Source organism: Oreochromis aureus, linkage group 3 (genome assembly GCF_013358895.1).
Source record: "Oreochromis aureus strain Israel breed Guangdong linkage group 3, ZZ_aureus, whole genome shotgun sequence".
Taxonomy (NCBI): Eukaryota; Metazoa; Chordata; class Actinopteri; order Cichliformes; family Cichlidae; genus Oreochromis; species Oreochromis aureus.
This window is the reverse complement of record NC_052944.1, coordinates 31,609,681-31,681,379: the sequence shown is the minus strand read 5'-3', so window position 1 is coordinate 31,681,379 and position 71,699 is coordinate 31,609,681. Positions and strand designations below refer to the sequence as shown.

At 41.7% G+C, this 71,699-nt stretch overlaps 3 protein-coding genes across 7 annotated transcripts in view; all 3 read right to left on the bottom strand.

Moving 5' to 3' along the window:
- znf219 (zinc finger protein 219) overlaps positions 1-3,602 on the bottom strand; it is a 22,349-nt gene extending 18,747 nt beyond the window's left edge. The window contains exon 1 of one of the 2 annotated variants that reach the window (XM_031738829.2): positions 3,419-3,602. The gene's annotated coding sequence lies outside the window, so the exon portion shown is untranslated. Of the gene's footprint in view, positions 1-2,610; positions 2,932-3,418 lie in introns of those variants that run through there. The other variant, XM_039609963.1, reaches the window with a different exon arrangement.
- Positions 3,603-12,266: 8,664 nt separating this feature from the next.
- Positions 12,267-61,871, bottom strand: arhgef40 (Rho guanine nucleotide exchange factor (GEF) 40). Of its 4 annotated transcripts, none has more exons than XM_039609960.1 (27): positions 61,673-61,871; positions 48,948-49,037; positions 46,419-46,526; positions 43,101-43,386; positions 41,664-42,804; positions 41,230-41,468; positions 40,964-41,137; positions 39,668-39,782; positions 38,938-39,031; positions 38,735-38,821; positions 37,536-37,652; positions 35,919-36,017; positions 35,637-35,788; positions 34,248-34,386; positions 33,761-33,880; positions 32,115-32,306; positions 31,459-31,986; positions 30,954-31,333; positions 30,315-30,564; positions 29,992-30,081; positions 27,513-27,719; positions 24,314-24,493; positions 23,659-23,839; positions 21,519-21,629; positions 18,668-18,777; positions 16,099-16,142; positions 12,267-15,905 (listed from the first exon to the last, which is right to left on the bottom strand). In XM_039609960.1, the coding sequence occupies exons 2-26, from the start codon at positions 49,023-49,025 to the stop codon at positions 16,116-16,118; spliced, it is 5,205 nt and encodes a 1,734-aa protein (XP_039465894.1). In that variant the 5' UTR covers positions 49,026-49,037; positions 61,673-61,871; the 3' UTR covers positions 12,267-15,905; positions 16,099-16,115. The 4 variants fall into 4 exon arrangements, with proteins under 4 accessions (XP_039465894.1, XP_039465893.1, XP_039465891.1 ...); XM_039609959.1 differs by lacking the exon at positions 61,673-61,871 and adding an exon at positions 60,355-60,672; XM_039609957.1 differs by lacking the exon at positions 61,673-61,871 and adding an exon at positions 49,165-49,367.
- Positions 61,872-64,179: 2,308 nt separating this feature from the next.
- LOC116319483 lies at positions 64,180-70,510 on the bottom strand. Its single transcript, XM_039609954.1, has 9 exons — positions 70,387-70,510; positions 69,895-70,189; positions 69,544-69,695; positions 69,168-69,456; positions 68,872-69,017; positions 68,339-68,594; positions 67,414-67,592; positions 67,269-67,335; positions 64,180-65,004 (listed from the first exon to the last, which is right to left on the bottom strand). The coding sequence occupies exons 1-8, from the start codon at positions 70,463-70,465 to the stop codon at positions 67,271-67,273; spliced, it is 1,461 nt and encodes a 486-aa protein (XP_039465888.1). The 5' UTR covers positions 70,466-70,510; the 3' UTR covers positions 64,180-65,004; positions 67,269-67,270.
- Positions 70,511-71,699: the final 1,189 nt, after the last annotated feature.

Below are 71,699 nucleotides of genomic sequence, written 5' to 3'. Positions count from 1 at the left end.
GGGGATTTGAGCTGAAAAGTGAGGATGCACTCCAACAATGACTATAACGTCTTCTTCCCCACAGTCGCCGAGTACTTGCTCACTGGGGACTGCCGGGGTTCTCTCTCTATTGCACAGTCTTCAGGTTACACTATAAAGTGCTTTGATGCGGTGTCCAGAATGTTTTCAGACTAAATTGAGGCCAGAATAGTTCACACTTTCAGTTTTTCTTCTGGGAAGGCATCTGTTGTGCTGCACTGAGTAGGTCAAATGAAATGCGACCAAAAAAAACACAAAAAGAGTTGCATTGTAACTTAAAAACAAACTTGAGGGAGAAATTCAAATACTGCTTGCCTTCATAACATCGCACACCTGGCTGAAAAGCGCAGACACGGGACTGCCACTAATGGAAAGTTGGAAAAATGTTTTGCTTATCAAATCGTCGCATTTGATTTTTTTGTTTTTTATTCACACCATCTACCTGTACGCCTCTGCTGCAAACGCTGATTTCAGAGCTGGTCTTCCAAACTAAATGCGAGTGACAAAAAGTGGCAGACTATTTAAGTAAGACCCTAATGCTCTAAATACACTCTAATCCCGAGCAGCCTAGCAGAACTCTCAACAGTCTCAAAATGTCACAATGCAGTAGATTCTCCCTAACTGAGGGCAAGCAGGTGCCTCTCCCGCAGCGCACTAATGACCCAATTATATCAATCAGAAGCCTTGATTGGTGCTACACTCCTTTCCCTTTTACTCTCTCTCCCTCTGTCTCATTCTCCCCTCACATACAATCTCTTTCCCAAGAGCCACCTGGATGGGGTGGATGTGCCCCTTCAAGTACAGTACAGTATGTACAAAGATGGGAAGTAGGCAGCATTGAGGGTGACAGAGGAGGTGGAGGAGGAGGTGGATACTACTTGAACACAACAAGCAGACAGAGGTTTGAATGAAGCAAAAACCATTAGAGCCTTTTTAACATGGGGCCAGTGTTTTATATTCATTAGTACAGCTGGTTGCAGATGAGTATCTGCCAAGGGTTTGACATGAAATCAACGCCTTATATCTAATGGCAAACAACCTGTAGAGAGGCAGGGGAGGCTTTTTTTACCAACAGAGTAATAATTTAAAAAAAGAATGCTTGCGTTATTAGTTTTTGATCAAGCCCGGATAAGGAAAAGTAGCGTCTTGTTGCCAAAAGTCACTCTTGCGGGCAATGATCCAGAGAAAAACAGGGATTTGGAGTGAAGTCACTTCTTTTCTAATTGTCTCTGCTTTCCTTTCTTTTTTCTTTTTCAGAGAGGGATTATGAAAGTTAATGTGCATAAAACTGTCTTAAAAAAATGCCAAACCCTCCAAAAACATGCCTGATTTTAGGACACGCAAGCAATGTCAACCTACTTCCACTGTGCACAGGCTCTCAAGAGTGTGACATTTTGGGTAGATATGAAAAAAAAAAAAAAAATAGGGCATTTCAGGATCCCTAAACATATTCCATTGGATATAGAAAAAGGCGACGGGAGTGTCTTTGGTCAACCCAGATGACACGTCTGCGCCTTATCTCAAGAGGAATTTCCTCCTCGCCCCTGTGATGTGCGTCAATAACGTGCAACCATTTTCAGTACGCTCCTTTTCCCCCTCTCTCTTCTCTCTCGCGGCCATCTCAATTAGAGGCACATTAATGAAATAAATAACCATCAACAAACAATGCACTAATAAACACCCCCCCACACACACTAAAATCAAATTAACCCTGCCCGCAGATGGTGTCCGCGCACAATCCCGCTTCCAAATAGAAACAAGAACAACAACCAAAAGAAAAAATGCGATTAAAAATCATAAACAGGGGGGATGCAGGATAGTCGGAGAAGTCGGAGGGTGGCGTGTGTGTGTCATGTCAGCCTATCTATCGCTCTCTCTCCCCTGCTCCATTTTGTTCCTAAATTTTCTATACAAAAGATTAAGGGAGGGGAAAAAGACGAGTGAGCGAGCAAGGAGAGGACGAGAGGGGGGGAAAAGTGCCATCATGGATTTCATCTTGAATCCCTCTCTGCCAATCTACCACCGACATCAGTGCCCCCCCTCACCCCCTCAAAAAAAGAGCCATCGTGTCCAAAAACGCACATTTTTGGACGAAAACCGGTAACTTATCTTTACTGAACACAATCTGGCGACACGCGTTTTGCACGCACACGGCCCCAACATTTTATGTATTGCCACACTTGCTATGCTACTTTCTGAGCGCTGAGGTAACGTTAGGACAACTAAACGGGTTGTAGTAAACATTGTAGTAAAAGGTGGCCGAAAGTATAAGGTTTATAAAGCACCGTTAAACAGTCTTTTCTTTTTTTTCCTTTTTTTTGCGCGTATCCCACACGAAAAGTGGCGGTGCTTATCTCGGAAACAACGCACAATACAATGCCTAATGTGTGTCCAACAAAAGAATTAGTCAAGCTAATCGCATCTACCTACAAATTACGCTTTGTAAATCAACTTGCTAACATGCAAAAATCCACTTTTACGCTTGGACAATATGTCCGCGGCTTATCGAAATCCTCCGTTACGCACAGAGAACTTGGCTCTTCTTTAAAAAAAAAATACACATGTATAATAAATAATAAAAACATAACCTACTTAAAAAAGAAGAAGAAGACGCCGTTCTTTTTTCAGAGAGGTTAAAGAAGAGCTGCCAAATTACCAAACTGCTCGCGCGGATAAAAACAAAAATTAAGAGCTAGCTTGCACAACAACTTAGCTGAAGTTGTGTTCAATTTTTAAACAAAAATAAACCTCCGAGTGACTTTTCGTGCACTTGCGAGCATTTTTAAGTCGCATTTCATCTCGTGCTGACTGTTCGAGTCGACTTGGTTTAACTGTTACACCGAGTATTTCCTCAGTTATGAGGGAAAACAGTGCATTTCTCCGCTTTTTTCTTTTCTTTTTTTTTGTCATGTCACGGCTTATAAGCGGAGCTCCGACTGCTACATGCTTGTCGGCCACGCGCGCACATACACCGGCTTACATACATGACACACACGTAAAGTGGTCCGGAGCGCGCGGTTACATGCATACATACATACATACATGCATGCCTCGTGCCAATCACTCACATGCGAGCACGCGCGCACACACACACAGCCAAAGCTGCCAATGAAATAAATAAATAAATAAATGTGAAAAAGCGGAGTGAAATAAAACACATCAACAACTATGTTGGCCATTATCCCGCGTGTTGCCCGTGAAAGAAGAAGAAGAAGAAGAGAGAGAAAAAAGAGGCAACAACAGTCGCAGTAAATTAAACAATTTTGGAAATGTTTCGTCGCCGGTGTTTCGTGCCAGCACGCATAAAAGTGCATATATGTAAACATAGTGGTGAATAAAATGTAAGAAGATAAATGAAGATATAGGATATATGTTGAAAGTAAAGACTCAGTGTACTTACGGGAGAGGCGGCGAGGAGATTAATGACACGACACGTCATGATTACGTTTCACTTGAATTAAATACATTACGAGTTGGGAAAAAAATGGAAATCAGGGTTGTATACAAGCATACGCCGTTTCCCCCTCCCTCCTCCCTCCGTTTGGTCACCCTCTTCTCTCCCTCTCTCTCTCTCTCTCACACACACACACACACACACACACACACTATCTCTCTCCTCCTCCTCCTCCATCTCCCTTTTCTTTTCCTTCTCCCCTTCTCTCCTTTCTTCTTGCATTTTTGCCCATTTATTACACAGGAGTGAGTGAATGGGGGGGAGTGGTGGTGGGGGGGGCATAGGAGAAGTGGGAGGGAGAGTGATGTAGGTTGGAAATGTTAATTATAATCTCAGCACGGGCACCATTTTACAACGCTGTCATCTCTTCACATTTGTATCCTAAATATGGCATCTGGGGTGGCGGGTAGCTGACAGTTAAGAGACATTTTTTTGGGGTTGGAAGGAGAAGAAGGAGAAGAAGAAGAAAGTTTCACACCAACAGAAGTGAGATAAAAGTGATGACAGAGGCAAGAGGCAGCTAAAATGTTGTGGTGAGCCACCCCGGAAACACATGGCCGCTATGAGGATGGGAAGAAACAAAGTGCACAAATTTTGATGCGTTGAGGAAGAGGAGGGGTTCCCAACATGAGGCTGGGTGACCAATAGGAGTCGCCCAGGGGGTTTCCAAGAGGTCCCAAACGAAAGTGTAGAAGTCAAGAGAAAGTGATGGTAAAAGTACAGAATGGGTTTTAAAAAACTAAAACTGTGCTGTCGAAACTGAACTTGAGGTCAGGCAGAGTTTCGTTTCTAGAAAATGTAACAAAAACATCAAAGGAAAAATAACAATGTCGAGTCATCCTTTCTCTGTCTTTGAATGTTCTCCACATCTCCTAGCCAACGCACACTACTGTGTATTGCTGTTCCCACTCTAATAGCTAAGCTGCAGCAGGTGCACCATGTCCACACCATGTACCAGCATCAATAGAGTTTGCATGAATAAGTCTCTGGAACACCCCGTTTGTTTTGTCATGGACAGAAAGCAGTTTGGGGTTTTCTAATCACAGATCGCCTCTCCACCAAGTCACTCCAACTCCATGCACGGTTTACATATACTCATCATAGGCACTGATGGCATGATAATTTGGGACCCTTAATGATTTATTTGAATTCTTTCCACTGTGAAATACGTGAACACATTTGAGTTTATTTCAGACTTTTTGTGATCTAATCAAGATAGGCTCAAATAAAATTCTGTTAGCAATTTACACCTTTTGGCATGAGTCTAGCTGACCTATTTCATGGCAGAAATGGTACATTTTAAATTCATTTGTTCCCTGGGACGGACCCAGTCTTTAGGTTTTAGTCCACACATTTTCAACAGGGTTGACATCTAAGCTTTGGGAAGGCCATTCCAGAAGCTTAATGTTAGCTCATTTTAATTTGTATTTGCACACGATATCCAAGTTTCAGTCATCTAGCTGTTGATTCGAGGTGAATTTGAATAATTTGAAGGTAGTCCTCCTTCTTCATCATTCCATGCAATGTACCAGTACAACTGGCAGCAAAACATCCCCCAAGCATGATGCTGCCACCACCATGCTTGGCAGCTGGTACAGAGTTTATAAGTTTTACAGTCTCACCTTTACTCCTCCATCCTTTTGTCATTGTAGCCAGTTAACTCAGTCTTTGTCTCATTTGATCATAAAACGTTTCTCCAGAAGGCAAATTTAAGTTGAGGTGAAGCTGTTGATTTTGGAGCAGGTGCTTCTTTCTTGGTCAGCACCCCCCTCCTTGGGTCTTCTTCTAGACCTTGGCAACATGGTGACACATCAGAATAACTTGTACTTACAAACAGTCATTTGAACTGATAATCTTGGAATCTGCAGTTGTTAAGAAATGGCTCAAAGAGAGCTTCCAAACTCATGTAAATCTACAATTCTTCTACATAGATCTTCACTGGATTCCTTGGACTTTTCCATTATTCTGAGTATTGGTCAATCCAATGAATGCTATCAAACAAATCCGTTTTATGGTACAAGGAGAAACTAACAGTTGAAGTAAATCATGATCACTAACAAGAAGTTAACATCCCTTGGCCTTGTCAGGTTAAAAGAGATTCTAGAGCATTCAGAACCCCTTAGTAAAAGATTTCAGTGAGTTTTGAGACTTTTGACCCGGAGTAGATTACAGAAAATCCCGAATTAATACAAACTTGTGCACTCAACTCTTTAGATTAAAGATATATCCTGTATAATAATTCCCAGTGTTGTTGTCTGTGAGGTCTTAGGAGAACACTGAAATTGACACTGAGCTTATGGTAGCCACATTAGCAACAAGAGCACTCAGAGAGCGCAACACCCCCCCCGAAGGGCAAAGGCTTTACTAAAACTTTGAAGTTTTATTATGTTTTTATTACAACTTGCTGACGTTGACACTAACAATGAAGGTCAAGGTCATAAGCTTAGCCAGTCTTGGTAGCCATGTCCCCCAAGGCCTAGTATATTGTTGCGAAGTTTAAAGACAATCCATAAAAAAAAATTGTGGGTAATATAAAGATTTTACTGGTTTTCACATTTTGTGTGATTTTGACCTTGACATTGGTATCTGCCATCACACAATATTTAAACATGATATCTTGAAAACAGTGGATGCCAGACTACTGACAAACAAAAGCCCCTTTTCATTAGTACCTACTCAAATTGACTCGCCACAGTTTTCAGGGTTTTCCACTAGGTCATAGTACTCCGTACCAGGTATTAAAATAGTACCTGCTCAACCGTGGTTCCAAGTGATCCAAGCAGGTATTAAAAAATGACATCGTCAGACTCCATGCCAATGACTGGCTGGTCAGTGGCGTCACTCAATGAGTCATGAGTGCGCCCCATTCACGAAAACTGTCATTTTTGAAACCAGACAACAAGGGAAATGGCTATAAAAATCAAGGCTGTGGTGCACATTAGGTGGTACTCTATTGTAATGGAAAACCAGTCGATCCGAGTCGAGTTGTGGTGAATCGATCTGAGTAGGTACTAATGGAAAAGGGGCTAAACAGAACCGGTTACATACTAGAATAAATAACTCAAGACAAAGAAGTGATTAAACACAACAAAAGAAACTCACACAGATTTATTTAATTGGTTTTTTTATTTACTTCAACCTACAACACCGACCTTTATGACTTTGTAGGAGTGTAGGGTCACCACTGGAGACACAGACAGCTGTTTAGTGAGCTCTTTAAAGCTTAATTTCCATCATTTAATCATTAGTTATTATTAATCTCTGGCTCTCTTCCACAGCGTGTCTTTGTCCTGTTTTTGACCCCTTATCCCCAACCGGTTGCAGCAGATGGCCACCCACCCAGAGCCTGGTTCTGCCTGAGGTTTCTTCCTGTTAGAAGGGAGTTTTTCCTTCACACTGTCGCCAAAACGCTTGCTCAGTCATATGGTTGTTGTAGTTTTCTCTCTATAATAGTACCTAGAGGCAACTGTTGTTGTGACTTGGTGCTATATAAATAAAATAGACTTGAATATTGAAAAGGTAATTGTTTGGATCCCTTTGAAACATTTAAAGGAGCACAACTATGCACAGCTTTTCATTCTGTCCAACAGAATCAAGGCTGATGATCTCCTGATGTACGCTGATACAGAGCAAGCGGGTTTTATTCAAGCTTCATTTAAACCCAGAGTCCTCAAAGTGCAGCAGGCCAGCGGTGGCCTCTGTTAACAATTCATGCAGCCCTCTAACAACTCAGAAAGAATGCCCTTCTGTACATTTCATTCATCCGGTGCTGCTACATTATGTCACACTGCAAAGTAGTTGCACTGACTGTGACCAAGGGAGCTTTCTCTTTAGGTTTTAACTTTTCTGTCTTAAATCTACTTAACATTATCAAATAAAGCTGGGTTACTAAGCAGAAAGAAATACAAACACTGAATATTTGCACAAGTTTAAAAACCTCTGATTTAAAGCATGGTGCTGCCATTGTACTGAGACTGAAATAGTAAGTGCTGCTAGTTGGCACACAACCTCCAAAATAAGCCAGAAAGACAGGCATTTTTGGCATTCTGTTCCCTTATAAAGTTAGGTTGTACACATACAGCAGCTACACCTTCACAACCTACAACCAACCACCACAAACAACCACATGAATTTAACCCTTGAGACTGTTTATTCATAACTTTGAAACCCTTGCGTTTCAGTCTTGAAATATAAAGAAACAGCAGTTAAAGATGATTTACAGCTCATCATCTGCTGAACAAAGCACGTCTCCTACTTCACAGGACGGCATTTGCAGCGTATCGTTACTGGAGGTTTCCGGTCTAAACATCACCGCACTGTAAGCTGCATTCGGTTTCCATTCTTGTGATGTCACCAAATCCTGTTTGTGTTGAACTGAAGCAAAGAGAAACTTTTTCCCCTTCAGCAGATAAATGTGTCATACTGTGCACAAAGCTCGACATCATTCCACACAGTCAAACATCAAAGGGAAGCAACAAAAAAGCGAGACATCATTTGGAATCGAGGGGACTTTAAAAGTAAGACCGCTTCTTTGTTTCTTGGTGGGTTTATCACAAATGGCCGCTTTTAAATTAGTTGCAGTCTCTGGAATCTGTGCTTTAATACATATATATATATATATATATTTATGTATTCATTACACTTTCAGCCACTGTATGGGATTGAAAGGGTGCTGTATGCCATCAGTTTTAGAGCTATATCAACTTGCACTGAAAGTAAGATCCTATTATTGCTTGGCTGGAAATAAGAAGTTATTTGACAGGTCTTGATTTAGCTCAAATATTTTCAGGAGATCTTTGCCCTCAGCTTTATCTGCTCCGGCTGGGTCTGCATTTTAAGCTCCCGAATGCTGACTTAAACACAGACTTTGTTTTTTTGCTTTCTTTCTGCAGTGTGTTCTCATGTTCAGTTGCAGGCTGCACTGTGGCTTAGAGAGTGTACAGTTAAAGGGGCAAATGACAACAACAACAACAACAACAAATAAGCCAGAGTCAAATCTACAGTACGTGGGCCAGGGTGCATGAGTGACAAAGCCCACGCGCCTCATTCACGAGCTATCAAAGAGAGTTTCAGAGCGAAATTCAAAATATATGACATTAACAAAAAAGCCACTTTGGGAAGTATTCCTCTTTACATTTCAGGTGCGTTCATATTCTTTCTTTTCAGCAAACAAGAGCTGTAGTATAAAAAGCATTTAGGCGTAACCTCTGTTCCTACTTTTCCGCATGACGTGCGGAAGAAATCACAAGTGTGAATGTTTCTCAGCTCCAGTCCTTGGTTTTAACATTTTAAACGTGTTGTGCTCTGAAGGTAAATGTTGGCTGGGAAATTCAAATGTCTTTGCTGACGCAGAACATATCTCCTGGATCAGCCATTGTAAGCCCGCTATTGTGTATCTGAGAGTGACTGACTAAAGTCTGTGGCATATGTGCCGTGCATGCCTGCCTCAGTGTGTGCACATAGTAAATCACTTTGTGTATACGAGCGTGTGCATGAGCACGTTTTGCACGTCAGCAGGTTATATATGTGTATACAAGTGCATATAAGCTCCGTCTGCTGATGTCCCCACAACTGTACTCTGTGCATGTCGGCCTTGCGCGTGCATGTGTGCGTGTTTGTGTGTGTGTGTGTGTGTGTGTGTGTGAGTGTGTGCTCGTCTCCCCCTTTTTTCTCTATCTGTTTGTGTTTGTGTGTGTATGCACTCGGTACATATGTGTATGTGTTTGCGGCTGCCACAATGGCATCATCACCCGCCCCTGACGCTTTGATTGTTTTCTCCGCCGCAGCAGAAATACACCAATTAATATGCAGAGAGTGAGTGAGACAGAGATGCACACACACACACACACACACACACACACACACACACACACACACACACACACACACACAAAACAAAACAAAACCAAAAAAAAGAGAAACAGCCGTAGGGAGGGAGACGAGGAGGGGAGGTGCAATGGAAAGAAGAGTGTGGAGGGGGGGTGGGGGGGGCAGAAGAGATGGCACAGAGAAGGAGAGAGAGGTAAAGAATAGGGGAGATGAAATGAAAGATGAGGAAAGTATGTGTGTGTGTGTGTGTGAGAGAGAGAGGGAAAGGGAGAGAAACAGAGCAAAAGGGGGAGCGAGATGGAGTGAGATAAGGTGGCGAGGGTGGAGGGGATGATGGGGGGGGACGCATAGATGGCGGGGATGAAATCTGATAGATGTTTGAGTAAAAACAAGAGAAGGAGAGAAAGAGAAAAGAGTGAGGGATGGGGCTGAGGTGATGGAGGAGGAGGGGATCAATATGTACATATTCAGTGAGATATGTTGGCAAATCAATTGAAAGGAGGGGAGGAGGAATTGATCTGGGGGCTGGTGGAGGAGGAGGAGGTAGAGGTGGGAGAAGGCGCGGGGAGGGTGGGGTGGGGGGTCACAAGGAAGAAGGGAGGGAGGGAGGGAGAGAAGGAGGTGATGGAGGAGGAGTGCAGAGGTGGAGTGATATGTGGCTACGGCTGCTGTCCTTTTTGTCGCAGTGTCAGGGTATTGATACTGTAATACACCCCCCCACTTCACCCCAACACACACACACACACCCCATCTCACCCCCCCATCACAATGCTGCCGTGACAACGTCTGTCGCGGCGACGCCTACTGGCACAATGCAGCCACAATACTGAGGGCACTGAAGCATCTCACACACACACACACACACACACACACTCAGAGAGAGAGCAGAACAGGCCACAGAGAAAGAGGAAAAAAAGGAGGGAGGGAATAAAAAGAAAAAAAAGGGGAGGGAGGGGTGAGATATAAGGAGGGAGAGGAGGAGATTAAGAGGGAGGGAGGAAGATGGATGGATAAAAAAAGGAGAGAGAAAAGGATGGAGATGGAGAGGAAAAGGGGGGTGGGGGTGTGGATTGATGGAGAGACAGGAGCGAAGGGAGGGACGGAAGGAATGAAGGAGGGAGGTGGAGGAGAGATATGGTGGGATAATATTACATGTGTAAAATGCCGGAGGGTGTGTGCCCATAGAAACATGTTTAATGGCTTTTATGATTGCGGGGAAGGTTGTGTGAGGTGTGTTTTTTTGGCAGAGTGATGTATGCGCCGTACGGGTGCGAACAACAAAGTGTTTTGTGACAAATGTATGACGATGCCCACGTGTTTGCATGGACAGTGCACTGCGTACCTGTGTCTAGACGGCGTGAGTAAACAACGCACAAAAGCCCACACGTGCATATGCGGTTGTTGTTTCGGGATTTTAGGGCAATTTGTATCAATTTTAGACCTCTCGCATCCTAAATGCCTAAATGTTTCAGCAACATTTGAAAAAAAAAAAAAAAAGAAGCGTCATCTGTGAGACCAACTGGAAACATTTTCCAAAAAACTGCACATTTGTCCTCTTTAGTTGGCACGAAAGCAACATGTTGTTGACTGTCGTGACATGTTTTGCCCATTTTGGACATGGTTTTATGAAGAAGCGAGGGCGAGAAAGGTTGAATTTCATGAGAAAATCCTAACAATAACAAAACCAAAACAGGCCGTTACACCTGAAATCAGTCGTCAGGTTGTAAAGTTTCCTCCACTGTGCTTGAAATCACTGGTGTCGAACTTCTACTCACAGCAGAAAAATCAAAATAAATAATTTATTTTTTAAAGAAAGAAAAAAAAATACACACAAACTGACTGCTTTGACCTCCCTTTGCCAAAATGTCTGCGCTGGCATATTACTGTATCTGCCCCCCCTCAACATGCACTCTCATTTACAAAAGAAACGCTTGGCTGGCTGCCTATAAGTCAGTTTATCCGCGTGAGATGACCAACGTCCTTTTTTTTCCCCTTTTCCCCCCCAACACTATCTCATACAGTGTGTGTGTGTGTATGATCTATAGTCCCCCCACCCTTCTCCTACTTCCATCACCCTCTCCCCTCCTCCCTCCCTCACCCTAACCCTTCTTAATATGATGTAAAAAGCTAATCGCATGCAAATGTCTGTTGTCCCGGTAACCGGGCCTGAAAAATCCCTTTGATGTTTCCCCCGACTCATTCTCTTCACGTTCTCTTTGTTCGCCACAGTCTCGCTGCTTTGTCAACATCCCCCCTTTTACCCCGCTCACTCTCTCTCCTTCATCCTTCCTGCAGCTCTCTCGGCCCTCGCTCTTGGTTCTCTACATTAGGAAAGAAAGAAGAAGAAGGAGGAGGGAAAAAAAAGTTCTAACTCTACTTTGTGTCTCCCTCTTTCTATAAGCCCCCCTTCTCTATTCTTCCTCTTTTTTTTTTCCCTCCCCCTGCCTGGTTACCCCCCCACCCACCCGCTCTCGTGCTCCTGCTCTCCCCTTGACTGTGCCTCTCTGTCTGTCTGCCCCTTCGCCCTCGCTCATTTCCCATCATTCCCACCTACTGTCTCCTGTCCTTCTCTTCTGTCGATCTCTTTCTCTCGCTCTCTCAGTTCTGCCCCTTCCTGTCCCCCCCCCTCCTTCTTCTTTACCCAGCCTTTATCTCTCATTCCTCTCTCTGTGTCCCTCACATGCACAGATGGACACACACTCATGCTCTCAAAGTGCCCTCCCCTCCTTTCGAGAATTTGATCCCTGGAACTATTTGATATGGCGCTGCACTGTAGTTATCTAATCATTCGGGGTTTTGTGAGGCAGCAGCACAGCTGGCTTTCAGAGGAGACCCCGGTACTCATTACTGCAAGTTTTTTTTTTTTTTTTTTGGAGGGCGGGTTACAAGGTTACAGGCCTCATTTTGAGGTTTACACCCTACTGCAAAAGGTTCAAGCGCAACAAACCACCCACCCACCCAGCTCTTCAGATCCCCCTCTGTTGAGGCTGGGAACTTTAATTCAGTTTTATTTAAAAAAAAAACAAAATCAAGTACAACATGCATGTCAAACAATCCACAATGCTTCCAAAAAAAAATGTAAACATCAGGCAAAGTGTTTCATACAAAAAAGACAAAAAATAAAGAGAGAAGTTTCTATACATTAATACGGCCTTACAAAGTGCCATACAAAAGTGAGAGATTCTGCATATGACAATTTATGCTGCAGTAGGAATGAAAGATGGTGTTCATTACATTGCTTCCAATATAATGCAATGTACCAAACAGCTAAAGGCTATGAAGTGTACAGACTTCTCCGAGCCAACAAATTACATATTGATTCAGAAACGGCTCAATAGCCATTTGCAATTTGTGAATTTGGATGCAGATATGAAACGTGCTAAATCTGATAACAGCGAAAAACCGCTGCTGCTGCTGTCTGCAGACATGAGCTTGACCTCCCACTGCTGCCGGCTTTCGCTACCTGCCGGTCTCATATTGTACCTTAAGCATGGTATTGTCTGATACACATGCTACTCAATCAAAGCGGCGAGTGCATGTTTATTGGTTTTACTGCCTGAATGCTTGCTGCCATGAAATATGAACATCGTGAAATGCTGAAACCTTTCGGGGCTGTGTCATGAGATAAAATGGTATGTTTTTTGTATCTTGTGCATCTTTTTGCACGTTTTCTTTAATTCATTTCAACTTCAGAGAATGAGGACAAAAACTTTCTGTGTATGGGCCCACCAACAACGATTCACCACAGAGTAGTACAGGAAGTGGAAGTTTGTTTAATCTTTTCTTCTGTTAGTGTTGAGGTTTGATGTCTCAAAGAAAAATGTGACATTCTAGAGAAAAAAAAAACTGTTTTTTTCATGGTATAAGTTAGATAAGAAAATTGACTTAAATCTCAATATTAAATACTAGGGATTTGTGCAACTAGTCGACTAGACATAGCTGCCCTTTGCATGCCACTAATCTGATAGCTGCATCCTTCTGTGTCCAACTTTTAGGAAGTAAATGATCAATGTAAAACCACATTAAGGTTTGATCTACTCTCTGTGACATCATTGTGGCCCGAGTGGACAAATCTGAGTGTTTATTGGCAGTCTAAAGCCTAAACCTTTGTGCCATGCATGTACTGTGACCCCATTATTTTATTATTGAACACCAGCCTGGAAAAAACAAGGCTACTGTTGCTAGCGCCGCTTGAATTAGCTAAACTCTGCAAACTCATCTGATGTTGTGTGTGTTTGCAATTTTATACACAGCGCACATTTCAGCAACATTTAAGACATGACTTGATCAACAAGGAACATGATTAGGTATTTATTGTATCTCCTAAGGTGTAAATGAAATATTTGTTAAGCTAATGTTTAACATTAAACTTTAAAGTAAAGAGTTTTAAATTATTTCTGAGGTTTTCTGTCTTTTATGCTACTTGACTAGTTTCTATTTTCTTTCATTTAAAGAACTTGTAAAGTAGTTGCCTGGAACATACCTATTGAATACAAACTAGCAGTAGGTTAGCTGACATTAGCCTAAGCCTGCTAGCAAAGCTATGCTAGCTAGTTTGTTTCTAGTCTTTATGCTAAAGTAATCACCTGACAGTCATTATCAGTAAGTGTTATAAGAAAAATCAAATAAAGCAATATTTCTTATCATGTATTGGATCATATTTTAACAGCATTAGTATGAAAATACACCATGTCTTCTTTGAAATTTCCACATCACCCCTCAGAAGTATATGAACACCATGATTTTGGAACTATTACTTCCAGATTTAAGAATCTTTAGAAAAATGCATGAACATATATTAAAAAAAAAAAGCTTAGCAAGCTTTATCAAGGTATTTGTATTGAGTCTAGCTTTTCCTCCCATTTCTTATTTCTGTATACAGACAACATGCCCTTAAAATTCAGGATAAAGAAATCAGGGTCATACCATGTTCCCAGAGTCCTTTGTTCCCCAGCTTCCCACCATATAATAGGATCCCAAATTTGCTTAATATGATGTGGGTCTAACCCAAACACAACAGGAGGATTGATGTGTGTTAAAAGAGTATAGAATTGCCAAACATAGGACCCTGGGAACATAAATACACTCCTGAGGAATCCCATGTCAACCAATCTGAACTAAACTTTCCAAACTAATTTTCAAACGGGGGGGAGCAAACATGAAAACAATAGTTTTGGGATATTTTAGGAAAATGTCTTCCTTTAAGCAACAAGCTAAGAGATTAGATTAAATTAATTCTTTGAAAAGAATTAGATGTAGTTCATGTCTTCTGGCCACAAGAATAAAAGCAGTAAAACCACAAATTAGCACAACGAACAGACCCACCTTTCTCCATTTTATGGAGACAGCATTCCAATGAGGAAGGCCCGTACTAAATGTACAGAAATCATCATTGCACAGTCACCCATTTTATACCTTTGGCATATAGAATATGGCATCTTACACTGTAATGTTCTTCAGTACTCCGGAGAACATTTTTAAGGCACCAATATGTTGCTGATATAAGTTACACTTTAAAGAAGACTAAATACCATTTTGCCTTTAAATTGTGGCCACTGTTAATAAAGAAAAACAACACGTTAGCTTAAATGAAACACTCTAACACAATGTATAACAGTCTGATATGATGCTGTAAATCCTTCCTGGTCTTCATCAAGGCAAAGCTCACGGCATGCGTTTCAAATGCAACCTTGCCTGTCGTTGATGTAGTCACTGTACCAGGCTCGAAACTGGTCACAGCGAGTGTGCGGGCATGAGAATGTGAACAGTGCTCCACTGTTTGTAACAATAAGAGTGACTGCATGTGTTGAGGGACACTGTGTGTTGTGTGTGTGAATGTGAGCGTGTGTGTATGCTCACACCACCCTTGCTTAATTTACATAGATGCAATCGCACCTAGGCTATGCCACGCATTTTTACACAGGCAGGGAAAACGAGGGGGGGTAAAAAAAAAAAAAAGCGTACAGTACTCCATTCTGCATTATGAAAATGATAAAGAACATAATACATTCTAAATCTGCAATCCAACGGTGGATTTACGCCCTGCATATTACTTCCTGTTTATTATCAGATGCTGGAGCATGTGATGCGTACAGTCAGCCAGCCGAGGCAGTCAGTGGTTCAGACCAAGTGGTTTGGCCTAGTGGGGAGCCGTGGGGCAGACAATGGCCGCACTGTGTGGCTGAAGTGCCTTTGGTGTCAATGACTCTGCCAGCAACTGAGACTGGCAGATCCAAAATGGCGGAGCGCAGAGAGTCCCGCTGGTGCTTGTCATGATTTAAACAGGACAGTTTTGATCCTTTTTGGATGCAGATTTTCTTTGGTGGGGGGTCATATGAGAGCTGGGAGGTTTTAAAAGTGGAGAAAAGCAGTGCTGTGCTGCGCCGCTTAATCTGCTGGCACTTTATTTATTTTAAAGAGACGAACGGGGAAAGGGGAAGGAGAGAAAGCATGTGGGAGAAGTTCAAAAGGGTGAGGGGGGGAATGAGGAGGGCTCTCTCTCTCATTTTGTCTTCTTCGTCTTCAAAGTCCAGTTTGGCTCGCCCAGAGGTGAAACAGAGATGTTTAAAAACTTCAAAAAAATAAAAAATCTGAGGTCCAGTTTCTGATTGAAGTGACAGAAAGAGAAGAAGAAACAAAAAAAGAAGAAAAAATTAATAGTGACACATGCAGAAATCCCCAGAATAAAGAATGAGTGAAATAAATGCGATCAGCGTGGGAATGCAGCGACATGAGCAGCGAATGTAAAGCGGCAGAGTGCAGAAAAAAGAAACGTGTGATAAACAGAGTAAACTTACTCTTATTGAGATGAGAGTCACACAGCTGTAGAGGGAGACTGACTCTGAGGAGGAAGAAACAGTCACATTTTTACATTCAGCGCTTAAGTGTGCGTACACACCAAAAATGTGCGCGCCCCCGTGCGCAAGCGGCAAATCCTCCCTCTGTTGTTGAATATGTGCATATCGCTGTCTGCGTGTTTGCCCTATCTGTTTGGGCTGCGTGTGTCCGTCTGTCTGTCAATCTGTTCCCAGCGCTGTCTGTTTGCTAATCTGTCATATTCTGTTTGCTAGATAAGGAGATTGTGAGAATGTGTGTGTGTGTTTGTGTGTGTGCACACTGAGCAAATTCATTTAAACTCTACCATGGAGATGGCAGGCAGGTATTGCTGTTTGCTTACAGCCAGATTCATGCAGTGTTTTCACTTTACAAACATACAGAAATGCTTTTACTGGTTTAAAGGATGCCTTTTTAACACAGATCAGCTCAGTGTGAATGAATGACTTTCTTCACCATATCACCACTATGTTACATACAAATGATTCAAAGTACATAGTGCTGTGCAAAAGTCTTGACCCACCTGTCATTTCTTCATATGTTGCTAGGAAAATGGGAAATAGGTGCGATGATTTACTGAAACGTGTAATCGTGCATGAAAATGCAGCATGTGAGGGTTTATGGAATCTAATGAGCTTGAAAGCTCAAATTTGGTACAACCACCTTTAGTCTTTAGCACAGTCTGAGCACTCTCAGACAGCTTTCTTGTCATTTCTTTAAGTAGTCTTCAGGAAGAGTTCTGCAGACATTCAAAGCTTTTATTCAGATGTCGGCTGTGTTTCGTTTCATTCTCTGTCAGTCTTTAATCCCACACTGCTTCAGTAATGTTGAGGTCTGGGCTCTGTCATGGCTGGTAGAAAAATACACAGTGATGCACTATCGAGGTATGTTTCTACAGCATTGGAAGTGTGTTTGGGATCATTGTCATGCTGAAAAGTGAAGCTGTTGCCAATCACATGTTTTCCAGATGACATTGCATGGCAGATCAAAATCTGATGGTACTTTTCTGTGTTCATAATTCCATCTATTTTGTCACCGCTCGCTGAAATGTGGCCTCAAGCCACGATAGAGCCTCCCCCTCATACATTTACACTGAGAACTGGACTGATTTTCTTGTGTAATTTGACATTTCCGATGAGGCTTCAGTGAGCCCAGATGCATCTCTCAGGTCCTGTGTCAGGTCTTTGGTGGACATGACTTTCAAATAACTTTACTGTTCATCTATTATAGATGGTTTATAGGTCTTTTTGTCTTTCATCCTCAACTTGTCCAGTTACTTCAAATTTCTAAGCACATGCTGCACAAAAACAAGCTGAGATATGTCAGGTTTTCAGCTAATAGCTCTGTGGGAATCACCTTGTTGGTGCAAAGATTCTATTTTATGGCTGTCAAAATATCCTGGGTATCTGTCATAGATTCGACTAAAGAAATTGGAATTTTTTTTTTTGCAACAGGCCACCAGTAAAAAAGTCCCAACAGATTTAAAATTGGCTCATTGCTTATTTATCTGTTATGTGTAGGCACAAAACTGATTAGGCTTTTTTTTACACTCGAATGATTCATAGGTCAGTGTCCGGCTTCAAGATCACTTTAAAAGTTACAAGATAGTCGGGAAAATGGGAAGTAAAGTAAAGAGATGAAGGGTGGCTCAAGATTTTTGCAAAATCAAAGTTTGTAGACTAATGTTTTAAAGCACTTGGCAAAACATCAGGTGTCACAAGCAAAGAGTAGTTTAGTGACCTGTCAATCACAAGAAGTCATACTCTGGTTTATCATCTTATAATCTAGAACTAATTTAGATAATGAACATCATGGTTTATTAAATAAGACCGGAAACTAGCCATTCAGGCCACAAACCCATCAGAATAATGTTGACAGAGGTCATAAAACAAATGACAAGATGGGTCATTTTCTCATGTTCTTCCACAGTCAGAGTTATTTCAGCTACCAGGAGTCGTCCATGCTTACCATTAGAAAGAAGGCAAATCTGCTGGCTATGTTCATCTTTTAAATACAGTCTCTTATTCTATAGTGTCCTTTAAATACACCTCTGTGCTCTTTGCTAAATAATTTTAAAAAAATGCTTAGAAATAAAAACGTTTGCTCTGGAGTAATTTGTATGTCTTCAGCCGGCAGTAGTCCACAGATTAAAGGAAATAAGGCAAAGAGAAATAGAACTCTGTGGGCGTTCATGGATAACATCTTGATACTAATGACAAAGTCATGTTTGTAGGAGTTTAAAAGGGTTGCCTACAACCATATTTAGCTCTGCAAACTAAAGCCTGGGCTTTTAGAAAGGGACTTTTTGCAGCAAAGCTCCCCTTCCTAAAAACGTTCTAGAAAACCTAAGAACATCAAAAAAGACGCTTTCGTTTCCAGCGAGCAGAAAAAGCACATTTCTCACTTCACGTCTATATTAAAACACTGGTGAAGTGTTGAGTAATTACAGGATATAAAAACAGCTTTTATTCACCTCGGGGATCACATGTTATCTTTTGGGCTTGTTACACGTGTATACTTTTTTTAGCCCACCTGCGAGCAGCTTGTTGATCCAGAGCTTCTCCTGGGGTCCCTCCCAGATGCTGGAGATCCCCCCTCCTTCTGACTCCCGACAGAAGAGGAGTCTGAACAGCTACTGTGGACTGAAGGGGACAGGCAGAGAGAGGGGCTGTGTGACAGAGGTCTGTGCCAGACACAGTTGAAACAATCAAATTTTGCCGGTGGAAGCACAAATAATAACGCCTTCCTGCATTTTGAGTAAAATGCACATGCATGGAACAGCTGCGTTTTTAACCTTGTGTGCGTTCGCGGTTTAACGGCGCTCGTGTTATAACGCTTTCCTGAAAGGAAAAAAAGAGATGTACGCCAGAAACAAAGAGAGAGGAGTCAGAGTGAGATGGCATTTTTCCCATCCTGTTCAATGAATTTCTAACGCTGTGTTCTGTCCCACAGGACAATTCATGCATTGAAATCCTGAACTGCTGCACTCAATGAGACACCTGGTGAGCAGTATGTGCATTACACTGGGCCATGAATGAGAAATCACTTTGGCTCTGAGACAACAACGGCTGTTGGAGGCTGAATGATGGCCCTGGAATCTAAAGGACTGTACTTTAGATTAGGTACTGTGATTTTATTTATTTATTTTTTATTGTTTTATGGAACTATGTGCGTGCACACTTTTTTTTTTTTTTAAATGCAGTTTGACATGTGATGTAATTACTAGCATCAGATTGTGTTGTTCATTCAGCAGCTTGCTGTGAACCTGTTACTAACCACCCCGTATGTATCCATTGTCTCTAAGGCTTTGTCCTCCATGCACTTAGAAGTCTCTAAATATCTCTTACTGCTTAAACACTGAACAGCTTTTTAAAGACCGATTAAAATCCACTGGAGTTCTTCCTCTGCTTGTGTTCAACCTCTCCGACAAGTTTTCTGAAATTAAACCAGGTAACTTTTACAGTCTTGCAGACCAATAAACACTCAATGTGGAGAGAGTTAATATAGGCCCCATAAGCAGGAAGATGGCACGCTGTCGTAAAGGGATGGACATGGACAGCAATCATACTCAGGTGGGCTGTGGAGTATAAATGATGCTCAGTTGGTACCAAGAGGCTCAAAGTGTGGCAACAAATCATGCTCCACACTGTTACACCAGCCCAGCCTGAACCATTGACATGCTTTCATGTCGTTTAAGCCAAACTCTGACCCTACCATCTGAATACAGAGATGGAGACTCGGACAGCAGGCAACATTTTTATAGTCTTCTGTTGTGCAGACAGGAGTGGCACCCGGTGTGGTCTTCTGCTATTGTAGCCCATCTGCTTCAAGGTTTGATGTGATTTGCATTCACAGATGCTCTTCTGCCTTCTACCTCCAATGTAACGAGTGTTTTTTTTGAGTTACTGCTGCCTTCCTATCAGCTCAAAGGAGTCTGGCCGTTCTTCTCTGACCTTTGACATCAACAAGGAACTTTCACCCAGAGAACTGCTGCTCAATGCATATTCTCTTTTTTTTGGACCATTTTCTGTAAACCCTAGAGATGACTGTGTGGGAAAATCAGCAGTTTTCGAAACACTCATAGCAGCCTGTCCGGCACCAACAACCATGCTATGTTCAAAGTCACCTTTCTTCCTCACTCTGATGCTCATTTTGACCTTCAGCAGGTCGTCTTGTGATCAGCTGATTAGATATTTATGTGTAACTAAACAGTGTAGTACCTAATGAAATATTCAGTGAGTATATACGATAATATCACAGTTTTAACTTGTTCTCAAAGTGGGGTAGGATTACGAGGCGCTCCTTTGGAAAACGTTCTTCCCTGTAAGGGATCCCTGACATTTACCAAAAAAATGTAGTTGTAGAAAAAGTACAATGACAAAATGTTTCTTAGACATTAAATTCTTTAGTTTTTAACACTCTAAGTGGAACTTTTACCTGAAGGGAAAACTGAATCTGTGACTTGTATTAATAACTTGTTGTATTGTTCCTTGGCCTCAGCCGCACAATGACTTGAAATCCAGATCATTAAAGGATAATGTTGGAATTTTGCCCAGCTCAGTTAGCGATCAGGACAAATCGGAGAACTGCTACATGAACCTAGCCTTGCAGTTTCAATAACGCACCCATGCGAGCGCCAGGCTGCACATTTTGTTTATGGAAGTGAGACAGTTTGTGTCACCGCTTTGAAAACAGTTTAAGGCAGACACACAGCAGCGAGGGCTGTGATGGGATTTGATCACGGCACAAGTAAAACGTGTTTCCACAGTTGAGCTTTTTTGACTGCGCCGTATATTCTCCGCAGGCATGTCACAGCTCTTCAAAATTTCTCAGTGTGAGACAAATATCAAAAATTCATAGAGAAGCCCAGGGGCGCAAGATTGGAAAAAAAAAGAAAGAAAGAAAAAAAATAAGAAAAAAATAAAACATGTACCATATTATTACCTTGTCACATGGGGAGATACACCCAGGACCCGTTTTCTTTCCTATCTGCAATCTCAGGGCCACATCACTTTCAGCTCGGAGAGTAAATTCGAACAATCCAGTAATCCAATCTGGTCACATAAAACTGGGCGAATTCCCGAGGACACAGGTTGTACTGAAAAATGGTTTCAGCTTCCTTTATCTGCGAGCCGAGATGTGGAACAGCGCGGCTCAAACTAAGGAGTGCACCTAACTCATACATAACGTCCTCCGCCAGATCACATGTTCACTTTTTAAGGTTCGAGATAAGCTCAGTTTCCCCGACAATGATTTAACACAGCCGGGAAATCAAAATATGACATCATATTACATTACATTATCAAACCCAATTCTACATGCACCTATTTTGTTAAGTCCAACGCGCCACAACATCTACAGGTTGGTACCGTTTTAAACTTACTTCTGTCGCTGAGACTGTAGATGGAGTCCAACTCTGAGCCTGGAGTTCCTGTTGCATCCAACAGAAGCCTACTGGAAACTCCCATGCACAGTGACTCCTTCAAACACAACTCTGTGAGAGCAAAGGGACAAAAATATCTTCATGTTTACCTCATCTAAAGCAAGCTCGTAGAATAGTACCAGTTTTATTTTATTATTAGCTCAGAATACTGTGTTTGTGAGAACAATGCCATCTGAACAGAAGGTAACCACGCCTAAAAAGGTGCCGAGCAACTTATTCAGCGTGATACTGCAATCTAAGCCGATGGCAGGAAGCAATGCCGAGGTGCAAGGCTTTATGGATAAAGGAAGGTAGAACGCCTTCATTCACAGCGGACACTTCCTTGTTTTTTGGAGGAAAAAAAAAATCAAACAACAAACTGGGCCAGAGGGGATATTTTTACATGATCGCTACTTAAACATCCGCCACCAGATAGCTTGTCCACATAACAAAGGTGATGACTCAGTCTGAAAGATCTTGCCTTATACCAAGTGTCCAGAAAATGAAATGAGATCGGCACAGTGTTATAGTCTGCTTATGATCTGACGACTTGGCGCAATGTCCTGTTTAAGGATCCAAATCAATACAGGAGACCCAGAGATCGACAGTGCTGTTTGTCTCACGTGTTTCAGAGCATCAAACTATGTTTAAAGTTGGACAAAGAGAACCACAGTAAATGCAAAATGCAGGTTTTAAATTATGATTTCATTGATTAAGGAGAAAAAAGTTATCCAAACCTACATAGGCTTGTGTGGAAAAGTAAGTGCTCTCTAAACCTAAAAACTGGTTATGCCATCCTCGGTATCAAGAACTGCATTCAAGTCTTTGTGATAACTGGCAGCGAGTCTTTCACATCACTGTGGAGGAGCTTTGGCCCCTCTTCTTTGCAGGTTTGTTGTAATTCAGATACATTTTGAGCATTAATGGACTTTTGAGCATTAATGGACAGTTTGAGATGCTTTGACATGACCTTTATCACTCCAAAACATTCCTTGAGCTTCAGATGGTCACACGTTCTTGTTCAGGATTTTCTGGTAGAGAGCAGAATTCATGGTTCCATCAGTTACAACAAGTCGTCCTGAAGCAGCAAAGCAGCCCCGACCATCACACTACCGCCACCATGTCTGACCGTTGGTATGATGGTGTTTTTAGGAATTGCTGTGTTAGTTTTTTGCAGATGTAACTGGACTCAAACCTTGAAAAAGTTCAAATTCCGTCTCGTCAGTCCACAGAATATTTTCCCAACAGTCTTGGGAATCATCAAAATGTTTTTTGTGTTCTTCCTGGTCTGCAGTGGTTTTCTCCTTGAACTCTCCCATGGACGCCATTTTCGTCCAGTCTCTTTCTTATTGTTGAATCATGAACTCTGACCTTATCTGAGGCAAGTGAAGCCTGTAGTTCTTTAATGTTGTTCTGGGGTATTTTGTGACCTCCTGGATGAGGTTTTGATGTGATGTTGGAGTTACTTTGGTAGAGCGGTCACTCATAAACAGGTTCCAAGTTTTCTCCATTTGTGAATAATGGCTGACATTGTGGTTCATAGAGTTCCAAAACCTTAAAAATGCTTTGTAACTGTTTCCAGACTGACAGAATCAATGACTTTCTTTATCAGCTATATCTTTTGATCAGGACATGACGAGTTGCTTTTTGAGATCTTTTAGCCTGTTTCACTTTGTCAGACAGCTTCTATTGAAGTGATTTCTTGATTCATCAGGTCTGGCAGTAATCAGGCCTGGGTATGGTTACTCAAACTCAACTCAGCTTTCTAAGAATTGTGATTAAATACAGTTAATTCAAGACTTAACAAAGGAGGGCAATTAGTTTTGCACAACGGGGCCAAGATAGATTTGGACAGCTTTTTCCCCCCTTAAGAAATAAAATCATCATTCAAAAAATACATATTACATTTACTCAGCTTATCTGTCGAATATTAAAAACTGTTTGATGATCTGAAATGGGTGCAAAACAACAAACAAAAAAGTGAAAATTAGGAAAAAGGAAAATGTTTTCAGTTTTTTTTAACAGCACTGTTAAAATATACATTGTTCCTAAGCTGCTGAAGGAACACTGAGCTGATGCTTATCGAGTTAAAGGTCTTTACCTGTGTTGTTGATGGCATGTGTCCACAGCAGATGGGCTATGTCGTGAGTCCAGGCCTCTCGGTCTTCCCTGTCGTGCGCTTGCAGGGTGATGCAGTCTCTGGTCCTCGGGGCCTGTCGGACCCACACCTCGAACTTCACTCCCTCCTCGCCGACGCTCTGAGTCAGACCCATCTCACTCGTCTGCATGGAGAAGTGTTAAAATCACACACAAACTCTATGACAGGAAGTCTGCTTCAGACACATCCCCACTGCTTCATTTGGTTTAGGTGAGGGGAAAGGCAGGGCACGTGACTTGCTGGGAATTCACCAGAGAATTGCCTGCTCTATTTTCACACGAGCATATCTGGACGTCACATTGGCTTTGCGCAAGGAATACGAGAGGTAAAAGAAGGTTTTATGCCTCATCCATATGCATTGGTCATCTGTGATTGCACATCTCCATCAGGGGATGTTGCGATTTAAGTGTAGAGCAAAAGAAAAATACAGAGTTAAAAAGAGTTTATAGAGGAAAGAGGGGGGGCAGCGCCCAAAAAACTTCAGAAACCTCAAATTTAGTTTGCTTTCAACAGAATCAAGACAGAAAGCAGATTTTACAGATAAGACAAAGTGCTGGAGATGGTGTGAAGGACAAGTGTGTGTGTGTGAGCTGTTCACCTTGATGCTGTGTTTGTAACTGTAGGCGGTGCGTCCCGGGCTGGGATTCTTGTGTTTGGTGAAGATTACGACGTGCTGATAAAGGAAAACGTTCCTCACGCCCGCCCGCTTCCTCCGTGTTCCCCCGCTCACCGTCAGCTCACCCTGCCTCACCAGCTCGCCGCGCTCCGTCACAGGGATCTGAAAACACACACAATCACACACATTAGGACACACTTATATTGGCCTTAGGCCCAGGACCAACCCTCAGCAAAAGATACCATCTTCATTTCAATCTTAAGAGGAAATTCAGGCCTGAACTTTAAAATCCTGTCTTCTTTGCCGGATTCTAATCTCGATTCAATTGGTTCATTAATTATCTTGAAAACAGATATAGAAATAAATAAATAACTAAGCATCATTATATCTGAGAATCCATAAAACACTAACAAAGTGGAATATTCTCATTTTTACACATGTAGATTTTTTTCTCCACTCAGAAACACTCGGTTGATTCTGCTCATCTGTAGCACAAAAACTAGGAGTTACAAATTAAACGGTCGTCATATTACAAAGTCTCAAACCCTCCCTCCTGCACCTACTCTAATTTTCTGTTTGGAGTTGCGAGACACTTTGACTACAAAGACTGAAAAGCTTTATTCTCTATTCAACTGCGAAGGACAAAGGAGCATTATTATTATAGTGCCTTGCATGGTGACATATTCTTCACATGGATGCTTCGTTCTGCTGGATCTTTGCTCTAATTGGCCAGCTGAATCACATCTTTTGTAATAAAAAAAAAAAGAGGAAAAAAAAGTGACTTTATTGTTCATGTCAATTACAGGGTTGCGACTTTGAGATGCTGTTGGAAGTCAAAGGCACACAGACACTCATAATAGGCAAAAAAGAAATTATGTAATTCTCAATGCTAGATATGCAAAAGCACAAAAGAGCAGCAAACAAGGCAAACACAAACGATTTGTCAGCCGCAAGCGTGCGGACAATGAATTTAAAAGGTCTGGAATTTTACAAGCGGCCACTGACATACAGTAGATTCTTATTTTTAAACCTCTAGAAATGAGTGGGTCATGCTATAAGTGATGCTTCACACACTTTATGAACACCCACATCTACACCCACCCAAACACACACACACACACACACACCTGTACTTACAATCATTTTTACTTGGAGAGCTGTTGCAGCGCAATTTTGAAGTAGCTCAGCGCGAGTGTTTGTGCTGCTGTAATCTTTCCCCTCGTTCAGAACGCAGAGAGATGAGAGGTGTGTGTGTGTGTGTGTGTGTGGGAGTCAAACATTTGTCACGACTACCACTAAATGATACAGCTGTGTCAGAGTACAGTGGTGTAGGGCGGAGGGGGGTAGGAGAACAGGGTCTTTCCTCCCACTTGCCACGTCCTTGTTGCCGCTCTCGGGACTAGCAAATAAGAAAGACTCAGCTTCATAGTTCAGGTTAAACTCAGTCTGGATTGAGATCAGATGATAACAACTGATCTCAGTGGAAAACCACATCAGCTGATGGCTCAGCTGATAAGCTTCTAGGCTTACTAGACCCCGACTCATGTAGGATTTTTAAGACTGATAACGTTGCCAATATCTGATGACTTAAAAATCTGATATTCTGATATATCGGCTAATATGTTTTTCTTTCATATCCACTAAACTTAAACAGATTTCCCTGACATTTGTTGTATGTAGCTCAATATTTAATATTAAAATTCTGTTTTTAGTTCTCCAAACTTGTTGCCAACAGCAAACATGCAGAGTGCCCCCTGGTGGACAAACTATGCAACATCAGCCCTCAGAAAAAGATTGAGTGTCTCTTTTTTTTGTTTTTTTTAATTTAAATTTTGACATTTTATTTGTCTTTATAAATACCGATACTGATACATTTAAAAATAGCTAACATCGCACAGAAGAAAAACTTCCAACTCTGCTCACATCAGCAGCTTCTTGTGTTTTTGGTGTTTCAAACACGTGCTGCTCTGCTAACCGGAAAGTTGCACAGTGCCATCTAGTGGACAAACTATGCAAAATCAATACTCCTAAAAGTGCATAGTCATTTACCAATATAGAGGGTAATATAAAAAAAATGATCAGGCAAAATAACCAATGAGGCGGTTCTGCTCAGATCAGCTGCTTGTTCCTTTTTTGGTATTCCCAAAATGTGTTGCCAACATTGAAGGATCAGATCGGCTTCTGGTCGGAGCAGATGGCTGCCCCTCTCTGATCCTGCTTCTGCCAGAGGTTTCTTCCTGTGAAAAAAGAGTTTTTCCTTCTCACTGTCGCCAAGTGCTTATTCTTTACCTTCTTTACCTTGGAACATCTTCAGGCAACTGTTATATAAATAAAATTGAATTGAACTGATGGAAAAACTGCAACACCAACACTCATAACACATCTGTAGGGTCGTTCTCCTATTTCTTCTTCACTTTTTAAAATGTCATTTATCAGCCATTGCAGACCATTATCAATATATTACCAAATAAATATCATCGGCCTGAAGGAAAAAGTAGTCAGACTATGATGTCTAACACTGACAAATCTCATACATAATGCAATGTTTGAGTTGCTTTAGCCTGCCTGGAGTTGCCGCTGCCTCTGCAAGCTGCAGCCCACCTCTACCCCAATTCCTCCTCCTCATGCTGTGTTTGACTTCATCAGTGTCATGTCTGTTGTTACTGATGCCCGCTCTGCTCTGTACCAGATATGCTGCTGCTGCTCCCACACCTTATGATCTCTGCGTATCCACATGGAAGATCTCCATTTAGCCAAAGTGATGCTGACGGATTCAATCATAGTATGTGAGTTTAGATGCTCACACATTCACACACATTGTCCTGCTTCTTTCTATAAATAGACGCCGCAGACTGTAGTTCACAATAAATGGGCTTTTCCTTTTATGAGCAAAACCTCTTAACATCTTGTAGTAGTAAGAAAATGCAAATGAGCTTCTATTTATGTGCCTCCATGAATTCTTTAATGTGTTCTTCTTGAAACATGGCTAATGTAAGCCGTGTTTCTAGTGTTTCTGTGGAAAATAAACACCAACACATTTATTTGATTTATTTGGGGGTAAAAGAGAAATAAGTCACTTCCACTGGCCTGACCTCCTCAACAAGATTTTAGTTTCTTTCTCTCTAAGAAAAGAAAGTGGGACTTGACAGTTGCAGTCATAAACTGGGACAAGCATTCTCACCGGGCATCCGACGATGAGGTCACTGGCCCTGAGGTCCTCGCCGTGCCGCTGGGCGTGTCTCAGGATGGAGAGGGCGGAGTCAGAGGCGGGGTTTATGCCCCCCAGCTCCTCCAGCGCCTCGCAGTACTGCTCCAGCCTCTGAATGGGAGCCTGCAGACAGTGAGGGAAAGCCAGAGGGGAGATGGGGGAGGCTTGGGGGAGTTTTGACTGAAACAGGGGAGGGAAGGACAAATAAAAAGGTAACGTTAGCAAGTCTGTCGGTGTTTCCCCATCATGTTCAGCTGGGTTGTGTTCACTGTATTTTATTATACACTTCACTATAAGTTGTGTTCACCTTAAAACACAGTCAGAAGCTGTGTTTTCATACACACTTACTAGACTTCACCCATGGATGTCACGTGTCCTGCCCTCTGCCGGGACCCTCACCTCCTCCAAACAGAGCATTTTCAGAACACATCTAAAGCTACCGATTCCTGTTGTGTCCTTTATGTTAGAAAGGGCAGCTTCAGACAATGACCTGACCTATATGGCTCGAGAAGTGTCTGCGCTTTTTTATTTTGACTTTACTTAGTGGAAAATCAGTGGAATTTTGGTTTTTCTGACATTGAACAAGTTTTCTTTTTTAGGACATGTGGAATTTCCCACCCAAAAATAAGGACGACTATAGCGATTTTTGGTCTTTGTCTAAACAGATGATATAAAGAGACAATAAAAGAGGCCAGCTCGTGTCTTACACCTCAAATTCTAACAGATACGCCTATAAACCGGAACATCAATGACACAGCAGCTCATCCGGCTTGCGACCCATCACACTTCACAGGGATTTGCCTGAAAAAAAAAAAACGGCAAAGGTGACATTGAGCTCGAGCACATTTTCGGTGAAGACCCATTAGGTGATCGTTGTGTGCACTGTGTGATTAAATTGTGAGCGATGCTGCATGACGAGCGGCGATTCTTGTGAATCGCGGATGTAAGCTCACTTTTAGCTCATCGCCCTTCAACACAACAAGCTTAAAAATATATAAATCACATGCAACTAGTGAAGATTTGCCAGTTCGCTGGTCTAGAGATGGATATTGATATGATTTTAGTGATCTCTCTACGATTATTAAACATCCAGTTCTTTATTGATTTCCTCATTGATTCCTAATTCTGAGTTTTGGTTGAAAAAATAAAAGCTTACACAAGTTTTCAGCACCAGTGCAACTATTTTATCATCTCCAAGTCTAAACAGGGCATAGAAAAGTATTTGATAACCTTTTCTCTAACAGGCGGCTGACAGAAAAACATAATACATCTGAGCTGCTGAGCTTGGAGGCATGAGGCTCCGATGGATCGGACAAGTTGTAACCAGTTCTCAGCTGGAATCACTTTTTGATTTCGATCCCTTATAAAGGCACGCGCCCTATCTCGCCGCTTTAAAGAAAACACTCAGGGCCTAAATAAAAAAAGTGTACAGGCTCTCCTTTGGTCCACGCTCAGCCTGCCCACCACATGTCATGAAGTCTTTGCTCAGCTTGCAGGCAGCTACCATCAGCTCTCAAACATGCTACATCAGGCTGAGCCGCTCCTCTGAGATAGTTAGTCACAGTTAACACAACTTTCTGTGGATGATTGTGACATCATTTGGCATGTTTTGGCAAACGGCTCTTTTTTAGACACGTGTAATCAAGGTAAAGATGGCTTTGCTCAACAAGTATGAAAGTTCCAACTTGTAGCTGCTGCTTTAATTTTTCTTCCTCTTTCTTTTCATCCGCTGATCCCAGAAACCCTGAAGAAGCAGCTACGCAGCAGTAACAATCATCAGCACCATCATCATTCAGAATGAACACCAGTTTAATGTCCCCTGCCATCATGATAGCCGTATCCCTGTTATCAGGCTGCTTTACAGCTGCTGCTGCTCAGTGTGACCTGAGCACATGCTGCCTCCTGGTGGCGACTCGTTAGAAATGCTGGGTTTGAGCGTCGCCTCTGAGCACTTTGAGCACTTTGATCTCCCTGTATATAGTCCTCATAATAATGTCACGATGCTGTCGATGTGTTAGTTTTTGTTAATTGTAGCTCGGGAGCTCCAATGACTTTCTCTGTAATCCGCCTTTAATTGGCTTTTCTAGTGTGCATTAAACTTGTAATTAACTTTACTGTATACGGCTCGTTCATAATTGCCGCCACCAACAAATAAAGCGGCTTTAATTGGCTTGAGCCTGTGATGTGTTCAAAAAAAAAATGACTCACAGCAATGCTCTCACACTGTGTAACCAGTTTTCTAAAAAAAGAAAATAACCAAATAAAGAAAAATTATGATCCTAACACACAGTTTGGAATGAGGGTTTATTATTAAGAGACACTTTTATCTCTTTGAAATTCTGTTTACTGAGATGAACTAGTTGAATCAGAGTAAAGACCGCAACTCTCTCAGTAAAATCTCTGCAGGAACAAGACTGCTTTTTACTTTTTTAAGAGGCACGATGAATCCTACCTTGAAAAAGTCGGCTGCTTGTGTGACCAGCGGAGAATCCAGTTCTGGTTTGGTCCTGATGTACTGGGAATACTGCAGAAACTGGTCCCGCTGTGTGGATGACAGGTGAGAAAGTTGTGTGGAAGATAAAAAAGTTGATTTTAAATCAGATTAATAACACAGAGAGGGATTTAAAGGACATTTTTAAGCAAATTATGCCGACTTCTAACAAATCGGTGACATTTTCTATACGCAAACATATGAGACAACCCATCAGAGGTTCACGCATAAGTGAGGAGCAGTGCATGCACTCATATAGCTTCACTTAGCATTTCGCAACTTACAAATTTACTGAAGCAGTCCTGTTGCAACAGGCTTTGCACAAGAGCGCCCTCCATGGCAGGGAGTAGGTCTTGCGAGTGAAAGCTGGTGAGGCTGGCCCAGTTGGGAAACAGTGAGTCTGCCTTCCCCCTGATGGAAGCTGGGGTATCTGAGAGCTCCAGTAAGGGCACGTACGTCTCTTCTACGCCCTTTAGCACAGTCACGTACTGCCTCTCCGAACTCAGCATCCTACACCAGAGCAGGTACAGCTTACTGCGGCGGGGAGGAAGAAGGGTGGGGAGGGGAGGAAAGAAACAGAGCGAGTGATGCATGAGTACACTTGTAAAGGAGAAACAAGCATGGAAGCAAGTGGACAAGTGGGAGGTAAGGGGAAGCGAGAGCGAAGATAGCAACGGATTGAGATCAAAGACTCAGTAATGAAAAAATTATCTAAGATTGCATCCTGACTGATAAAGTCAATGCGAAAGAGCCTTCAGTTGTACTTAAATTATCCCTAAAACTATGCATCGCTTTCTCTTTCATCTCAGCCTGTTCCATTCTTGCTGCGATTTATTATGTTTGACTATCTCTTACTGATTTTCTTACGAGGAAAGTGGAGTACATGGAAAAAGGACAAAAAGAAAAATACGACCAACACACACCTCTGTGCGGTTGAACCGGCCCTATCCGTCCCAGTCTCCCTGTCTGTCCTCCCCAGCAGAACATGCTGGCGCGGTGACCCCGTGTGGTCCACCACCTCCTTGCTGCTGACCTCCACTCCTCGGATCAACACCCCTCCGCCGCTACTACCACCACCACCGCTCCATCCTGGGATAGCTGCAGCCATGCTAGTAGTAATGACTGGGTCGGCCAACGCCCGTCGTCCCAGCCAGGACATGGGGGAGTTACGGCTCGGCCCGGCCACCGGCGACTCAGCGGGTTTGGGGGTGGCTGTACTTCGACGGGGGGCCAGGAGAGCCTGGAGGTCAAAGCTCGGGTGACGCTTCCGAGGTGGCTTGAAGGGAAGTGGAGCCTCTGTGGGCTGTAAGGTAATTGAACTGGTCATTGGTGTGACTGTGACACACTTCAGTTACAACAGTACAGTACTGTAATGCACCTCAGATCATAGAACAGAAAACGTTATCATATAATAGAAATCAAACTCACGCTCTTCTTTGCAGGATTCAAAAGGTTTGATAGAAACTTCCCTCCTCCGGCCCCACCTCCTCCGGCCCCACTTCCTCCTGCCGTTCCCTCTTTCTTATTCCCTTTCTCCTCTCCTATCTTCAGTGTGGAGCAGGTCTGCGGTCTGAACAGTGATGCCAGGGATCCCCAGGACTGCAATCCCCCTTCCCCTCCTCCAGCTCCCAGCCCCCAGGAGTCACCCTCTCCCTCGGGGCCCATCAGGTCCCACAGGCTGCTGGCAGAGGGTGTTTTGGTTTTCCCCTGTCCCTGATTTTGCGTCCTGTCAGACTGGAGGAATCGAGGCTTGACCTGCGCTACTGTTCGCTGGTATCGCTCAACTGTCTGAGTCCAGAGATCCAGCAGTGCCCCGCCACCCAGCTCTATAGCTAAAGAGCGTGCGTCCTGGAAACGGGACGGGGGTATTGGAGGGAGGGAGGCGAGAGGGCAGGTGGAAGAAGAAGAAGAGGACGAGGAGGAGGTGGAGGAGACTGCATCGCACCACTGGGTGGCCTGCACAAGAGACAGGAAAGTCAGGAAAGTCATTAGGACTTCCGCTCGGCATTAAAACACTTTGGAACATTGACTGTATGTTTATAACTTCCTGTGTGTGTGTTGCAGATGCCTTCCTGTGACGTTACCTCGGTCAGAGTGGACAACAACCTCTGTGTGTTGTCCAGAGTGGTCCAGCAGTCAGACAGACAGTGGGACATGTCCCTGAGCTTCTCCCTGACCGGAGGGAGTCGGATCTGGACGTCGCTCAGGCCTGCCCAGTCCAGTTCACACCAGCCCTCCAAATCACTGAGCACTGACAGAGTCTCACTGTGCAGCTCCTGAAAGATGCAGGAAAATGTGCTGTCAAGAAGTATTTACTGTAGAAGACTGATAGGACACACTTGGGAAATCATGGATGGAAAAATATTGACTGCGTCTCTTGGGAATAAACTGGGAAAACTTTTCATTAGCTCGTTTCCATGAGAATGACACAAATATGCCACTGAAAGGCACAGTGGGCTCAAAGCACATCTATTCACAGTTTATACTTTCAGTTATTGACTTCTCAAACCCTACAGTGGGTGATTCACAGTAACACATGTGTCTTAAGTACGACTAATAAGATTTCTTATCCCAGAGTTGACGTGACAGAAGGGATGTTTTTGTTGGCGATGTTAAAGTGCTGACAGATACTGTAGGAACAAAGTGAAAGCAAAGAGTCCGAGGGCGGATGCTTAAACTGTATGTAAATATTCTCCATGTTGTTATTATGATGTATGTTTACATTACCAGAAGTCATTTACATGCAGATAAAACTGGACACACTGCCTTTGTGTTTCATGAAGGTCAGTCGGACCAAAACACTGTGATGTAGTAAATGTATTAGCGGTACATGAGACGGTGTGTGGGAGTCATATTTCACTGTTTTGTGAATATCGTGAATAAAATCTAACTGAGCTTTAGAAGACCAGTTACACCAGTCTATATGAGCCACAGCAGCCAACGCATAAGTACTATCAAGAGCTCAGATCTAGACATCGCTATAAACATTCGAGAATAGAAACAGCCTGTTAAAAAACCACTTTAAAGCCACAATGTTTGCAGGAATTTTGCAGGGGCCACCCTGGACAGGTCGCCAGCCTGTCGCAGGGCTAACACATAGTCACAAACAACCATTCGCACTCACATTCAACCTATGGGCAATTTAGAGTTTCCAATGAACCCATCACCACTAACTTATAAACATATAAACTTGTATTTATATGTAATTTCAAAAAATTTAATTCAGATCACACACAGTCAATCCTTCCGAGTCTCAGTCATCACCATCGGTGACTGACGCCATTACGCAAATGAATAAATTACTCAGCCACAGCAAAATTCCCAGAGTGAGTGTCGCTACTGTAAGATGATGTCAAAGAGGGGAATTTTCTAATCCACGTACTGCGCATAGGTTTTTTTAAAAAAACTTAGCGTCAACTCCTTAACGCCTAGTGTTTTACATTTGATACACACAGTTTTGGTGAGTTTTAGAGACTTACAGCATCCGTGTGATCCCCCCGCCCCCTGAAAAATGATGCAATTAACACTTATATATGCAATTTCATATTTTTGTTTTTAATCTGTCAGAAGGTTCAAAAAACACTCCATTTCAAAAAAAAAATCTGGCAATTATTTAATCAGGGCTTTAAAGGGTTAAGACCATAACACTGAGCCCAGTGAACCTGCATACTTTAACATGACACGTGAAAATGTTTTCACACAGAAGCACATTCATGTTTGCGTCACTCACATTGGCCGTTTCTTTGAACGTCTTGAACCTCTGCTGTTTGAGCGAGAGTCTGCTGAGGGAGAGAGGAGGATCCTTGTAGTCCTCCAGCTGCGACTGAACCTGCTCAATCTCTTTATCGCACTGTGGATTAAAGGCCAACAGAGAGGGAGGTTCGGGTGAGTGAAGAACATGAGGCGCTTTGCTACCCATAAGAGGGGAAAAAACTGAAGATGATGAAGGAAAAAAAAATACGCAGATTACAGAGTGTAATTGGCAGCGCGAAGATGAGGTAGGCTAGTAAAGTAAATCTTGAAGTTTACAGTCCCGATGTAAATGCTAGAAAAGTGCATTTGAAACAGACATCAAAAATATTGGAAGATGCCAACTTTCATTTCAGCTGCTGATGGAAAGATAATTTGCTTTTTTATTACATTCTGGGTTGGCTGAGGTTAAATAGTAAGCGCTAAAAGAAAAGAAATGCCTGAAGCTGTAAAACGTCCTCAGATACCTTTTCCAGTTTGTCCACCAACCCCGACAGACGCCCCAGAGCCTCCAGGTCACGACCTCTTTGGTTGGACACTCGGACAAGCCGATGGAGTGCATCGTCCACGCTGTCATAAAGTTTAGAAGTTACGGCGAGAGCAGCCCTGAGAGGAGAAGAAAGACATTTTGGTTTTCATTTAAATTCTTCAAGATCATGCTGACAGAAATGATCTAATTATAAAACAACGTCCCACGTACAGAACAGAAAAAAACCATCTTGTATTATTGCACAGCTTAAGCCAAAACTCATTACACAGTAAGAACAGAAGAGCTACAACAGTCCTCAGATCATCTTTAAGCTGCAGTCATGCACAAACAAGCTGCATCACTCCGTCCTTTATTTGATGTGTTTTCTTCTCCAGCTGGTTTTCATTTCTTGGCCAAAAACAAACAACTCTGTTTTCGTCAGGAAGATTATTTTTAACCTAAAGCTCATCCTGACAAAATAACCCTTCAATCAAATTTTCAAAAAAGCATGGGAAGGGAAAAGAGAAGAAGTTTCTATAGATTTAAAATATAGTCTTCAAGTCCTGTGCTTAATGTATATTAGAGCATCTTTGCAGAATCATAAGATTGAGAGTTGTTAGGCTCCAAGCACAACTTAATAACAACCAAAGACGAGTGTTTTTGAATGAACGACTCTGGGGTGGCAGGTCACCAGCTACTTTGTTAGATATGCGTGCGCAGGTACCCATTAAAACTATAATTTAATCAGCCAAGCACATAGCAGGAACCCAATGAAGTTCAAATTTAGGAAAAAGGCTGATTTTAGTGAACATATGGTTGCTGATGCCAGACAGGCTGGTCTGAGAGTGTCAAAAACTGATGATATACCCGGATTACCCCCACGCAAACATCTCTAATTCTCTCTAAGGTTTAGAGAGAATTAAACTCTGCAAGAAAACACCTTGTGATGTCAGTGGTCAGTGGCCAGACTACTAATGAGCTGATAGGAAGGCGGAAGGCTGGGTGTTCGTCCTGTCAGCAAAGAATAGGAAACTGAGGCTACAGTTTATATGCAAATCCGATCATGTCTGTAGGCTGACAAGACATTGAACAAACATTGCTGGCAGAGCGCAGAGAAGGTGTGGCCAATCAATGGTGGAGCCAAATCATGTTCAGCATGATGGTGCTAACACTGACAGATGGCTAAAAATCACTATAATATCGTGGTTTAGCGTGTTAGCATATGCTGATTAGCACTAAATAACCGGGAGTGTTAGTTTTCCAGGGTTTTTGCACTCAATATTTTGACTGGTTTTTGTTACTTGATTAAAAAAAAAGAAAAAAGTATGATCCATAAAATAAAAATTTAGTAGTTCTACAAAGACTGGCTGAATTAGGTGTCTGGTACCTGCAGTCTGGTGACTTTTGTGCCAGTCCAGATGCCCTATTTGTCAATCCAGCAAGCCAGGCCCCGCCCCTCTGCTGCAGTTCAGTTAACCGTTGGTCAGCCAGGACGCTGGCCATGAGCTGCCTGTGTTTGTCAATGCTCAGAGGAACAGCCTGAAAAAGATAAGCATATGTATTGTAGCTTTTGTATGTGTTTTTATAGAGACTGGTAAGTTACTAAAACACACAAATATATCTGAGCGTGCACAACGAGTAGAAAGAGCATCATGTTAAAGTTATGGACCTTTATGTTGTCTGGCATTGGCTCAGCGTCCATAGACTGCAGTGCTTCTCCAAGCAGTGAGAGGGCGCTCTCACAGCGCTCTGTCAGACTCTCCAGACTCTAAACAGGACAAAAAGAAGTAGAAATCCACACAAACACATGAAATCTCTCTTTCATTCCACCTTTTTCGTAATCCACAGGAGAGGTCAGAAAAAGTCCAGAGGACAGGAAAATGTTTTCAACTGTTTAGACAAAGCAACATAAACTGTCGGGAGAAAGCCATTAAGGGTCCTTGAGATTCTTACGGGCTGTGTTTTTTCTTCACCTAGTTCATCATGCCTGTCTGAAATAATCGACCACCAGCAGACGACCAGTCTTTCCCAGCCAACATCCTTTTATCTCGCCTCCCTCCCTTCTAGATGTTCTTTCTCCCACGATACTCCCTCAACTGTCAGAGGTCATATTTTATACCGGAGGTGCCCAAAACTCCAAACTCCAAATTTCCCCAGACTTTGAGTGGTGTACTTGAGCTTGTTCATTCCAAGCTGTCTGTAAGAAGTTTAAAAATAATAATAATAAAAATACACTAAGGACTTTTTGCTTTAGAAAATTCCTGAGCTACATACAAAAAAGGGCATTTCCTGTGAATTAACAGAAACTTTCTGTTTTATAATTACAGAACAAAACCTCAAACAGTCGCGCTGACACATTTCTTTCATTTACTACAGCAGCATTTCTTTATCATGTGAAAAAACTGAGACATACTGTTGAAATGTCACTATTTCCTGACAGAAAGGGTTAGGGTTAGGTCACTGGTCCGACAGCTTAAGATCAGATGTGAAAAATGACTCCGACATCCCTGCTGTACACACGCCAAAATCTGTGGCTGCCCAGTGATAGCTTTAATTTTTTGGAATATACGTAATTGTGGCAACTAACTGCTCTTCAAGAGGCTGAGCATACAACACCCACAATCTCTGGGCAACAGCTTTTTCTGGCATGGGTCACATGTAGGAGGAAACCTGTCTCCAAACAACCACTCTCAGATGGATCGGTGAAGGTTTGCAATCAAGGTGATGTGTCTCTTTACAAAATAGAGCTTAGCTGGTTAGCTGTATTCTGGTTATATTCCTGTGTAAAAAAAGGGTTTTATAGCTCTTATGTCATTTAGCTGTTGAAATTGCCTGTGCAGCAACATGATTTGTGGAGAAATTTATGAATTTCTGTTTCAGATCTCTGAGTTTCTGGATGGACTCTGAATACAAGCCGTTAGTGTGAATTTCTGTTCATGCAGATGACAACAGATTTGAAATTTTCACTGATTCATGCGTTAATGACCGTATTATCACAAACAGATTGCATTCAATTGCCAATTTGACCTGATTCAATCACAAACTAATAGCAGACTCTGTCTAATTGTTATTATCGCTGCTCTGCTACACCAAAGTCACTTTGAAGACTGCAGCTGACTGATTAATGTTCCTGTCTACACTGAGGTCTAAACATCGACTAAACATACCTCCACTCTGTGGATGAACCACTGAAAACACAAACGCTATAGTGGAGAATCAAATGTAAAAAAGTTCAAGGATGTTTTTTTCATGTTTGCATAATCTAACAGACAAAACAGCTCCTCACCAGTCTGAAGGCCAGCCAGTCGGCGTGGCAGTGGATAAAGTCCCCATCCACTTCTTTGGGAAGCTGTTGTCTGTCTACATACTGCTGAAGGACTCCGGTTCCTCGCACTGTGTGGACCTGCACAGGAGAGGAGAAACAGTAAGGGGCAGAGGAAGTGACTTTCTAATTGTATGTTTGAGAAGAATAAAAGCTTTTATGGAAATTAGACCAAAAAAGAAAAAAGAAGAGATAATAAATTAGATCACACTGAAGCCTGGAACATATAAACTCTCATCTGAATGTGTTAGTGTTGGCAAAAATGTTTACTGAGTACAGACCAAGTGAAAAGCTCCAAGAGTTTAAAAACATTGACAAAACTGCTGTGCCAATCCCTAATTTTCAAAAATCACCTGTTTAAACCGTATTAAGCTGAATGTTGTCTGATATCAGGGCGTGTGGCCACTTTGAGTGAGAGAATGATGCTGACCTCTTTGTTATTTGTGATTCTATTAAATGGCAATTATGGCAGAGGTTCTGAGAATGGGAGAGAATTTAAAAAAAGAAAAATGTAACTTGTATTATGATTTTTTTTTAAACTTTCTGAGCAGGTACATAGCGGGTTACTGAAATTCAACATGCTGCTGACGTTGTAATTTAACTACAGCATTCACATCTTCTTCTGGGAAGCGTTCGTTGTCGACATCCAAAGTTTGAACACTGCCTGCTTGAAACACAAACCACGCGGCATGACCGATCCTCCCGTGCCTGTGCGCAAGAAAGATTTCTGCTGATCGGTGCAAAGCAATATGCTGAATTAGTGGTAAAACCGAGTTATCTGAAAGCAGTAGATGTTCCAAACGTATGGAAATTGGGTTTAATAGATTCAAGCTCAATGTGAATGTGCACTCCAGCTTAAGCACTTCTGACACTGATCGCATTGCAGCAAGGAACAGGGACAATTTATGGAACGTTATTTCCTCTCACACAATTTGCATTTCCTATATGAACACTTTTTCCTGTTGACATTATAATGGGCAATAGAATTACAGGAACTTGCTTTCTGCTAATGTTTTCTCGCGCTATTTATCACTGAGCTTTTGACACACTTTCATAACTTCACATTTATTCATTTTACGGATCTGCAAGTAAAAGAAGTAAAACAGACTTAACCACGAGGAGCTTAGTAATACAGTCTAAACATGTGATTTGGATGAGGTCACCTCTGCTCCTTCCAGGGAATGAGGAGGGGACTCCTGCTGCTCTTCCACCAACACCAGAAGGGATCCAAGACCACCGGGGACCAACCCCTGGCAAGAACACAAAAACACATGTGCTTGAGCTACTATCGCATCTGCAGCCTAATTAAAGCGTGCATGCAAACATTTAGCACTTCCAGTTAACCAGCGTCCTTGTGCTGTCTCACCTGGAACAATTTAAGAGCAGAGAACAAGAGGGCGGACGGTGGGGCGCGCCTGCTGTCCATTAACACAGTTACACCCTTTTCTTTGGCTGCAGGCCTGTTGAGGGTGGATGAAGAGCGAGATGTTAAAAAGAAGTGTTTCGCTTTAAACCGGTGCAATAGCCATTTTCTTTGCCTGTAATTTAGGTATTTTCACCAAACGATAAAGTTAAAACAAACATTTGTTCTTAAACAAGAGTTTTTTTGGTCATTTGCATAGAATCACATCATTTCTACCCAAAGCTTTTGAGAAACTTTGGTTCAGACTTGCCACAAGTACTGATGAGCAGTTATTGTGCCAGGTAAACTGGCAAGCTCAGATGTGTTTGTGAAGCTGACATTGAGTCAGTTTGTTATGTTTGTCCTCAGTTTTCTGGCACACACTGTGTTTCCCTCACACCACCATGCTGTATTTGGAAAAGTCAAGAAGCGAGTCGAACATAATTATGAGGCGCTTTTCGCTAAACAGGCTCGGCCTCGGTGGTATAACAGGAAACAAACCACACAAGCCTAAATATAAAAATGGGGGAAAAAAAGCCAGTTAAAGATTTTAAAACATACAGTCAGAGAATCGGGGGAATCAGAGAGCTGAGGACTACATTTATTGGCAATATCCCCATGTATTTAAAAGCCATAATTCTCTGGTGATAACGGACGACTAAAATAAACATTCAAAGGAGGAACACGTACTTACCGAGTGATTGTGTGGTAACAGGCCAAGACGCGGGCCATCTCCTCCCCAGAGAAACCCTCTTCTGATGCGTCGGTCTCTGTGAAAACCAGAGCACGCCCCAGCCTGTCCACTGTACCTGTGGTCAATATGCATCAGGTTAAGCATCGAGTGGGGATCCAGGAGGAGACACTAATGCACTGAGGCTACAAGCACACAAATGCATTTGTTTTTTTTTCCCTGTGCTGTAAGCTTGTTGGTGTTATTGACATCTACTACAGACACTATCTCTACTTTTAAGATTAGACCTCAAACTTTCCTTTTTTGCTAAAGCATATAGTTAGGGCTGGACCAGGTGATCCTGAATCCTCCCTTAGTTATGCTGCAATAGACGCAGGCTGCCGGGGATTCCCATGATGCATTGAGTTTTTCTTTTTCATCTTTCTCACTCACTATGTGTTAACAGACCTCTCTGCATTGAATCATATCTCTTATTAATCTTTGTCTCTCTTCCACAGCAGGTCCTTATCCTGTCTTCCTTCTCTTTCTCCAACCGGTCGCAGCAGATGGCCCCGCCCCTCCCTGAGCCCGGTTCTGCCGGAGGTTTCTTCCTGTTAAAAGGGAGTTTTTCCCTCCCACTGTCGCCAAAGTGCTTGCTCATAGGAGGTCATATGATTGATGGGTTTTTCTCTGTATGTATTATTGTAGGTCTACCTTACAATATAAAGCGCCTTGAGGCGACTGTTGCTGTTATTTGGCGCTGTATAAATAAAACTGAATTGAATTGAATTACTCAGGATAACCATGATGTAAACTTTGGAAATAAAGCAGGTTTTGTTTTAGTACCAGAAAAACTGAAACATTTCTTTTGATACTTGGTAAAGATACAAGCCAGCTATGCAGACTAGAAAGGCAACAAAACAGAAAAAAGTTACAAATCTACACAAGTAATTAGAAAGGCTTCACTGAAGCAATTTCACAAATAACATCCAGATAATGTGGGAAAACCCAGGGAGGACATGGTCCAAAGCTGACTTTTCTGATAAGTGTAAAAGTAGATTTTCAGCTCAGGAAACATCTGATTACTGGAAATACGTCTGGTTTTGGGGGCTGCCTGGGTAGAGTGTGCAGACAGCTATCAGAAGACCACTTACTGGGAATACACCAGCCTGCGGTGTTCTCACATTGGCGCTAATCAGTGCCACTGGACATGAATATTCTAATTCAAATAAACCCTAGAATTGCCCAGTGCACATATCTAAGCAGGGCCTTGTTAAAATGTTCTGAGCTGATTACGCAGAAGGCCCTAAAGAAGCTTGCCTGTCAACTTGAGCTTCCCTGACTGGAGAAGGTCTGCGTCCAGTTCCCTCAGCAGGGCGGGCTCTTTTGAAGCATCACCATTCTGTTTGTCAGGTGACGCAGCCTCCTCATTAGAGTGGTTAAAAAAAGATGTGTCTGACTGTCCGTTACACACAGGCAGAGATGATTCAGCTTCTGTGGAGGGACAGAAAAATATACAAAACAGTCTGAGGACAGTTAAGCACACATTACCAAATGTTCGTGCACAAACACGGTTTTCTTCAGACCTGCGCTGCTTTTCGCTGTGTTGTCTGTCGCCTCGCTATCTGCAGCAGACGTGCCTTCAGATTGGTCAGCCTGCTCTGCTTGCTCCGTTTGGCTCTCCTTGGCAGTCGGCAGCTTTGTTGAAGCGGTGCAGGTGGCCGGGCTTGGTTGAGGAGTTTTAACCTGCATTTTCAAGGCCTTCTCCTTTACACGACCCCCAGATTTAGTTTTCCCTTTGGCCCCCTTTCCCTTCCTTTTCCTCCTAAACACAAAGCAGAGGAAAATCTTAATGACACACAGCATAAAATTAATAGCTACACGTACAGGCATGTGTCACGGTCATGCCAGGTTGCCTTTTTGAGGCCTTTCTGTGTTCATAAGGTTGCACCTAAGTGTTATCAAGTTGTGTTTTCATAAAGAAGTGTGAAAAAGGTGAAAGAGTACAATATTTCAGTACCTTGGTGCTCTGAATCCTGCCGTTTTAACCTCTTTTCCTCTGGGGCATACTCTGTCCTCCACTTTTCCTTCATCCTTTTCGTCCGTGGATTTTTGGTTTGACAAACTCTTCTTTTTAGACCCAGTGTTTGTAATTTCACCACTTTTTGAAACAGCAGCAAATGGTCTCTGTGGTGCATCTGATGTTGGGGTATTAGCATCACTGTCTCCGCTCAGTGGTTTATCAGCATCCTCAAAAACAGAGTCCGAATGAGATCCGTGATCAGAGTGGCCCTCTACAACATGTCCATCTTTGTGGTTTGTTAATTCATGGATTTCACCTGTGTCCAAGCTGTTGTTGCTCTTGGATTCTTTACTTTTGTGGTCATCTTTGCATAACTGTGTGTGACCATTGCTATCTCTCTCCTTGCCCACTCCAGGTCTCCTTTCCTTGAACGGGCCATCAAAACAAAGGCGGCGGCTTTCTAGGCCTTCAGAGTCTCTGTTTGTTTTATCTCCTTCATCAGAGTCATGGACTGAGGAGGAGTAAGACCGCCTCCCTCGGCCAAGCTCGGCAACTCCTGGCACAGGCAGTGGCGGTAATGCCTCACCCTTGGCAGCCACAGCTTCTCCTTTGATGCCAAGGACGGCCCGAAAGCTTCCTGACCTTTCCGTTCGCCCATATCCCCATGCTTTTCCTCTGCGAACCTTGATAGCCTTTCCTCTCCTGCAAAGAGGTAGAGTTTTGGTCTTACAGATTCCGTGCATCTCTTGGTACCGCTGCCTTGGATCGACCCCTCCATCAGGACCCCCCCTGGGTTCCAAAAGCTCGACATAATCCCCATCGAGCTGAGGTTGTCTTGATGTCCGCCCAAGGCCGTCTTCACTGCGCCTTCGTCGAGGAAGCACACAGTCAGAGTCCAAGCCATCCGGTTGCAAATCCTCATCTTCTTCTTCATCCCAGGACCAGGAGTCTAATTCCCCAGAGGATGAGCCACCCCAGCCTCCGAGGCTGCTACCCCCCTCGCTAGGCAGACGGTTGGACATTAGGCCCAACTCTTCAGAGGGGTCATGGATAAATTTTGGGTAGACTACCTCCTTCCATGGAAGTCTAACCACACCATCGCATGTACTGACCAGACAGGTGTCAAGTCCTCCTCCAACTGTATAAAGAAGACAATGGAATGCATTTGTGAAGAAAAAGCACAGGGTAAATAAAATAAAAAACAAAACACCAACATCAACTTGACTTGACTAAAATGAGCTTTGTTGCATTTCTTTAGCTCTGCTGCTAAGTTGTTCCCATCTGCCATCATCACCCTTATATACGCAGCCCCTGTCTTTCTGCCCTTTCACCTGGTAAAAAATGTGATTCTTCAAGAAACCCACCTGTACTACCCAATCTTCAGTTCCCCAGTGATCTTTTCTAATGGTCAGATAAGAGGAATCTGTTCCTTACCTTCTCTCTTGTGACCTCGCTCTTTGTTGACGATGTGAAGCCACTCAGTGGTGAACACAAGGGGATGCTGTGACTCGGGCACCAAGATTTCCTGAACAGTACGACCCCCAGGAGCCAGGCATTTTAGTGCCAGCCTCGGGCAACGTGTAGAGAAGGGAACCACTTGTAGGTAGAAGTCATTACTGCGCAGAAGCCTCCAGTCCAAAGTGGAAAGTTGGACAACCACTTTTTCGCCCAGGCAGAGAGGCCAGCCAGAGTGAAGGAACAAGCAACCCAGGTACTGAGACTGACACAAGAAAACAAAGAGAGAGTGTTAAATGTACAAACAGAAAATTAAACTTTCATTCAGATAATGTTAGATTTTGCTGAACAAGTATTCTGTCTGAACCCCTTTCGACTGTGTGATGCACTGACCTCCTTTTAGAATCATTAGAGTCCCCTCAGTGTGCACCATTGTGCTCTCCCATTCACAACCCACACCCACATTGGTGTCCGCCTGCATGGTTGTGTCTGGCTTAGTTATTCAAATGAGCAGAAATTCTAGAACTGATACCGCGCGAGTCAACGGTTTTCACAAGCTGAACTGGCTAAAAGCCAGTGCCGCATACAAATGTCAGACATGACGTGTGTCCTAAAGTGTAAAACCGCTTAGTTAGCAAAGAGTCAGTGAGTCAGACAGAAACTTGCAGATGACCAGCTCCTCGCAACAGGCAGCCACTGCTAAAACAGTTCCACTTCTTTCAGGAGTGGAAAACACATCAGGTGGCTCTGTAAGAACGACAGAATCAATTTCAATCAGTCCTAAATACAGAAAACCCTCCAATGAATAGTAAAAGCATTTAACTGCAAATTCTGTGATTTCGGGCACAGCAGTATGGGCCTCTTGTGGGACCCTCTGCACTATTAATCAACTGATCTATTTAGGTAATACACCTTAATCCAAGCACTATTCCCACCTTAATCAGTGCTGTGTCCAATCTATATCCCCTTTCTTAAAGCCTTGAAGCCTAAAACTCATCCAGAGCCTCTCTCTGCTGTTCCCAGTCACGTCTAATCGACTGACACAGGGCTGCTCGCTCCTCTCTCTGTGCCCTCCAGACTCACGAGACGTGATCAAATTAAATTCCTTCCTCAGCCTCTCCTCCATCTCCCCTTATTCTACCTCTGTCCTTTATTCAATTTCTTCCCCTTAAGCCTCCCTTCTGTCTCTTTTTGCGCCTGTTCTGTCACTGTGGCAAGCTTTGGGGAAGCAAGTATCTGATATCTGTCAGGGTGGATATTAGCATTAAAAAGCATGTGCAGCTTTTCCTCTCTTAAAAAGTTTGCCTGCTTCGAGCCAGTCCGCAATCTGTAACTCTCTGTGTCCTCTGGCCCACCCCCTCCTTCTCCTTCTTCTCCCTCAATATGCCCCAGTGTCTGCTCCCTCTTCCCCACCTCCCATTACTCCAAAATTCCTCAATCAGTCTACTATTGCCTGCAAAAGTCCAGCATCTTCTCTGTTTTCACACAGGCGCAGTGAATGAGAGTCATGTTCATTCTCTCCTTCGACTCCCACCGCTTCTCTGTTACTCACTCTTTCTCTCACAGCAAGTAACGCACTCACATATGGAAGGCATTATTGTCATGACTCACAGTCTAACTCCCATCCCAGCAGCTCCACTCAGCGACAATGAAAACATAGTTTGCTCACAAACGCTGTATGGGGGTGTGTATTTATATGTGTGTGTGTGTGTGTGTGTGTGTGTTTAAGTCTAGGAAAACTGTGGAGGGAAATATGAGAACGCTCTTAGCTACCAAGCTTGCGCTAAACACTGCGACTTGTTTACCTTTGTGTGTCTCAGAAAGTTAAATATAAAGAATGCTGTTCAATTAAACATCAGGGATTCGAATTAAATAGACATCGCGCCTTATTGCTTTGTCTTGGTTTGGCAGTGTGGCAGAAACAGCAAGAGGGTGACACAAAGTGGAAGTTGCATGTTTGCACAAGGTTTGGACAGTGTATCCTGTATCATATTATTTATATGCATTTGTGTTTATGTATGTGGGATCCTAAAAACATCACAACATAAACTATTTATTTATGCACGACTGCACTGCATTTCATTCACTTCTGGAGCTTCCGAGGCAGGAAAACCACCTCATTTGTTTGCGAATCTCAAATGTCACCAGAGACTTTCACAAATTTTACTGACCAGCTAAAGTTTAGGGGCAGACTCCAGCCTCCATAATGTAGTGAACAGCTGGTATTGGGTTGCATGTATCAAACTCTACACATTTTAAGTTCTGGAGTCTTCCTGTCACCAGGTACAAAGACATTACAGAACCCCCGGCATAAAACTTGGACCTGACTGTTGAGAATACAACCCCAGTTTATATTGGAAACCACAGACTTTAAAGCCAAATTCTGTAAAAACCCCAAATAATAAAAAAACAATCAGACAGGTTTTCCACTGTTTTGAAATGATTTAGTGAGAAATGTTAAAGACTAGACTGAGGCTTAATTTGTGCTGGATCCTGCCAACAAGATCAATACCAGCAGTTCTTTGTCTCCATCGAACTGCAAATAAATTTAGTCTTTTTGGTTCCTTTAGTCTTTTGCTGTCTTTTAAAGTACTTTTTAATAACTTGTCTGTCAATTTTGAATGAATTTTAAACTTGACTTAGTTTAATTTTGACCTTTAGAACTTGGACTTTACTGAACTTGAGTTTGAAATGAAGACAGTAAGCATCTCGTCATGCATCTGTGGCTAAAACTTCCACGGATGCCACACAGATACAGCGCTGATAACAGAAGAGATCAAATAATTTGGTTTCTTATCATGGGTACGCTGCATAATTGTAAATAGAAGTTATTGACTTACATTTATCTGCACTTTGGAACTTCTGTCTAAGAGATTTGGTGATGTCGGCATCTTTTACTCGCCTAACAGGTTTGGGCTTATTCTGCATAACCGAATTTGACATAAGGCATTGCTCAGATTATAAAAAGTTGCCCTAAAATAAAAAATTAATTTTGAACTTGGACTATACTAAACTGAGTTGAACCTTACTTTTGGGTCCTGAGACTTGAACTCTGACTTTCCAAACGACTGTAGGTTTGACTTTTACTGACTGACCTACGGCTTGACTGACTTAAATTGTCAGTTCCAATAAGTAATTTACCTGAGAAATGACCCAAGGACCATTTTAGAGGAATCAAGAAGCTAGCAGCTGGTAAATTTCTCAGACTATACTTCATGTGTGTGATGGCTGATTCTGTTTCTAATTATTCAGCTTGTGTGTGTTCCATTCAAAGAGTGTTTGCAGTTTAGTACTCACACAGGCATGCTGCTGGAGTTTGTGCAGGAGGTGCTTTGCAGGTACGAAGTAGTCCAGGAGATAGCGAAGACTGTCGTGTTGATAGGTCGACTCCAGGACTGAGAAGACCTGGACGATGAATGCAAGACTCGGTAAAAACACTTTGGAGTGAATAGAAAATTAAGCCATTCTCTGAATATCAGATTCTTATGCACTAAACAGCATTTACTTTAGCAACATTTTTTATGTGTGTATTTTTTTGTCTATCCAGTGGATTTGTAGAGGGTTTAATTTCCCCTTGAGTGGAAGAATTTGCTCAACCCAGACAGCATATAATCAGTAGTTAAAGCAAGAAAATCACCAAGGCTGTTTAATTTGATCCCTCTTGTTGTATCAAACAGCTTTTTTCCATGGCAAGAAAGAAAACTGATTGGGAGCTATGTGACAACTTGGAAAATACCAATTACAAAGTTGTCATGTAGAGTAACTCTCAACGGATCAAGCCTTAGCTAAAAAAAATCTCTTAGTATCCAGGATTTTAAGGAAACAAAGCGCTGAACGCTAAAGTAATGCTAGATATAGTTAGGGATGCTAGAATCTAAGAATATTTTGGTTATAACTGACTAGATTTGCTTGTGTTATCGAAAAGTCAAGGTGTTCTTGTTGTAGGGTTTCAAATAGGGTTCTGGTAGAGCAGAGGTATGGAAAACGTGTGCTTAATGGCAATACTGGAGTAGCAGCATTGGATAAATCACAAGCTTGTGTTTTCAGTTAAGCTCACTGACAATTAGGTTTAACTTCGCACTTGGTTAGGTTTGGAAACTACAAACCTCGTTGGATGTTTGGTTAAGATTTCTTTGTTAGATTTAGGCATCAAAGTCTCTTCTGTAAGGCTTGAACACCAAAGACTATTTGGTTATTTTTAGGTACTAAATACTTCTTGGTTAGACTTCTTGGATAGATTTAGGAACTAAAACCTTCTCTGTGAAGGTTTAGGTAACAAAGACTACTTGGTTCAATTTGCCAAGACAAAAATATATATCTAAGCAGGTTACTAAAAATAGTTTACAAAGTGCATTTAAAGGTCACCACATGGTTGTTTTTAAGGGACCCCTTAAAAAGAACCATATGGATTGGGTTGTGAGTAAGAGCCATCTCACTATTGCCTTAAACCTGGTGCTTCACTGTACCAAAGGAAAAAACACACCTTCTGTGTGAAGTACTTGTCTCTCTAGGAATGAAAAATAGATGGAAAGTCTGCGTTATCGATACAAACCCAATTGCAAAAACAACTCAAAATTTGGCAAATTTTATGAACCCATATTTTATTCACAGAATATATAAAAAAAACATTTTAAATGTTTAAAATGAGCAAACATACCATTTTAACAAAACATATTAGCTCATTTTGAATTTGATTACAGCAACACGTCTCAAAAAAAGTTGGGACACCGCCATGTTTACCACAATGTAAACAGAGCTGCTGGACTGGTGGGAGAGGAATATTGTCCTATGCTTGTCTGTTGGAGGATTCTAGCTGCTCAACAGTCCTCGGGTTTCTTTGTTGTGTTTTTCATTTCATGATGCTCCAAATGTTTTCTGTTGGTGAAACGTCTGGACTGCAGAAAAGGCTCTTCAGCACCTGAACCCTTGTACTACAATGGCACACTGTTTTCATAGATGCAGTTTGCTGCACTATGCAAGGCCATCCCTGAAAAAGAAGTAGTCCGGATGGGAGCATGTGTTGTTCTGAAACCTGTACATAAAGGGTTTTTTTCCCCAATACTGACTAAAGACATTTCTGTGAATTTACAGAAGCTGTCTGTTTTGTAATTACAGGACAGTCCAAGCAATGGCCTACACATTTTTACACTGTTATTTCCTACAATTTAAGCACAAACAGATGTCTTTCATTTACTACAACAGCATGTGGAAAAACAGAGATATACTGCTGAAACTGCACTTCTTTTACTTATATTAAGAAGAATAATATTATGTCAGGGATTAAATGTGTAGTTAAACTTGATTAAACTTCTTTTTGCTGGCAAAAAAATGAGTTTGACAACCTTGCTATAGAAGATGGCAGCTTTTCTGGATCATGTTCACATATGGCTTCTTCATGATTTCCACGACAGGCCCGAAGGTTACAGGCATTCAATACCGATTTTTTAAATTCTGACTCTCTAAAATGCTCTTTTTATACTCAATCGTGTGACTGACTCACTAGTAGGTAACTAACCTAATTAGTTGTAAATGTTCTGCCAGCTGTTTCCTTTCAGAACCAATTACTTTTACAACCCTTTGTTGACCCTGTCCCAACTTTTTGAGGTGTTGCTGCAATCAAATTCAAAATGATCTCATATTTTTCATGAAATAGTAAAATTTCTGTGTTCTACTGTGAGTAAAATAGCTTTAGGAGATCATTGCATTCTGTTTTTATTTACGTTTTTCACAACCAACATTTTCAGAATTGTGTTTGTCCATCACATTGTCTTAGTCTACACAACCCTTGTATATTTCTCTGAAGGTGTGCGCCCTAGAGAAGTCTACCTGGGAGAGGAGGGGTGGGGCTGTGCTCTCAAAAGGAGGATAAAGTGATGAGAGCGCCCCCTGCACGCAGTCCTCCATTGCCTCTGAACCCTGCGAGAGATAAAGAAAGGGTTAAAAAAAAGGGGGGTTAAGCCATAACAGGACACTGAATCAACTGTAATATCCGTTTGTGTTGAACAGCCGGCTCGTGTCTGTTTTTGCTGACACCCACACGTACACATAAATATACACACGGTCGACTCTGAGCTTCCTGCTGTACGGCCTCCAGAGTGTCATGCATTTCCTCCGAGGCCCAGTAAATGTAAAACCCCCCAAAACAAAGGAGACTTCACTTCAGTGTGTTAACTCTGAATACTTAATACTTAGCTGCACACACACACACACATCATAGCACAGAGCAGGTCAGTGAGATGGAGGGTGACAGCATTGAGCACATAACACACTCGGTGTTTATTTTTGTTGGCATGGTAACCTGTAACCCCCCTTCCAACTTCTCTTTTTCGCTCTCTACTTTAACATTTCCTCCCTGATCCTCCAGCAGCTTCTTTTACTATTTTTTTTTTTACGTCATCTCTATTTTTTTAACCCAACTTTCTTTCTTTCACCTCCAGCCGATTCTCTGAATGTCATCTGACAACAATTACATCGAGATTCTCTGCAACAGCCTGCATACCGTGTTGAATATCTGCAAAAACCAAAGCAATAGACAGAAAGCAATAAGTGAAAAAAAAGGCTGAGGAGGGGAGAACAGAGTGTGTGGAAAAAAGCGGATAGCGAGAGAGAGAGCCAGGAATGAATGAGCTGGTGGTGGTGTGGGGGCTTTTATGGAAGAAGACCTAGGTTGAACTGTATTTCAGTATTATTTTCTGGGCTTGTTTTTGTGTGCAGAGGAGAGCTGAGGTTTAGCCACAAAGGAGGACAGAATGAGTCGTACAAGGAGGATACCATTTGAAATGTACCTCTTACACAACTTTTTGACTGAAATGCTCTCACAAAATGAAGCAATCAGTTTAAGAAAGATTAAAATATAAAGTCATGTCTTATTTGCGACTGTTTTCGATCCAGATCTTGGGAAAAATAGTCGTGCTATTAACTAAAAGCAACAAGGAAAAGAAATGGTGTGGAAAGTGATTACTGTATCCTGCTTTTCAAATGCTGAAAATGAAAAACAAAGTGCATGTGAGATGGTCACAACAAGTCAACAGTATAAATGGGTGGAGTACTGCTCTGCTGAGGTTATTCAGGGCCGCTCTGGACAGATGTTCGGTTCTGTTTCCTAACTAGTCTTTTGGCTAGAAAGCTCATTTCAATCTGTTCAGTTGAACCCCTGTACAGAGTGGGTGAAAAACTCGACTCTGAAAACCAGGAAGAAGTCATTGTCACAAGCTGGAGACACAGACTGCATACAAACATGGCTGTAGTCACAGCGATGTCACACATGTTGGTGTTTTGAAACTGGATATGACAATCAAGGGGTGCACGTGACTTTTAAAATTAGGAATGCTGCAAGTTTATAAAATAGCGTGTGGTACTTTGGGCTGCTCCCACTCCATCTCCCTGGGGGTCGCCACAGCGGATGGATCTGCATGTTTGACTTGGCACAGATTTTTGCACCAGATGCCCTTCCTGACACAACCCTCCCATTTATCTGGGCTTGGGACCAGCACTAGGAGTACACTAGCTTGTGACTCCCTGAGTTTGTGTCTCCTAATGGTCTCAAACCAGGGAGCGAATATGTTAACCACTACACCACGGAGCCCCGTCAAGTGGGAGGTACACCCATCCTCAATTGTACAGTTGAACAATATAATGTTCACTTTATAAAAGGACCATTTATTGCTGGAAAAAGACTTAAAATTGGCACACAAATTATAAGAGTCTTTACCTTAAAATTTAAAGCAGTGGTCCCCAACCTTTTTTGCACCACAAACCTGTTTAATGTTAGACAATATTTTCACAGACCGGCCTTTAAGATGTCACAGGTAAACACAACAAAATAAAATGATACGACCAAGACAAAAACTGTGGTATTTTGTAAATATAATAATAAACGCGAATTCACTGTAATTGTGTAACTTTATTAGCAGCGTCCTCCTGAAATGCGCCAAAAACATTGAGAGTAACATCCTCCTCTCTGCTCCTTAATGCTCTCTGGTCGCTACGGTAACGCATAAATATTTCTTTTAAAATAAGACGCACAACTACAACACGGGAAAAGACCCAGGAAAACAGAGTTAGCGATAAAAACCCTGAAAACCATAAATTTAACACCTGAGCCTCAACTCTTGCAGGCCCGGCACCAAATGACTCATGTACCGGTCCGTGGCCTGGGGGTTGGGGACCGCTGATATAAAGCACTTTGAGGTGACTGCAGTTGGGATTTTGCGCAATTGAAATAACAATGAGTTAAAAATTGGAAAAAAAAGCAAGTGCTGTTTTGCTGTAGATGTATTTATACTCGGACCTCTTTATGCAACCAGAGGCCAGTAGAAAAAAGAAAAGCAGGTTTAAGGCACAGCTGTGCTGGCTTTACTTTTTCAAAACACAGCTTGGATTTCCACAGGCAGAGCGCTCAGAGGGCATGTTTGTCCACTGGTTTTCTTTGAATGAAACCACTAAATCACCAACAGACTGTCATTTTATATGTAGTTTCCAGAAAAGAAAATCTTAGTAGACTCAAGTGCTATTTTCAGTCCTATTTGACTCAAAAAAAGGAAAAGTGTCAGGTTATTAGAAATTCTAACTTTTTAGGCAAGTTAATGCAAGTCAAATGGTCTGCTTTAGTAGCTTAAACAACACTGAAGTATACACTCATCGGCCACTTCACTAGGTACCCTTGTTCAAGCTTTTTATTTTATATTCAGTTCAATTTATTTTCTTTATATAGCACCAAATCTCTACAGTCACCTCAAGGCATTTTATATTGTAAGACAAAGACCGCACAAAATATCTAATCAACATAACCACATGGGCGTAATTAAATGCATTTAGACATGTTGACAGGGTTCAGGATGGCCTGCTTAAGCTCAAACCAAATGTAAGAATGGTGGTTTTAAATGTGGCATGGTCTGAGTATTTCAAAAACTGGACAATTTCCCCACACTACCATGTCTATGGTTTACAGAGAATGATTTGAAAAAAGAGAAAATATCCAGTGTGCAGCAGTTCTCTAGTTGAAGAATACCTTGTTAATGCCAGATGTCAGAGAGGAATAGCAGGCTGATAGGAATGCAACAGTAACTCAAATAACTATTTGTTTCAACAAAGTATGCGGAAGAGCATCTCTGAACACAGCAACAGAAGACCACGCCAGGTGCCATTTCTATCAGCAAAGAACAAGAAACTGAAGCTACACTTCACACAAGCTCACCAAAAATGAGGCTACAACTGCTACTACAACATTCAGGCAGTAGGGACAGAATTTGGTTTAAGCAACAAGAAAGCAACAGTTGTTTCAACAGTTTAGGCTGGTGGTGTATAATAGTGTGTGGCACATTTTGGGCCACTTTGAAACATCATTTAAAACTAGTGCTGTCATCGTTAATCTCGTTAAAATGACGTTAACGCAATAACCACATTAATGCGGCAAATCTCCGTTAACGAGTTACCCCAGACCGCCCTGAGCTAACCGCACTAAGACGTTGATGCCGTGCAGCCCCATGCACAGGGCAATCTGCGGTAACTCGTTAACGGAGATTTGCCGCATTAATGTGGTTATTGCGTTAACGTCATTTTAAGGAGATTAACGCTGACAGCACTATTTAAAAGCCGCATTGTGCATCACCCTTCATGACCGCAGTGGACCCATCTTCTGATGGCTGCTTCCAGCAGGATTACACACAGTGTCACAAACCGCAAAATCATCTCGAACTGGCTTCTTGAGCATGATTGATGTTGATGTTACCTGCACCTTTTCAATGTTAAAATGAATACATTCTAAAAAATAATTGATTAATTGCAAAAAACATGGTACAACCAATTGTGTGCAGTATTTGTGCTGCCAAAATTGTCTTTGTTTAACACAGGGTGTGTATTAATTTGTTCACCATGGTCAACTGTGGACTGTAATGTTTCACAGAGCATGTGCATGTGTGTAGGTGTAACAGTAGTAAAAAAAAGAAAGGTTCAGACAGACTTCTGGCTCACTGACAGAACATATTGAGTCTAGTAAAAGCACAGCAGGAGGTTCAGAGGATTGCAAGGCAACCCAGCAGTAACTTCCTCTTAAACTGAAGCCCTTTTCAGACATCCCCACTAGACAATTCAACAAAACACTAAATTAAAGTAAAAAATAAAAGATGTCAGCTGAAAATCTCGAGTGTTTTAATTCTGTTTTGTGTGCTTCCTGTAAGACACAAACATTTCAGTATCATTAGACTCACTGTAAATATTTGCCAGTAAGTGTGTTTAGTCTTTTCTTTGCAAAGCTTTTGTGCTTTGAACACTCTCTAAAAGACGCAAATAGGAACAACTTAGCTATTTCAGTCCATCTGGTGCAATAGAGGCCTTTGGGGAACTTCTGCCAGATGAATCATTCACAGTGTGCATGCATCACTCGTACTCTTTATTTAAATGTTGCTAAAAAAAGACATATGAGCATCATATTACCTATTTGGACATTTACTGATATTCACCGGACAATCCGGATTCACTATAGCTCACTTTATGGCCGGCTAGCTAGCCTACAATAATATTTAGTTTGAATGTGCAATGTGCAATTGTATACCACCAGCAACTTTTTTTTTTTTAAACAGGCTTAAATCTCTTTGTGTTCACAGGCCTGTGCAGACAGCTTTCAACAGGATATACCACTGTTAACATCCACAGAATGGAATTTCTGTCTGGAAGCACAATTATTAAAAATGCACAGTGGAAATGATGTCTAACAGAGGAAGGAAAAGAGTGGCGCTGCTTTTCCACTAAACTGAAAAAGTACTTGTTAAAAAAAAATCAATACTGCTTATTTTCCAGTAAAATCGCTGGAATGATGAGTGTTTTCTGAGTAAAGGGTGAACACTCTTCTTTTTAACTTTAAAGCATCTATTTCAGTTAATGACTCTTTTGGTGCACACAAAGCAAAGCAACAAGGATACATTCGGTAAATCTGATTTCTTGCTGGAATCCAAGACAGTAGAAGACATTCATGTTAAACCTGTTGCCTCTGCTTTGAGGGACTTTAGATATAATCCAATTACTCTTCATGTGGACAGACACTAACCTTGAAATACAGGTCTTATTTTATATAATGCTACGTTTTCAACAAATGCAGTCAACTTGCTGATGACTGTGCCCATGGCAAGTTATTACCAAACAAAGCAAACCAAAAATTGATGGAAAACAGAAAATGAAAATAGCTTTCATTTCAGTAGAGCATGAGTGGTCGTGCATATATTTGAGTATGTACTGTATGCGCAGAAGGATTGCTGCGAGTCAGTTTTTTGAGGCTATATTGAATAATGACTGCACTGTAAAGCCTAATAAATGCTATATATGCACCAATACCTTGTTCATAAAGCACTACACTCACCAGCCATTTTATTAGGTACATGTTGCTAGCAGTGGATTGGATCGTCTCTGTCTTCCTCTGAAGCCACATCTTCGTGGCACAGATGTGTCAGAAACATTCCTCAGAGTTCCCCAAAGTGTCCCAGAAAATATCCCCTACACTATTACCCCATGACATTGTGTGAAATTTAGCATTAGTTTCCTTTTCGTAGCTAATTTAAATGATAAGTAGTGCGGTCTACTGCTGCTGTTCAGAGATGCTCTTCTGCATGCTGCGTTTTTAACAAGCGGGTATTTGAATTACTGTTGCTTTCCTATCAGCCTGGCTATTCTCCTCTGACCTCTGGCATCAACAAGGCAATTTCACCCAAAGAACTGCCCTCAGTGGATTTTTCTCCTTTTGGACCATTCCATGTAAACCCTGGAGAGGAATGTGTGGAAAAATCTGCAGTTTCTGAAATACTCAGACCAAGTCACATTCAAAGTCATTTAAATCACCTTTCTTCCTCATTCGGATACTTGGATTGAACTTCAGTTGATTGTCATGCTCATGTCTCCAAAATGCTGCCATTTGATTCGATTGAATTTCTCTTTTTTTGTCTAAAACCAGCTTGTTTTGTGTTGTTTCAACAGGCTTTCACTTGGTCTGTTTGCTGCCTGCTGATTCTTCTTGCTAGATGAGCAGCAACCACAAACACAAATGCCCCGTCTTCTAACTACAACTTACAAAATGATGGGTGACAGTTTGCTCACTTTGTTCTGGTATTTAGAGTCTGACATAGTTGAGTCATCTACAAAATCGTGTGCTTTTTCATGGCAGGACAGTCTGTTTAGTGTGCAACTGTATCCTCATGTTTGTACGTCAAAAAGTGGACACTGTACGAAATTGGGGTCTGTCATTCTTGAGTCAGACTTCCTGTCTTTCTCTCCGGTATGGCAACTTGTCTTCTACAGCGATGACTGGCAAAGAGAGAACAATGGAGATATGCAGGAAGGGGTGTAGAAAAACGAGTGAGAAGTCAAAAAATAAGCCTGACAGAGGAAAAAAGAGCCTGAGAAGTGGTTTTGGAGCTTATGACTGAGCAAGTTGGGAAACAGACTGAAAGAGAGACATTGAGAAGACCAGACAGATTTGCAGTGAGTGGGGGTTCAGACAGAAAGTGGGGGAAAAAAGAGAACAAAAAGAGGAGGCTGACCAGTGGGAGAGATCGATGGCAAACAAGCAGCAGCAACCATGATAGAAACCAGATGTACATGAAGGACAGAGAAAGAGAGGAAGACGATTGAACAGGGAGGGGGTTTTGGTGAATGGAGGAGAGATAGAAAGTGACATGATTAGGAAGAAAAAATGAGAAAGATGCTGACAGGGAAAGAGTGAGGAAAAAAGAAAAAGTGAAGCGAAGCCAGCAAGGGAAAAAGGCAGACAGACAAAAGGAGGATGAAGAGGGGGGAGGGGGAGGCCCAATATTGATTTGCTTTCTTAAATAAGCCTGTACAGCCAGATCTGATCTGACCTACTGTAGGTCAATCAGCTTCCAGGGATTTCTTATGGATTGTTCTAGACTACTTAAGTGCTGGAAGGAGTGTGGGCTGTTCTGAATTTATTAACTGCAACATAAAAACTCAAAAATCTAAATGATTAGAATGGGAGTTTCATACATTTTCTGACTTCCAGGAATGTAGAGAATCCCAGAGTTAACAGATTATGAGCATAGTCATACTGCTGTGGAAAAAAACCCGTGCTTCTCCTCATTTTTGTATATGTTTGAGAAGTCTGTGCAGATGTCTGCTGAGCGAGGGGCAGGGGTTAGCACAAAGTTTGTTGAACTATGACTCTAGCTATCTCTGCAGGCACATGGGGTCACAGCTGACCAGTCTTTGAACTGAAATATGGACAGAAAACTAATTAGAAGTCTTTTGTTTCTGAATTTCCCAATTTGTACATTAACAAATTAGCCAAAATTTCAAAGATGTACGCATGTATCAGTCAAGCAAATGTCCATCCATTCATTTTCTGCTGCTTATCTGGGTTCGAGTCACTGGTCAGCAGTATGAGCAGATAAGCCCAGACTTCCATCACCCCAGCCATCTCTTCTAGCTCATCCAGGCGGACACCAAGTCCTTCCAAAACCAGTCGAGACACATAAACTCACATAAACTCAGGGCAGGTCCTGGGTCTGCCCCAGGACCTGCCCTGGAAGGAATCGCTGGAATACCTCACCTAGGAGGCATACAGGTGTCCTGATCAGATGCCCGAAGGAAGGAAGTTTTGAAGGAAACCAATTTCCGCCGCTTGTATCTGTGATCCGATTCTGTCAGTAACTGTCCAGAGCCTGTGACTTTAGGTGACGGTAGGAACAAAGACTGGCTGGTAAACTTTTATGCTCAGCTCTTTCTTCACCAGGGTCTCCCATGGCAAAGTGGAGGGGCCAGACAAGAAAGACTCAGTCAACCCTATCACTTCACTATATCTCTAATAACTTAGAGATCTTAATGATCTAATCAATTACAGATCTAATAAACTAGAGATCTAGTGAACCCTCGTGGGACAGGGTTACTGGGCCTTCGCCCTGTGGTAGAGCATCAGGGGAGAGTATTTGGTGGCTTTGCTTTAGCCATTAGAAGCTACATTGGTCTATCCCTCTGTGCACCCACCATCCACTGGAGGGCTGTAGGAGTGGATCGGCCCAATTTGTGAATGATCGTACGCTCTACCATTTGAACTACAGCCACCTAAAAGCAAATGCATTGATATCAACAATGACTATCATCATTTAAAAATCACATGCTACATGATCCATAGCTGCATGGACTGTAAATTTTCTCAAGCATAGTCATTTACTCTAAACAAGTTCAGCACTGTTGTTAAGGTGGAAGCAGCACAGCAGCGCCAGCAGAGTGGGAGTGGTAAATACTATGTTGTCTAATGCTGAATGCTCTACACAAGGGTCCTTTTTTACCCAGTGCAACAGAATGGCAGCTCACCAGTTTAACTGTCCCTCCATTGATGTACAAACTGGAGTTGCTGTGTCAGTGCTTTGTTATCATATATTAACACTTAGAAAAAGAATGAAAATGAAAGAATGTCAAATGATTTGGCATGTTCGAAAGAAAAAAAAATGCTTTATTTTAAATGTGTACTAAGAGCAAAATTATATTAAAAGTGTAACACAAACTTTTATTTAGATAAAAATAGCTAGCTAGATAGCATAGTAATAGCAATTTTCTGTTATTGGGACAGTCTAAAAATATAGCAGAACTATTCTAATCCTTTGCAAACTGTGATGTCAGCCATGAACACTTTGAGGGATGATAGATGTTCAAAAAAGAAACTTGTTAGCATAAACACCCGTTTACCTTTTTTTTTTTAGCAGCTAAACGCCATTTGGTTACCACCTAGTAAACATTTTGTCTGCCATTTGGTGCAGAAAGCATGGAGTGGGTTTTATTGGAGCATTTTGGTGTGGCTCTAGGTCCAAAAACAGGAATGATGAGCTGGAAGTTACTAAAATGCTCACCAAAGGAAAACTGCAGACTTTTTGAGCTTTGTTCTCTTTGTTCTAATACTAATACATATTTAAGCAAAAGACCACCATTTTTATCATTTATATAATTGGGGGAAAAGCTAGATATGTGATTGTGAAGTTGGATAAAATGTCCAATAAAAATGGCCCAAACAGCAAGCTGCTGAGCTGAAAAGTAGCCATCCTCGGTCTGTATGCACTCTACGTGTCAGAAACTCTGAACAATCACAGGAAACTTTGTTTGCTGTGATTGACAACATGATTCTGTCCTGTCTGGCTCTTTCTAGTGCAGTTATCTCCACTGAACTGGCACTGCAAGCATGTTTAAACAAGCACAGAAAATGGTTTGCTATAGCTTTCATAATACTGTACATATTTTTCTTTTTTTTTGATGGATTGCCTTGCCAAACTCAAGGACTGGTACATCCCATTAGTTTCAAAATCAGAGCTTTCTGGGCAAAGGGAATGGAAATTTTGCAAGGAAGCCCTGCTGTATGTGTTTGACTGTGTGTCACTTTGTGTTTGCTGATTCATGTTAGCGCCTATGTACATGTGTTTGTTAGCAGCCTTGTTTGCCCCTGATGGGGAATGTACACTCATTGGCCACCTTGTTAGGTATTCAACTGCTGGTCAGCGTAAATATTTCTGATAAGCGAAGCAAATGGCAGAAACTGACAGTGACAAGATGGAGTGTTGAAGTTTAAACTGAGCATCAGAATGGGGGAGAAAGGTGATTTAAGTAAATTTGAATGTTGATGTCAGACAGGCTGGTCAGAGTATTTTAGAAACTGCTGATGTACTGTTATTTTCCCACACAACCTCTACAGAGAACAGTCTGAAAAAGAGAAAATATCCAGTGAGCGTCAGTTCTCTGGGTGAAAATGTTAATGTCAGAAGTCAGATGAAAATGGCCAGAATTCTTCAAACTGTAACAGTGGCTCAAATAATCACTCATTACAACGACAGTATGCAGAAGAGCATCTCTTCAGCAGCAGAAGACCACGCCAGAAGCCACACCATGTCACAAAGCTCAAAGCATCTCAAACTGGTTTCATGAACATGACCGTGAGTTCACTGTACTCAAATGGCCTCCACAGTCACCAGATCTCAATCCAGCAGTGCACCTTTGTGATGTGGTGGAATGGCAGTCTTATCATGGATGTGCAGCCGACAAATCTGAAGCAACCACGTGTTGCTGTCATGTCAACAGGGACCAAACTCTCTAAGGGATGTTTCCAGCAACTTGTTGCACCAATTTAGAATTAAGGCAATTCTGGAAGCAAAAGCGGGTCCAACCCAGTCCTACAAAGATGCAACTGTGTCCAGTGAGTGTCCATGCACAAGATTTTGGTGGGCTGTTTGTTAAGGGTTACATTAACTCTTATGAGCACAGTACTGTGGGAAAAGTTTGATTTCTCTCCACGTAACGCTTTACTGTGACTCTCTGTGTTCTCGTGTGTACATCTGTTACTGTTTTCCATTCTAAACTATCCCAACAGGGGATTGAGGAGAACGAAACTGCACAGCACATGTTCGTCCTTCCCCGAGGTCCATGCCATCCCTTGTTCCTCCTTTCTCTGCTCCCTCCCCTTTTTCCCCTCTCTCCAGCTTTTTCTCCCAGGTCCAGTGTGGAAAATGCAGCATCACTGAAACCACCACCGCTGCTCTCCAAGTCTCCTAAAAATAAAAAAAAGTAACCCTACCCTTCTCTTTTATTCTCTTCCTTCCCTCCACAGCTCTCCCTTTCCTTCTGCTCTTTCTCTTCCTCTCCCTGCCAAACTGCTCCACCCAACTCGCAGAAGTTGAAATACAGTCACAGACTTTCTTTGTTAACTTGGTATCCTCTTGATTTAACTTCTCATCAGACACATTTGCATGTGTTTGCCATCTCCCAGTCTGTCTGCCTCTGTATGTCACTGATCAGACCATAAGTGGGAGGAGATGGTTAGTCAAACTCCCAAGAGATGCAACAGAGGACTCTTTTCACTTTAGAGGCAGTCCCTTACTCCCTCCGCAAGTCGGCCACAAAAATCACCAACGTCACACATCTTAAATCATATCATTATGATTTAGAGCCATTGGGATCCTTGCAGGCTCTAAGCTGAGCGTTGTAACTGCTGACTAAACTTCTTCTCAAATCAAGTGCAAGCCTTTGTCAGAGATGAAAAAGAGATCCTGCTTCTTGTTCAGTTTAAAATGCACATGTGAGATCATCTACACAACTAGTCATGCATTCAAGTGTTAAAACAGACTCGAAAGCAAATTTATATCCATGGACATAAAAATTACACAAACACATTGTGACAAGGACGTGTGAGACTGATCAATGCCAGTAAAAGTTTCCAGACAAAAATAAGAAACAACAACAAGGGACTTACCATGACTTCAGTCAGGAATTCCTACATAGCCTTCAGGTCCTTTCTTGAATTCATTTCCTCTGCGCATTCTCCGCAAAACTTTCTCCTCTTCTCAGTTACAATAATCAAGCTGTAACTCCTTTACTTTATATGTTCGTGTCCCCTACAAAGCTCGCCTTCTGTAAGATTTGGGCGCTTAAGAAGCAGCTCTCCTCCCCTCTCTTTCCCTTCCACTTCCACACTGTCTCGCTGTATTTCCCAGCCTGGGAATGTCCGAGCTGCACTGCTTCCCCCACCCCTCCTCTCTCCTGCCCGGCAGTCCCACGCACCCCCGCACCTCCCTCTCCTCCTCTCACCTAACAAGAGCACTACAGTTCCTCTCTCCCCTCTCAAACTTTCCATTTTCCCCCCAGTGGTAACGTAAATGAATGCACAATGAAAAACCGTCACCCCACCCAGCCACTACCGCGGAGAAACCTCTGATGTTTTATTCTGATGTTCTATACTTCTCAGCGGCAGATAAGCTAAGTGAGTCTGTGTGCAATCAAATTTAATTTGATGGAAAGTGTGGGCTTGTCATTGAAAACACTGAGATATTAAATGGAAATGTAGGCACATGTTCGGTGCATCACCGAGGGGAGAAAGTAGGGTCGCTAACATTTCAATAATAATACTGCAAACACGTCCCACCCAGCTGCCCTCCCCTTGACACATAAGCAAATGCCATGAATGCAATTTGATAAGCCAGTCAATAAATAATAAATAAAATTCCCAGTTAGTACACTGGCAGCTGACCCAAGTGGGCCCAGTTTAGGGCCCATCCCAGGATGGGACAAGAAATTGGCCCTGGCATATCTCTCTCTCTATATATACACATGTATATATATGTAAACACACACACACACACACGTGTATATATATATATATATATATATAGTTCAAACTTTTAGGGGGGCTCAACTCCCAGTCATAATGTCATGAATGCACTGCCTTGTAATTAATTTCACATCTGCAAACCTCAATTCATTTGAATAAACATTACAATGTTACCTTCAAAAGCAAACTAATTAGTCAGATGACCTATTGTAGTGTCTAACAATAATTCAGAGTGAATAATCAGGGATTTCAATATAATCCAGGGTGGAGCCTTTAGTTATCAAACCCGAGGCAAAGGCTCAGTCATTAAAGAACTATTGGTGGCAAAGCCGATACGATGACAAACATGCACAACAATATTTCAGTATCTTAACCACATAGAAGCAGTCCACCAAATCATCCATGACTTGCAGGAGCATTATTCAGTACAGACACTGGAAAATCTAACTGCCATTCCACAGACCTGCACACTCAGCACAGAGCATCATGTAACGCATTTTCACAAGTGGAGAATGCATTTGTAGCTCCTCTTCCTCCGTCTCTTCTCACATCCCCTGTGAGGCCTGATTACTAGTTGTTCGTACTTCTGTTCAGCTAACAAGTCGTTAATTTGGCACATTTTGCTGCATCGACTTTTAGTTTTTATTCTTTTCTCTCAGCTTTCCACCTCCACCTTTTCGCTACTTCTTCCACACTAAACTTTTTCTACAAGCTGCGAAGGTAAGGGAGGAACCGGCCGCATTAAGAGATTTGATTGGGCAATCCAGTGTCAATAATGACAATTAACCAATAGGCTGCTGTCAGTGCTTGTACGGCCGGTGTACATCGGTCCACCAGGAAAATGCCCGGTATGCCAGATAAGCCGACCTGCCAGTAGACCGAACATTACCCACGTGGGCCCAGCCTACAGTACTTTGATAACTGAATAAGAGTTTAATTGAAATCATGCTGCGCCTAAATTTAAAGTTCTCTCTAACACGAACCTCTCAATATAAACTCCTTGACTCAGTTATAGAGTCATTCAGAACAAATAATGCTGGACATCTAAACCACTATAGACCTGCCTGTGATTAACAAAGCCTATAAATCATGTTGGGGTTTATTTTTAATTTTGTTACAAGTTTATTCACTTTGAGGACGAGCAGAATGGGGTAAATTAAAAGGCAGCTTTGCTGAAGTTTTGCATCACATTTTAGCTTTGAGATGACTCACAGTTTCTCATATGCTTTTATTGGATCTTTTCTCTGAAAATGGCACCGCACTGGTGGCTTTACTGTGTTTAATTTAACCTTAAGGGTTTGTGTTTTAGACCGAGTGAGGAGGAACGAAATGAAACACTCCAACAGCGCCCCCCTGTGTTGTGTGTATGATATTGCAATTATGGAAAAACTGACGAGGAGCAAAGCGACACTGTCTGTACTGCCAAAGTATATCTGCCTTCACATGCACATGAACTTGAGTGATATCCCATTATTAATGAGAAAATGTAAAATCTGCAGCTAAAAGAGCACAAACTCTTCTGGAGAGGCTTTCCAGTGGGTTAGGAGTGTGTTTGTGGGAATTTCTGATCATTCTTCGAGAGGCATGTTTGTGAGATCAGACACGGATCTTGAGATGTCCTGGCTCTCCTATGATTCATCCCAAAGTTGTTTTTTAAGGGTTTCAGGTGTTCCACACCAAACTCACTCATCCACTCAACTCAGTGCTTTGTGCACTGCTGTGCAGTCATGTTGGAACAGCAAGGGGCCATCCCCAAACTGTTCTCACAAAGTTGGCTGGATGAAATTGTCCAAAATGTCTTGGTATGCTGAATCATTAGGAGTTCCTTTCACTGGAACTAAGAGGCCGAGCTCAACTCCTGAAAAGTAACCCCACACTGTAAAGTTGGTGACCTCTGTGCAATACGTGCCTCAGCAACCGCTGACTTCTGTGATTTTACGTGTCCTACCACTTCATGTCTGAGTTGCTGTTGCTCCCAATCGCTTCCTCTTTGTTATAATACCAATAACAGCTGACTGTGGAATATTTAGTAGCAGGAAAATTTCACAACTGAGTTCCTGAGAGCGATCCCAGTCTTTCACAAACGTTTGTAGAAGCAGTCTGCAGGCCTAGGTGCTTCATTTTGTACACCTGTGATTGGAACACATGAATTCAATCATTTAGACGGGTGAGTGAATACGTTTGGCAATATGGTGTATTGTAGGTAACAAAAACTAAACTGAAATCTAAAATCTGATGTGAAAAAAACATGTTAGTTTATGAAAATAAATATAAATAAAGCTTGACATTAAAAAAAAGAAAAGAAAAACTAACTGGACTAGAAAAATAACTAAAATAAAAACACTGAGGAGATATCTTTAATCTTTTTAATAACACACGTGATTGTGTTAGATGTGCAGGCCAAAAGACTTTAAAGATCTATAGATTAAATAATACTAATACTAATACTAGTATTACTACTACCAAGAATAATAATAATAATAATAGTACTAATAATAGCAGCAATAATACAATGCACTGTAAATTAGAGGAGTGTCATTTCAAAGGAGTGCCTGAGCCTACACATGGCAGAGACACCAGGCAAGGAGAACAGGCAGGACCAGGTCAGGCCATTTTCAAACTTTGGGTGTGTTCATCGTCACTCAGTTTATGTTAGACACTTGTCAACACACGTTACTTAAACCTGTTCCTTTTAAGTTACAGGACTGCGCCACACCTAAAGTAATGCAAGATACAATTGAGAGAATGTGCCCTCATGTTCTGCACTCACAATGCTTTCTATGTGCAACTGTTTCAAAGCACGGCCTTTTAGAACTGGGTCATTGGATATAAAACAACAACACAGCGTAAGTCTTTAGACAGTGACATTTTGTTTTATTCTGCCTCTGTGCATCACTACTAAAACATTTAAATCAGACTTTCAGTTTTAATGATTTAACTGTTCAGGAATCACAGCCAGATTCCATTTGGTGCAGAAACATCTTACAGCCTTACAAGGAATTATGCACACCATTACAACAATGAAAGACATCAAATTAAAATCTCGTTCTATCTAATAAAACATGCATTTCAGTCTACAGAATACACACAGTAATTCACAATAATTCATCAGAACCAGTTGTTTCCTCTCAGGGATCTGTCGGACAGAGCAAACACAATGCTTAACATAGCCTATGAAGTTTAACCTGTTGGACTTTGGTTCCAAGGAGTTATTTTCTATAGTTTATAGTTATTTTTTTTAGCTAAGAGGACAAAAAATTTATTTATTTATGATGGACACAGCAGTACACCAAAAAACCCCAGTTTTCCTCCAGGATATGAATGCAGCATGCATTTGTTGATGTGTGGCTTGAAAGTCTCAAACGTCACTCGTACCACAGTGAAGAAAAAAGAACCAATGCAGTGCAATTCAAGAGTCTAAGGAGGTGTTTGTTTGTCTTGCATGTGAGCAAAGCCAAAACAACAAACTGAAGCGTCTAATTTCCCTAATTTAAAAAAAAGGCAAACCAATACCAGTTCTCTAAACTAGATAAACAAGAGGGAAAGGATTTCAACAGAAAACTGTTCTCACGCCTACGTCAGTCGTTTTAGGGAGCTCAGTCTGTACAGTGGATAAGCATTTAGCATAAGATAGCCTTTTAATTCACTATTTACAAAGATTTCATTAAGTAGAACTCAGCTTGTTGTTAGGTGCAGAGGAGGCAAGCAGAGGGCCGAGGAGGCTGCCAGCTGCAGGTTAAGATCCAGTTCACACGGGGACTTCTTTAAACCAGCCAGTTGGCAGTCTCCACCTGTCTCAAGAGCCAACACACACACACACACACACACACACACACACACACATGCACGAACACACCAAATTGATTTCTAAAGCACTTTAAAATGGCTCATACAGACAAAACATGATCTACAAAAAAATTAATAAATATACTGAAAAACACTAAAAAAGTACAATCATATCATATCATACAATATAAACAAGCAAGATTAATCTGTCATAACTGGGTCAAAGGTCCAGAGCTAAAAATGTGGTTTAAGATGAGTTCTAAAAATGGACAGTATGGGGGACTGTATGAGGTGAGAAGGTGGGAAGACAGCAGTGTAAGAGGAAATGATGATTTCATTTGTTAAGGGGAAAAAGCTACCCAAACCCACCTGGCCCTTACTGAACAAGTAACTGTTCCTGTTGTTAAGCCATGAATTAACTGTGATTAACCACATTTTTTGAGATGACTCACAGTTTCTTACATTTTTTTATTGGTTCATTTCACTGAAAATGGCACCGCTCTGGTGGCTTCACCGCTGCTAAATTTAACTTTAAGGGTTTGTGTTTAAGACCGAGTGAGGAGGAACGGAGTCAGCTTTGATCTGAAACACTCCAACAGCGCCCCCCTGTGTTTGCAAGTATTATAATGCAATGGAAGGCAGACAAGGCCAAGGAGCAAGGTTACTAAAACTAGCTGTGAACCCCCCCAGAACATTTGATCTCTGGCAGGATCAGCACAGAGCAGAATCTGGACTACTGAGGCAACAAAATCTATTCTCCCGCAGACTTAACTCAACTCTTCTGCCATATTATTACTTTATATAAACAGTTTAGACATGAAATATGCATAAATTGAACAGCAGAAATAAAACAATGCGCTGTGTGGCACACTAATATAGTTTCAAATGAGTGACTCAGCCTGCACCTGACACAGACACCAGACAAGAAGGACTAGTTGAACCAGGTGAATCATAACTCAACTTCACACTATTTCAACCTGTCCTAATCTTTTGGGTGTGTTTGACCCCCACCTGGTTTATGTTCGACAAACGTGCTTCAGTTCACACATTACTCAAAGATGGGAGTTGCACATTCCCTGAAACTACAGGATTGCGCCACACCTAAAGGAATGTAACAGAAACACATGCCCTGTTGCTCTACAATCACAACGTTCCCTTTGTGTATTTGTGCCCGTTTACAACCGGATCATTCCTCGTAAAAGTCAATGTGTTACACAAGAACCGATCATTAGAAAACAGATGAATCATCCAGGGTACCACAGCTCGTTCCTTTTTCTCTGCACAATGGATATTTTGCTTTTAAGCAATGATAAGTCCTATGACTCTGATGCTCACAGCTGGCTGTAGAAAAACAATTGTGCTGGGAAAAAACAAGGTTGCAGGTTTAGATTGTGAAACTTGGAGTGGAGGGTGAAAAACTGCTTTAGTTAGAATTTAAATATGTTTTCCAACCCTGGAAATTTCACCTGTCTTGCTCCTGTTCTTATAAAATGATGAGGCTCAAAGAGGCAAGAAAATACTTACATTTAAAAACAAAACAAAAACAAAGCTTTGGCTTGCCTCTTTTTCACTTTGAGGCCCCGTAACGCTGTAAATATTCAGAGTACAAAGATAAAATGTCCCATGACTTCATTTAAAAATGTTGTAGAAAATATTCTGATGTGAGCAAGTGGGAGTCGCTGATTTATTTTTCAGTGAATTACCCAGATGTTCCCTTAATGAGTATGAATATGAGTATTAAACCAAGCACTCAGAAGACAAAGCGTGTGCCCTACATGTGTGCTATTTAAATATTTTAGCATATTAAGAGTCTCAATATTTTTTCCTCAAGGTCAATATTAAAATACACAAACATGTCTGCTGTTTAATGAGAATTTTATTGCTTTGATGGATTTGTACATCAGTTCTGTATTTTTAAAGTGTGATCTGCATTTCATTGCTTTGGTCTTTGACTTAATACAGAACAAAGTTTAGAGCTACTAACACGTTTGTGTCCATAAATGCTTACACAATGACACAATTGTTGTAAGTCTGCCTTTGCACTTTAAATCAGACAATCAAGATGTACCAGAGTTGCTGTCTGTCAGCTCTCATTCAGGGGTTTTAACAAAAGTACTGTATTAACAGCTTTAGTCATTTTTACAGTCAAATTCCCTTTTGTGCATACATTTCTTACAGAGCCTCAGCAAAGAGTAGATTACATCATTAAAGCAGGAAATAAAGTTTCTAATAATGTTAAAAATATAAATTTCAGCATCCAGGATGTTATTCACCTTTACTGTGAACGTGTGGCAATCGCGGTGCTGTCAAAGTCGACTCTTTGCACACTGTCCTGAGCACCTAAAGGGTCATGAGTTACAGTTAAAATAAGGCAATGCCCAGTAAATGCATGCATGCAACATTGTGGTGTAAGCAAACCTGATTGGCAGATGAAGTTGAGGTTCTCCTCACAGGGCTGGTCTTGCCACAGGAGGTGCTCCCTGCTGGTCATGCCCCCACATGTGCTGGAGTAGCTGTCAGGAACAAAATCTTGTGGCCAATTCAAGAAATTCATGGACCGTCCAGACATCCAGAACCACTCGTCTCCCCTGAGGGATCTGTTGGACAGAGATTTACATTTATCGAGATGTTGCTATTTATGGAGCATATGGACATTTAAAAGCTGCTTGTTGAATTTCACATAAGCTAGAAGATCCATATTTATCTTTTTGATGTTGTGTAAGCCTAAAAGAACAGTGACTATCATTTAAAAAACACTCATAACATAGAAGATCTGGAAAGCTCAAGGTTGGCCTCCAAACTGCTTTGAGTTGTCACTCGAAAACACAGAGATATTCATTTATAAGTTATTAAGTAAGTGAGCTTCTGAAGTTATAAAAAATTCCTAGTTACAGGAGGTTTGTTGTGTTTACAGAGAAAGCTATAAACACAAGGTGCACCAGGAAACAACAATGACAGAAACGCAAATGAGAAAAAGAAAGGACGCACGACACAATGCAAAGATCTGCATCTCCTGTGCATATTTTGATTTGCAAAGTTTGCAAATTGTCACAGACATCATGCATCAAGAGAGTACAGGGTAGTGCATTAGGCCTCTTAGTATTGTGCAGGAGCCTGAACATATATCACAAACCTTATTCATTAATTATGAAAAAAAACCCCCAGCAAAATAGATTGTTTTTGTGCATTCATACAGCACTTTTCCATTTGTTTGTTATTTTGTTTGTTTTAGAAGAAATTTGCTTCTTATCACATCCAAACATACTTATTTTGTAGACTGTCAGGACCAATTTGGGGGAATTGAATAGTTTCCGGACTACTGCAATAACTACTGTATAAGTACCTGCGCAGTCCCAGCCAGACGTGGTCTGTGAGGGAGAAAGGAATGAGGCCCAGCAGCTGCTCCAACTCGCTTTGCTCCTGTTGGCTGTGAAGGCTGAGCAGGTCCCAGTAATAACGTCTACAGTACATCAGAGCATCAGACCAGCAGAGCCTCTCTCCCACCACCGTCACGTTCCTGCCACCAAGCTGCAGGCTCACAGGCGGAGGAGGTGTGGGAGGAGGTGGAGGAGTCGTTGGAGCAATGATAATGTCCGGCACTGTAGTGAAGTATTTTTTTTTAAGTATTTGGTTAATTTAAGCCATATTTGGTGGTTATTGTTTTCCTTTTATTTCCTTTGTTTTTATTTTATTTTAACATGTTGCAATATTCTGTAGTAAAATTGGACACTAAAAGCTAAAAGTAATGAAGTTAATTTGGTCCTATTTGCAATGACAAATATGAGAAAAAAGGAAAACAACAGTAAAAATCTTACAATAATAATTCAAGGACACAAGAACTCCACAAGTTCTAGAAATAACATCGCAGGACCGTACCAGATAGAGAAGCAAACACCTCCACTTCACACAGGGTCATATATCTCTTAATTCCTGGTATGATCACATTGATGTAGCGACCTTCCATTTCATTACACTGGAATGTGTATGTTGGTGTACCCGCTAATGATTTGATCATGCCACAACTGATGGATTTAGAGAAAAAACAAAAGAAAAAGATAGTTTTGATGTCTAATCTGTGTTCAAACATTAGTTTGTTGTTTTTTAATTAAGGAAAAAATATTTAAATTAGTGTTTATGGAGAAATATTCCATTTATCAGAAATCATGTCTCACCTGGGGTTTTGGTTACCATTTTGCTCCAGTGAGTTCCCGATCAAGATCTGTGCCTCAAGAATCCTTTCTGTAACAGCATCGTGTCTGTTGATGATGGTGACAGCACTGACTTTATAGACAGCCAGCAAGTCTACTCTCCACCAGGGACCCAGATCTTGTTGAGTATGTGTACAGCATCCTGTGCCCAAGTTTCCATTTCTGCATCCATCAACACCTTTTGAAGGCACATACGTTGAAGTTGATGACTGTATGGTTTGTTTGCCTAAGGCCACGTTTGGAAGCGGTTCAACTAAATTGTTGAAAAGAACAAACAGGTATGAATCAGTATCAGGCAGATGTGTTTCCATAGATCAGATCCAGTCACTTAAAGCTCTACCTGCTGGGGCAGCATACACCTCCACTTCACACAGGGTGAGAGTCTTCTTCTGTCCAGGAAGAAACACGTTCACAAAGCGACCCTCCATGCTGCCTCCGTCACACTGGAATGTGTAGGTTTTACCCGCATTGATATGTGAGATGGAAGCACACCTGACAGCAGAAAGTGTGGGGGCAGTATTGTGTTAGTATTGTGGAGTTCATGTTAAAAGGAAGGTAACATGGAGTCCTGAATGAGAAGAAAAATAATCAGCATGTGGTGGATAATATTTATGATGTAATCACTGAACTATTTCTGTTCAACTTATTCTAAAAACAACAACAAAGAAAAACACAACAATCTCATCATCACCTGGGATTATTGTTTCCATTGTTCTCCAGTGAGTTTCCTATTCTGATCTCAGCTCCATCCAGTCTTTCAGCACAGCAGTCTCCTCTGTTGGTGACTTTTACAGCAGTGACTGTAAAGCTTCGCTGCAGGTCCACCCTCCACCAGGGGTTGGTCTTGTCTTCAGCCGTGTGGCTACAGAACCCATTGCTGTAGAACGAGTTCCGTCTGCCATCGATGGCTTTGGACGCCGTGGCAACAGAGAGTGTAGATGACTGGGTAGCTTCTCCTTTGAGTGCCACATTGGGTAATGGGTATCCTTGAAGAAAAACCAAGAAGACAATAATTTCTTTTGGTTGGCCTGTCACAACCCTTATTGATGTAAATAATAATAAAAAAAAGAATCATTATAATGTTTTTAGTAATCAAAAACAGCCTGACATGACAGCCGTCATTTGTCCTTTGACTCAGTGAATTACAGTCTTCTGTATCAGCATCAGAATTAAAGGTATTTACCGTAGTACACTTCAACCTCACAGAGACTCAGGACCTTTGCACTTCCTGGTAGAAACACAGTGACGTAGCGTCCCTTCATAGAGTTACATGGAAAGTAAAATGCTTGTCCCTTGGAAATGTGAGAGATGACGGCACACCTGTGTATGAAACAGTCAAAAAGAAAAAGTATAAGAATAAAAAAAGAATAGAAGTCCTACTTATATGGGTATATGGCAAGCTCTTTCACCTGATGCTTTCAGGGTCACTGATTGTTGTAGAATTTCCGATCCAGATTTCAGCACCGTCCAGCCCGTTTTCCAAATCCTGTCTATTGGTTATCATTACAGTCCCAATCGTATAGACATTTACCAGGTCTACTCTCCACCAGGGATCAGATTCTACATTGGTAAGTGTGCAAGACCCACTTTGATAGTTTGCGTCTCTGTTTCCATCAACTGCCTTACCAGCAATACCCACAGAGCCACTGGTTGAAGATTGGACAGCTTTTTGTTTCAGTGCCAGGTTGTAAAGGAGTTGACCTAATTGATCACAAAAAATATAACTATTAATAAAAACAGAGAGGGCCATATTTATATTTTCACTGGGATTGAGCAAAAATAATAATAATAAATAAATCAGAATCTTATTGATCTCAGCTGTCATGGTGTTGCTGATAGAAACCTATATTAAGTCTGCACGTTGGTTTTATTACGAATGTAACTGTTCCATCATTGGATCTGCTTTAAAAAACAAAAAAATCTTTATTTTAACATTTTCTTTCTAACTCACATGTGGTAGTTTGCACATGTTTGCACTTAGTAAATGTGGACCAGAATGTGTTGATCACAGAAGAAAAGTTTACCTGCAAGTGTTCCAGATGTTAATGTTAACATGATGGAAATGCCTGTTGACATATAAAGATTTACAAGATGAAAAAAACAGGATTATGTGTGAATGATGTGAATGATGTGCACATTAAATGCCATCATCTGCATTTTAACTTCTTTTTTTTTTTTTTTTTTTTGTTAAGAAAGTTTAAGATACTTTAACTTACCAATGAAGCTCCAACTATGAATCCCACTCATGGCTTTAGAAAGTATCCAAGTCAAATGTATTATGGCATTAATAAAACGCAGTAATTACCGATACACTAACTGGCAGGTAAACTGACTTACTGTCTCTGTAGTTTTCTTCTAAGCACTGCCAATCTTATACTATACTCCCTTATTTGTTTTGATATCCAAGAATATGCAAATTTTTAGTCACTAGTGTTTGCATGAATGACAACACACCCAAACTGAAATCTTATTCTTCAGACCAAAACTTTCACCTGC

Bases quoted from the DNA above. Each gene is read 5' to 3' on its own strand.
- LOC116319483 (XM_039609954.1), bottom strand. From the start codon at position 70,465: ATGAAGGGACGCTACGTCACTGTGTTTCTACCAGGAAGTGCAAAGGTC. The intron at 70,190-70,386 runs GTAAATACCTTT...TTTTTCTTCAAG, and splicing joins TGAGGTTGAAGTGTACTACG to GATACCCATTACCCAATGTG. The intron at 67,336-67,413 runs GTTTGCTTACAC...ATGACCCTTTAG, and splicing joins CAACTTCATCTGCCAATCAG to GTGCTCAGGACAGTGTGCAA.
- arhgef40 (XM_039609957.1), bottom strand. From the start codon at position 49,227: ATGCATGACACTCTGGAGGCCGTACAGCAGGAAGCTCAGAGTCGACCG. The intron at 38,822-38,937 runs GTGAGACAGCAC...TGTTCTTGCCAG, and splicing joins CTGCTCTTAAATTGTTCCAG to GGGTTGGTCCCCGGTGGTCT. The intron at 30,082-30,314 runs GTAAGTTGCGAA...TCATCCACACAG, and splicing joins AGGACTGCTTCAGTAAATTT to CGGGACCAGTTTCTGCAGTA.